We start from the raw sequence: 72,089 nt of genomic DNA on the forward strand, positions 1-72,089 counted from the left end.
AGTGGACAGAACACTCAAATTAATCATTTTTTAAAACTTAAAATCCCGAAAATACCCCTGAAACTACTGAAATTACCATTCTACCCCATCCCTTTCAATCTGTACCAAAAACCATATCAGTTATAACCAATTCACCTAATCAACGATCCAATTACAGCAGCTATAACCAATTTCTAATCAAATTTCATCAACAAATTTAAGCTAGAAACTCAGATTATGTCAAATATCATCAAAACAAAGACTAAGGATTCAGGGAACAAAACCATATGATGAACAATAAAGAAACAACTGAAATCATTTTAACTGAACAACATTTTTAACAACAAACATACTTTCAGATTCAATAACAGTAACAAATTGAACATAACAAACAAGTAGATTCAAATCACTAAACTCAATAATCAACAAATTAAATCTAACAACATTACAACCAAGATAAAGGATTCAAGTGATTAAACTAACACACTTCTATATTAAAACTAAACAAGAACAAATGAATAAAAACAAACTAAAGAAATAATCAAGAAATGATAAACAACAAACAAGAAAAGAATCAAACATATACTGATTTCAGATCCAAGAATATCAAACAAAATACGGACAGAAATGAAACTTAAACCAACTAACCGGATCAGAACAACGACGAACTCGAACGGAAACAAATCTGCCCGGAAACAAATCTGCCCGGAAACTTTGAAACCAAAATAACTCGAATCTGCCCAGAATTTTTTTTATATGTTTTACGGTTGATTTCAGGCGATGAAGTTGGACGACAAAGACGACCACGAACACCACTGAAAATGACCGAACGGTCAGTGGTTTCCGGCGTGGCTGGGCGACGGACGAGTGAGCTAGGTTGCTCGACGAGCAGGAACGCAGCAGTGGGGGCGCTGGGCAGTTCGTAAGGGGTCGTGCGGAGATGGAGCTCGCTGGGGTTTCACGTGGACGGGGATGGTGGTAACGACGGGACGAACTGCTGGTCGTCATGGTGGTTCGTCGACAGGTGAAGCAGCAGCAGCCATGGGATGGGTGAAGCAACAGCAGCCATGGGAGCTGACTGGAGCTCGCAACTGGAGGGTCAGCTGGTCGTTCATGGTGGTTCGTCCATGGCTGGAGTTGAAGACGAAGCAGAAGAAGCAGCAACCATGGCGACGCTAGAGCTCGACGGACTGTGGTTGTTTAGGACGAGGGGTCGTTTAGCATATGGTCATTTGGGACCATGGGGACGGGGTGTTGTTCGTTGGTTGAAGACGAAGAGAGCTTGGGCATTTGGTTTGCTGGTTGAAGATGAAGGGAGAGGGGGCAGACAGCCATGGGAGGTGATGGTGGAGGGGAAGGGGGTTGGTTTGGGGAAGATGAAGAGGAGAGGGGGCGGGTGGTTTTATGTTTTTAGGTTTAGGGTTTTTTCAAAAAATGAAAAATGGAAGAAGGAGGGGTGTTTGTTTGGGTTATGGGGCGGACCGGGTCGGGTCGACTCGATGGGGTTTTTTGGGTTGGATAAGGGGTTATTTGGTTTTGGGCTTGTGGTTTAGAATTGAAGAAAAGGCCCAATCCGATTTTCTTCGTCTTTTATTGCTTCTTTTTTCTTCTTTTATTTTTTCTTAAACTAAAACTAAATTCTAAAAATCCTAAATTATCCTATAGAACTAAATTAATTTATAAAAGTATTAATTAATTATTAATAACAACTAACACACAATTAAATAGCAATTACGATAAAATCACACAATTTGGACATTAAATGCTAAAAATGCAACGTACATTATTTTTATGATTTTTTTGTTCTTGTAAAAACAAACTTAATTGCTCCTAATTGTAGAATTAAATCCTAAATGCAAATGCGACATATTTTTGTATTTTTTATTAATTTAACAAATAAACATGCACGGACAAATACAAATAATTATCCAGAAATGCCACGAAAATTCTCAAAATTGCACACAAAGGAAAATTATTTTATTTTGAATTTTTGGGAGTATTTCTCACATAGGGAAAAAATCACGTGCTTACACACATAATAATCAGGAAATTGCATACCTTGCTCTTCTCGAACTAGTACTCCACTTACCGCTATCTCGGATACTACCAAATAAAGGTAAATCTTTTCATCTACCTTCGGGGTGCGAAGCAAAGGCGGGCTCGATAGATATCGCTTTAGTTCTTCTAAGGCTTGCTGACATTCCGGGGTCCATGCGAAGTTCTTTTTCTTCCCGAGTAAGGAAATGAACCGGTGACTCCGATCTGATGATCTCGAAATGAATCGACCCAAGGCATCTATTCGCCCTGTTAGCCTTTCTACGGCCTTCACATCTGTGATAGCCTTGATCTTATCGGAATTGATTTTGATACCCCGATTTGACACCATGAAGCCGAGGAACTTTACCCGGGCCAACTCTGAAGGCACATTTCTCGGGGTTAAGCTTTATGTTGTATTGCCTCAAAATTTTGAATGTTTCCTGCAAATGAACTAAATGGTCCTCTGCGCGCAGGGACTTAACCAACATATCATCAATATAAACTTCCACCGTTTTGCCTATTTGTTCTTTGAATGTTTTGTTAACTAGGCGTTGGTATGTAGCTCCTGCATTCTTTAGCCCGAAGGGCATTACGTTGTAACAATAAGTTCCAAAGCTAATAATAAACGAAGTCTTTTCCTGGTCCTCCGGGTTCATCTGAATATGATTGTACCCGGAGTAGGCATCGAGAAAAGTTAGGGTCTCTTGGCCAGCCGTGGCATCGATCATACGATCGATGTTTGGCAAAGGGAAAGAATCCTTCGGACAAGCTTTGTTCAAGTCTTTATAACCTATGCACATTCTAAGTTTGTTTCCTTTTTTAGGAACCACGACTACGTTAGCTAATCACTCGAGGTACTTTACCTCCCGAATAGACCCTATTTTAAGGAGTTTGGTTACCTCGTCTTTTATGAAACCATGTTTTACCTCTGACTGAGGCCTCCTTTTTTGCTTTACCGGTTTGAACCTGGGGTCGGTGCCTAGCCGATGCGTGGTGATTTCCGGTGGAATCCCTATCATATCTAAATAGGATCAAGCAAAGCAATTCATATTATCAATAAGAAATTGAATGAGTTTTTCTTGAGTTCGGGGGTCAATCCCGTTCCCAGGTATACTTTTTTCTCGGGCATGTATTCAATTAAAATGGCCTGCTCCGGTTCCTCGATAGTTGATTTGGTTGCATCGGATTCTTCGGGAATGACGAAGGTTCGAGGAGTAAGGAAATCCTCATTTTTGTCTTCGATTACCTGTTGCTCCGATTCCATCGAGGCTGGAGGCGGTGATTGCTATTTGGCCGCCAGTTTACCCCCGATGCTTGATTTCTCCGAGGTCAAAGGCTCTGGTATCGGCACCACTTCCTCGATCACAAATATCTCATTTACAGTGTGTTGCTCTCCATAGACTATTTTTACTCCTTCTTCTGCTGGGAACTTCATCATCTGGTGAAGAGTTGAAGGCACTACCCTCATGCTGTGTATCCACGGTCTCTCGAGGAGTGCGTTATACTTCATGTCACCTTCGATCACATGGAACTTCATATCTTGTATGGTCTCGGCTACGTTTACTAGCAGAATAATTTCTCTTTTTGTTGTTTCACTTGCCATGTTGAAGCCATTCAGGATCCGGGATGCAGATACAATTTGATCTTGTAGGCCGAGTTGTTCCACGACCCTTGATCTAATTATGTTTGCTGAGCTACCTGGATCCACTAAAACACATTTAACTTGAATTTTATTCAAAAGGATAGAGATTACCAGGGCGTCGTTGTGAGGTTGAGATATGCCTTCTACTTCCTCGTCACAGAATGATAAGACGTCATTGGGCACAAACCTCCGAGTTCGTTTTTCTCTGATGATTGATACTTTGGTGCATTTGAACACATGTCGTTGAGGGACATCGACTCTGCCAATGATCATGTGGATCACATGTTGTGGTTCTTATTGCTCATTTTTCCTTGCATCTCTCTCCCTAAAGTGATTCTTAGCCTGATCACTTAGGAATTCTCAAAGGTGGCCTTCATTGAACAGACGAGCCACCTCTTCCCTTAGCTGCCTGCAATCTTCTGTTCTATGACCATGTGTGCCATGATATTTGCACATCAAGTTCGGGTTTTTTTTAGAAGGATCGGTCTGTATAGGTCTAAGCCACTTGGTGTCTTTGATTCTCCCAATAGCAGAGACAATCCCCGACGCATCTATGCTGAAGTTGTACTATGATAATCGAGGGGTGTCAGTGGGGTCGTTATGCTTATCGAATCTGTTCTTACTCATGAGTCCCCGAGAAATTTGGCCTCGATCGTTTCTCCGATCATTTTGAGGAGTGTTACGGCCTGAGACGTTGCTTCTCCGATCGACGTATGGCTAATACCTTTCCTTGTTTGATCTCGATTCCCGGTATGCGTCCCTCGGGGGTTTTGCTGCGAATCTGTTAGGATGAACTGAACTCTATGGGGCACCCAATTGGTCGTCCTCGGCCCTAATTTTTGATTGGTAACGATTGTGTACATCCGACCATATCACAGTTGGATACTCAATCAAATTATGCTTCAATCATCGAGACGCAATTGAGCTTCTCTCATTCAAACCCTACATGAAAGCTTGTACTGCCGGTCATCGGAGACAGGTGGTAATTCCATTCTTTCCATCTGAAACCTAGACACGAACTCCCTTAACATCTCGTCGTTCCTTTGTTTTATTTTTAAGACGTTTGATTTTCTCGTGGCAACCTTTATGGCCCCGGCATGCGCTTTCATGAAGGCGTCTGCTAACATAGCAAACGAATCAATAGAGTTAGGATCTAAATTGTGATACCAAATTATAGCTCCTTTCAATAGTGTTTCCCTAAACTTTTTCAACAAGACTGACTCAATTTCATCGTCATTCAAGTCATTTCCTTTGATCCCACAATTATATGAAGTAATATGCTCGTTAGTGTCGGTTGTTCCGTTATATTTGGTTATATCGGACATGCAAAACTTCTTGGTAATGAGCATCGGAGCCGCGCTCGAGGGGAATGGTTTTTGTATGAACCTTTTGGCATCTAAACCTTTCAAGACCGGAGGTGCCCCCGGTATCGGATCAACACAGGAGTTGTAAGTCTTCACCTTTTTGTCATTGTTTTCAATTTTCTTTTTTCCGGACTCAATCCTCTTGGTAAGCTCCTCGAGCATTCTCATAATTGTGGGGTCAGTCCCCGAGCCACTTTCAATGGGCCTTTCTAGCACTGGTTCATCATGCCGAGTGTTTACTGGTTCGACTACACTGGGAGTCTTATTTTGACTTTGAAGTTGAGCGATGGCGATTTGCTGAGCTTGCAGCATTTCGAATATTACTTGGAGGCTGATTCCCCCATCTCCCATTCCTTGTTCTCCTTGGCTACCAGATCGAGCCTCCCTGCGTACATTCCCTCTAGGGTCTATGCCTGAATCCGTATTTAGAGCATTGTGTGAACTAACATCAATAGACTCCATATTTGACATTTCCTCAGGGTTTATTGGTGGTACACCTACTCCTATACTGTTGTTTTCTCCAAGACCTTCGTTATCATGAACGGGTGCGTTTTGTGAGCTAGACATGTTTCAGTCTGAGAATAAAAAAATCTTGACAAGAAGAAGTGTAAAAACAACGTGTGTAATGAGAATCAGTAAAGAAATAATCACTATTATCTTTAGCCCCACGGTGGACGCCAACTGTTTACCTTGAAAATACGAGTAACAATTAAATTTGATTTGTGGTTTAAAGATATGTGATTTAGTTCAATACCAATTAATAATAAAGAAATATGAAGTAGAAATGAAAGAGACAAGTGAATCAAACCAATGTTACTCAACAACAGTGACCTCGAGGTGGGCTCAGAATAGTAAGAACGATTAAGTAAGAAAATAAAGTAAGAACAGTAGAGCTAAGGACAATTCTGATGAACAACAGGCGAAAAAATAGAGAGTATATTCTTTGCTTAATGACTAGATCATTTTACAAATGATTGGGGTCCCCTTTATATAATAGCGGAACCCCAAAATAAGGTATATTTCTATTTACAGTAAGAAATATTCTTGGTACAGCTGTATAACCACCTAGTACGGAATCGTACAATCCTATTTCGGGATTTGCGCCACGATCTTGGGATGTGGCAGGTACCTAGCTAAGCCTGTTACAAATCCATAATATTCCAAGGTCGAGCATACTAGACCTCGGTATGTATTGTGCTCTGTTTGGTCCCTCGGGCTCGAACTTGATCTTGCCCGGACTTGGACTTCAGATGACCTCTCGAGTATATAGATCGAAGGCATTCGATCTCGACCGTATACACACATGTTAGATTAAATTTCACAACTCTAATTGTGAAATTTAATGAATTTCACAATTGTTATGTCCAAACGCCCACTTAGAATTAACTCAACCCTAAAGTTAATTCATGAGTGAAAATTATTCAAGACCATATGAAAAGAACAGAAAATCCATAACACGTGCCTTCCACATTTGGCACAAGATGTGTTTTGGGTATCTCGCTCTGATACGAACTTAAACGGAAAACTTCTTGGTAGGGATCAGCTACTCCTAATGAATATATTCAAACTCGACGAGAATTTGAATTAGTTGGAACAATAAATTATTAATACAAAACCATTAAAAAAACTCGAAGTGACTTCCAATGACACTTTTTGAAACACTTGCTGAAATCATCATAATCATTTTGACTTTTGAGTTACTTATACTTGTCACAAGATCCAACTCAATTTTGCCAATAATGCATCTACCAAATAAACAAATACTACTTTACTTTAGCCTGTTTTTTTAATAAGCTGCAATTTCCTGCAATGTTTATGCTGTCCAACTATGTCCAAAAACGTAGTTTTTTATACTTAAGCACATGGTAAAGTAGGTATCAACAAGATGCAATCTCCAACTTTATTATACTAATATAAAAGCTTACCCTCCTTTCTCTTTTGAAAAATAAAAGAATATGACAGGTTTGATTCATGATTAATTAACTATAAAAATCTGATCAACTTCTGCTTTAATATGAAAAAAATATAATGATTGTTATCACAGTAATAAGATTATTTTATGATTGTTATATATATATAACGATTTTTATAGAGTGGAACGTATGAATCCATCGTTAACTAGAAGCTTCGAGTTCGAGCCCTGTATATAAAATCGCATTTGATAGAAAGTGTTTTACCCTAAAAGTAAAAAAATTCGCCATAAATTCAGATTAGTCGGGCCAATGGAACACGAGGGACCAGCGTACTGTTTGACCAAAAAGTTTTAAGCCCTTTTCGTTAAACCAATTTAATAAATAGACAAAAGGTGAATCCAAGTTAAAAGTAATAAATCTAAGATCTAAAGTTCAACAATTTGGAGGGTACAGAACCGTGTTCAAGTCAACGAATGTCAAGTTAAGGCTCAATGACTGTTAAAAAATATGAGAATGAAAACATGCAATAAATGTGACAAATGACATTAAATTTAATAAGAAGGGATTTGTCACCCAAATGTTGAATGGGATGGATGATTCCTTCTTCTGACTATAGCGTGTGACAGCAGACTATGGAAGTAAACAACGTGTTCTTGGATCTTGTGAATAAAAGAGGATGTTTTGTAATGGAATCAAACAGAGGAGACAAGACAAGTTTTTTGTATATTCTTGATAGTCAACTCTTTACAAAATGTTATTTTATAAAAGTTCTGAATCCCCCTTTTTGTTTCCTCTCTCATCCTATTTATAAGGGATATCCCTAGAAAACCCTAAAAAAGTACGATATGGGGGAATATTCAATGGAATATTCCTATTCATACTCCTAGGAATATTCTAATTAAAAGTTGTAGCCGTTTGTTCTTTATTCGACCTCCACATTGGTCTCTCTCTTTGAACGACCCCTCGCTATTGGATCGTGCTTGGTTTCGACCTTGGCCTTAGCTCGTCCGTCTGCATTCACTAAACTAGACCTAATTTTGGCCCATACAGTTAGTCCCTCCACTTATTGAGGTTGTCCTCTTGAGAGTCCTTGATAAGCGGATTTTATCTCAACGGAACAAGTCACACTTAATTCATAATTTTAATATTACAGGTTCGAGTTTAGATTTTTATCACAACTCATTTATTTTATGCGAAATATATTATTTCTAATTATTTTGTGAATTTTTAGCTAACATATACATAAAGTTCGAGCCAAAATTATTAGACAACATTTTCACTTTCTGTGTTCGCAACAAAAAGTCCCATTAATTAATCTTGTAATGTGGAAAATTTTGCATATCTAACTTTGAATATTAAGGGTCTATTTTTTGATGACTCAGAACCATTTTTGGCCACTAATTGACGCAAACAGCGATGTTTTGAAAACGTTTCTACAAGTTGTTTTCACAATTAATATTATCTAGGTAGTGGCAAGACAATAATTGCACTATTCTAGAAACAAAGTAAAAAAAATAAATAGAAAATTTCAAAGACAAGAAAATTAAAAGGAAGAAGAGAAGAAACTCTTCTAGAAGCTAATGTCCTAAATCTGCATTATTTTAATACACAGTACTTTGTCCATTTTATCGGTCGTAATTATTAAAAATAATTTATTCAAACATATTCGTCACTTTAGAAAATTAAAATAGAATTAATTATTTTTCTTTATATTTAGTCTTACTTTATAAATGTGGAGAGAGATTATATTGTGAAAATAAGAGTAGTATTAAATTGACATCAAAGAATAAATAAAAATAATTTGCTCAAATTATTCTTGTATTTAGTATTATTTTTTGACCAAAAAAATAAGTAATCTGGACCGGAAGGACATATAAAGAAAACATCAAAAGTCAATTTTAGCTACTACTTTAATTATAAATAAGAGTAACGCATTAACAATATGCTAAGCTATTTCTTTAATTTTTGTGTTGTGGTCATCTATGGCGTATGTAGCTTTTGACTTACTACTATATTTAATATTCTTACCACAAAACAGTGATTACATAGGTGTGAAAATTATATAATTTCATCAAAATATCTGTGCATCTCTAGTGTTCGGCTCGTGCGAAGAGGAATGCGAAAAAGTGGGATCCCCTCACCTATGCTCACTTCCGTTTTAGAAGTCGATAAGTGGTCTTTCTTTCTGGTTCCCTTCTTGTTCTATTGATCATAAACATCCAGTAACACCATATCGGTGAAAAAATTCAAGTTGGCATAGATATAATTCGCTCGTCTGTCCTTGAATTGCCTAACATCTTAAACAACTTAATGTCACTGGTCCGAAACGGCCCTACGTTCAAGTACCCCTTCTTCTACCCGAGCCTCTGCTGAGCATTTTTTATTTCATTTGTATTCTAAGGAAATTTGAAATTCATAATTTTGGAAAACACAATATTTAGTGCTATATATGTTAAAGCTCAAACCAATTAACCAAGAAATTCTTCATTTTTTTTCTTCTCTTTTTCGTATTGATTGCTTCCTCCAATAAATAAATAACAATAATTAAAAAATGAATTTAAAATTGGAAATCTCATGTGGTTCTGATCAGTCTCACTCGTTGTCATCCTAAGGAACACCAATTTAAACCTATGACCAAGTTTGTGGTCATGTGATAACCACATCTATCATGTAGACTAGCTAAATTATTTATATATATTTCTTTTTTCAAAATTTCAAATATATTCGCAATACTTTTTAAGGATGAATAAAGATCGCACTTTATTTCTACTTGAATATCCAATCTTATGAAGAGGAATCAAACCCAAGATAAATAGTCCTCTAATTAAAATTTCCTAATTGGCTAAAATCCTATTCTCTTTATCTCATTTTATGTGATGCAGTTACTATTTAAAGAATTAAAGGAATTTTTATTTGACTATATTTTTTCATATGCCTTTTAAATATTTTGAAGTGTAAACTATAATAACTTATGACACTTTTTATGTAATTTTTAAGTATGTAAATTTATATATTTCAAAAAAAATAAAAATTTATATTCGAATTCATATAAAATATGAAATAGTCTGACCTGTGTACTCCGAATCAGATCACATAAAGCGAGACTCCCACTCACAAAGACTTTAGTCGATGATAATTATAACCATTAATGTATAAATGACACCGGGTAGCTATTCTAAAGGGTTGTTATTTAAAAATTAATCAGTGCGTTTTGAATTTTAATTTTTCAGGATAAAAATGTCCTAAAATTGTCCTGAACTTAAGATTTTTAGTTTAAAATTTCATGACGACATAAGTATTGACTAATATCTAAATATCATCCTTAAAAAATGACTATTTGTGCACTTACCCCAACATTAATAACGTTTTAGGCTACTGTGAGACATACAAATCTTAAGGTTCATTTCTGTTTTACTTTAAATGGAAGGATAAATCAAGTCAAATAAATAGACGTACGTGCATCTTTAATAGACTTGATTGATTGAACTAGGTTGAAAAATACAAAATGAATTTGAATAAAGAATTTATGTTGGAACTTCTTTTTAACGTTGAGAATAGTAAAGACAACTAAGAGAAGCAACTTTAATTAGTTTAGAGAAAAAGATAATTATATCTTTGTAGAAAATGTAGAATAAAATCATAAGCTTTAGAGGTGGACCAACTTTGATTTATTGAAGTTGCTAAATTTTACCCTCTATAATACTCTAGATTTATTTATATTTTTATCATTAATAAATATTGCCTCGTAATAAATAGATAAACTCCACAAGTCAAAATACTTCAAGAAAAAAAGTTCAAATACTTCTATGAAAAATTATGATTTTAAATTACTAGTTGGAGCTCCATTATTGGATTACAAAACATTACTCTCTTCGGTCCATTTTAAGTAATTTTTTTTTACTTTTTTCACACATATTGATAAATTTACTTTTAGCATTGATTAACAATGAAATTGACCATATTAACGTTAATCTGCTCATTGGAAATATAATAAACTATTCACAAGCTCTTTATTGCAAGGACAATTTTGAAAAAAAAGAAGTCAATTCCTTCTTTTTGATATTTGAAAAAATCAAATATTATGTACCACAAGAAAAAGACCAAAAAATTACTTAAAATGGACCGGAGGGAGTACTTTTTTCCAACAGCATTTTCTTCAAATTAAATCCAAAGTGTAGCAAATTGCACTGTTACATACCCAATTTAATAATACATTGATAAATTTGACCAGTTCTCTTGTTTTATTTTTTCTTCAAAACTAATTTTTTATGTTATGTTATGATATATATTTTTTATAACAATATTTTATTATAGCAGTAAAAAAATTAAAACAAATAAGTATATTATAGAGATATTAGACCGTATAAAAACATACAGCATAAAAATATTTAATGCTCTCCCAAATATGGAATTGTTATTTGGTACCAAGAAAGTCTCAACAATGCATTGGACCATAAAAACTCTTGGTCTAGCTACTTCCAACAAATTTGAATATTCAAATGGTGTTCAATTTGAGAATTTTTGTGTATACGAAGCAATCCCAATTTACATTTCATTTAAATACGTAGGGGTAGTTTGGAACGATGGACAGTCCGGTGCACTAAACTTTCGCTATGTGCGTGATCCGAGAAAGAGCCGGACCACAACAGTCTATCGTATGCAGCCTTACCTTGCATTTCTACAAGAGGTTGTTTCCACAGCTCGAACTCGTGACCTCCTGATCACATGACAGTAACTTTACCAGTTACGCCAATACTCCCCTTCTCGTTTGGCATGACGGATAAATAAAAAATTATAATCTTAAGATAAAAATTTAGTATCGTCTTATCTTTTATTTGGTTATTAATTATGAGATAATTATCCTAAGATTAAAATTAGTCACTGGATAGCACATATTTGCTAGAGGGTGAAATAGTAATCTTACGATAAATTATCCCAGAATAACGCAGTAAAACTGATAATCTCAAAATTGATATAATATACCGAACAATCAATAAAAAATAATATCAGAATAGTTAATTCTAGCATAACGAACTCCAATATAATTAATCTAAGCATAACCAAACCATTATAATTTGTGTTCGAACCAAACGACCCTAAGAGACTAAATCTTAAAAGAATTAGTGCATCTTTCTCAAATTTCTAGACCCCATTTTTGTCCTATTTGCCCTTTTCTTCACCAAATAAAACTCCAAATAAGGTACCAATTTTCGTCAAACGTTTTTGCCACGTCTTAAATTAAATTGAAAATGAAAGAATCACAAAGTGCATGAATAGTCTTTTTTGGACTCTTATTATGAAAAATTACCGAAATTTACTAAAATAAAAATAAAATAAAAAATAAATTTTAATCATTTCAAAATCAATTTAAGAGTCGTGAATATATAAAGTTTTTAAATTTAAACCGTCGAGTCTGAAGTTGAACTATGTCGAAGCCGTTTTGAAAATCAAGGTTCTAACAAGCTTAACTTCAAATTCGGAGGTCTAAATTTGAAGAAGAAGAAGAAGAACAAGAACAAGAAGAAGAAGAATAATTATATTTCAAAGTTTACCAAAGCTGACTAAACTTTTAGTTTTTGACTCTTGTTTGGATGGTTGCTATACATTGTTTCATAATTTATTATCATATTGTATTGTACTATATTATTTGATGAATACAATGTTTGAATAGATTGTATCGTTTGTTGTTGTTTCATAATATCACACACTAGCAATATGAAGAATAAACTTGCAATATTATAAAGAAAAATTATGACACGGGGTAAATTTATTATATATAAAGGTAGGGTAGATGATAAAATAAAATTATTTAATAATAATGGCGAGTAGATGAGAGAAAAAGACAAGATAATGACACAACCACACCAAATCGGTCGTTACATAAAATGACACATTTCGTCGTTACGTAAGGACGGATTTAACGATACGATACAATAAAATTTAAATAACAACCAAAACAAACATAATATTTAAAGTACAATACGATACAATACAATAAGTAACAACCATCCAAACAAGCTCTAAGCTCAATACTGAAATGAAAGGCCGAAAAAGAATTAGTTAAACGTATGTACTTTTTGATAGAAAATTAATTCTCATTGTCTGGCATATTATAGTATAATTAACATGCATGATTCAGTAAAAATCAAAAAAGAATTAGTAAAACAAAACAAAACAAAACACTTGGTTATGTAAAGGAAACTCTTTACTATGAAAGCCAAAAAAAATAAAAAAATCATTAGCTTAACTCATAATTTTGGTGTATCTAGAAATTTTACTAAGAGAATCCAAAACTAATATAAATTTGTACTATGCTTCGCTACTAATGAGATTCAACAATTTATACTTTATATACACAATTTAACTTATTGACGAATTAAATTCAATTAAACCATCTCCAATACATTTAGCTACTTTACTAGCTAATAAGTATTACGTGTTGAAAAATATTTTTAAATAGTATAAACTATTTTTTTGGCGCAATTTTAATCTTCCTTAACCTCCAATAAATATGTTTCCCTTATGTTCCTTATTCTAATCGAACACGGGGTCATCAGTGGAGTCATTATCACAATTTATGATACTTTTGGAGATTTTTTTCTCGCTTAACCTATATTTTGGAGGGGCGTGATTAATAATCATTGTAGTTTAATTAATATAAATTTAAATTAATCGGATCAAAAAATTTTAAATACGTGAAAAATAATTAAATGAAAAAAGAAGACTCGTGTACGTAATCATCAACCAACGTTTCCAATTAACAACTTTGCATATTTGTTCGAAAATGCTTTACCTCACGTGAATTTGAATCAATCGAATTAATAAATTTTGAATACATTATAGTTCCATGTTATTATGTTGCCTCTCATCACTAGAAATTCAGCAAAAACCAATCGCGGTCGACCGATTTATTTTGATCGGTCAAAAAAAGGGCCCAAAAAATGACCAAAGTTGATCGTTTTTCAAAATATTTTTTTTTTATTTTTTTTTACGAAATCGACCAACTTTGACCGATTTTCTTTGGCGCAAAAATGCGGAAAACTATTTTGGAGTCCGACGAAATTTATTTTTCAAGAAACCTACCATCTTTGGTCGGTTTTACATTTAAAATAAATTAAAATTAATTTAAAAAAAATGATTGGAATCGGTTGATTAATTCGGCCGGTCATTTTAAAAACCCGACCGAATCCGGTCGGTAATTTTATTTTTTAATAAAATCGACCGACATCGGTCGGTTATTTTCATACGAAAATACAATTAAAGAGTATAAATGAAATAAAAGACAGTCTTAAAACAAAATGCGTCAATGGTCTAGTGGTAGAATAACATCCTGCCACTCCCCGGTTCGATTACCGAATGGTGCATTTTTTAATTACATAATTAAAATACCGACCGACTTTGGTCGGAAAAAACCGACCAACTTCGGTCAGTATTTTCGGTAATTCTTTTTTATTTTAACTGACCGACCGAAATCGGTAGAAAAATACCGACCAAAGTCGGTCGGTTAGCTTTACCGACTTTACGATTACCGACCGCCACGAATCGGTTGGTTTTTGATCGATTTTTGTCAATTATCGACCAACATCGATCGATTTTTCCCTCTTTTTAGTAGTGTCTTTTTGTTCCGGTATCTTTTTATCTCGTATTTTCTTATTCTTAGATTACTATTATTTTATGTTGTCTCTCTCCCTCCGATTATCTTACTATTTTATTGTTTCATTGTTTGGTGTTATTGCTTATTTTTCATCTTTTCTTAAGTTGAGAATTTAGCGGATAGAACTTCTTTATTTTCTAAATGTAAAAGTAAAATTTGCGTACACGTTACCCTTATCAGACATCACTTGTGAGATTATTGTAAAAAAAAAAAGAACTGTCTTTAGACGCCATCAATCAATGTTTCAAAAAAGGGCTGCCATGAAATTAATATTATACCCTAAAAAAGGAATAAATTATGGCCAATTTAACAACTTGCAATTTCTAGAAAAAAATCATTATTTGCTAAAAAACAACAACAACATGAAACCCTATAATTTAGGCTATAAATAATCATTCCCAACACCTCTCTTCTTTGTACTTGAGCATTTCACCTCTTTCTTTCTTCTCTCTTTAGCTCTTTCTTCCCTTTTTTTCCCCACATTTTACACCTCAAGAAAATCTCAATACCATAAATAAATTATATTTATTTACACCCTTTTCTCTCCTTAACCAAACTTTTATCTTTATCTTTTTTTTCAAAAAAAAAAAAAAATGGGAAGTGAAAAAATCATGAAGATTAACATCAAGGAATCAACATTAGTAAAACCATCAAAACCAACACCAACAAAAAGACTTTGGAGTTCTAACTTAGATTTAATAGTGGGAAGAATTCATCTTTTAACAGTATATTTCTATAAACCAAATGGATCTTCAAATTTCTTTGATTCAAAAATAATGAAAGAAGCATTAAGTAATGTTCTTGTTTCATTTTACCCAATGGCTGGAAGATTAGCTAGAGATGAACAAGGAAGAATTGAGATAAATTGTAATGGAGAAGGAGTTTTATTTGTTGAAGCTGAAAGTGATGCTTTTGTTGATGATTTTGGTGATTTTACTCCAAGTTTGGAACTTAGGAAACTTATTCCTACTGTTGACACTTCTGGTGATATTTCTACTTTCCCCCTCATCATCTTTCAGGTATTTATATACACCAATATTTTTACACTATCAGTATATTTTTATATGTCGTAATAGGTTTTCTGCTTTATTTTATTGGCTACTGATTTCACTTATTACGATCATCTAGCCGGGGGCGGAGATGATGGGTATATCAGTGTATTTTAATATGTCCTAATAGGTTTCTTGCTTAGTGATTTCACTTATTATGATCATCTAGCTGGGGGCGGAGTTGCAGCTATGTGATCTGGACGTCATATGTTCTAGCCGTCAAAACAGTCTCTTGTAGAAACGCAGGGTAAGACTGCATACAATAGAGCTTTGTAGTTCGGCCCTTCCTCGAAACCTGCACATAGCGTTAGCTTAGTACACCGGACTACTTTTTTAGCTGGGGCAGAAATGATGGGTATATCGGTACGCTATCAGTATATTTTAATATGCCGTAGTAGGTTTCTTACATTATTTTCTTGGTTATTGATTTCACTTATTATGATCGTCTAGCTACCTATAGACGGGGTGGAACTAGAGGGTAAGATATTAGTTCGAATGAATTCAGTAGATTTAACTCGCACTATGTTAAAAAGTTTACTAAATAAGTACAAGTAATTGATTTTGAGCCGAATAGCTCAAATGAGGTTGTGTTAGAATCTTGATTCGAGCTTATAAAGTTCAAATTTCAGATCCGCCCCTATTTAATTTAAAAAATATTTACATTGTCACTGTATAGAATCTAAACTTTTGAGTAGTGAAAGAATAATATTTCTACTAGAATAAGATTTTGATGGTCCAAAAACTTTTGATTGGAAAGATTGGAAAGATTGGAAGGGAGAGTAGTAGCTGTGAAATGGTGAAACATTGAAAGAAATTTTACTGAAAATGGAGAGGAAATATAGACACCTACTTTTCTTGTTATTCAATTAAGGCGCCGTTTGTCCATAAAAAAATTTGATTTTCTTTTATAAAAAAAAAATTAAAAATGTGTTTGTCCATGAATTTTTGCAGATTTTTATAATTTTTTTCCCCATTCACGCAACTGTAATATTTTTTCAAGGGAAATGCATGTTCAAACATAATTTCAAATTCCAAATACCATTTTTCAACATAACTCTAATTACTATTTTTTTCCAAAAATTATAATTTTTATGTCCAAACGCCTACTAAAAAATTCACTATTTTTTTCCCTTTCTTTTTCTAGTATGAAAATATAGACTTGTTCTACTATGCTTTAAAAATAGTACATACACTAATTAAAGTAAATAGCTAGCAATAGCTAAGGGGCACTTTCGTCGCAATTACTTTTGAACTACCCACTTTGAAAATTTGGTCAAAGATTATGTGTTTGGTGTAGAAGGTATTTTGGGAAAGATTTATCTTTGAATTTAAATTTTATGGGTTCTAATATGAAAATTTTAATACTAAATTTATTTTATTTTTAAGTTTACGAATTCAAAATTAAATATTTACTAATTTTTTTTATAATTTTATACATTTAATGTAAAAATATTATATTCAGTTGAACTCGTACGAAGAATCTATCCAATTATTGGTGGCAATTAATTTTAGAGGAGAAAGAGGACTTTTAATTTCATAGGTACACAAATCTAGGGAAAATATACATTTATTATAGTTTACGAGGTGGAGGAATACAGATAAAACCATAAATGTAAAGTGCTAATTAGATCTATAAGTTAATTAGTGCTATCTTATTTAGTGTTAAACTTATTAAAAAAAGTCAAAAGTACACACAATTTGACTTTGATATAGTGTTTAAAAAAGAAAGATAAAAAGGACAGAACCACTCCAAAATAGAAAATTACGATTTTAAAGGAATACATAAAGCTGTCCAAATACCAAATCCAAAACTTCTTAGTACATTAAAACCTATTTATACATACTTGTTTGTTTCAATATTTTTTTTGTGTTACTCTAAATGCTGTTAGAGATTAGATATATTATAACATAATATAAAAATCGGTTTCGAAAAATTTGAATTTTATAATGAATCCCTATTATACAGGGATGTTTGTTATACAAAGGTTTGAATATATTGTCTATTTATTATTTTATTTCATCTGGAGTTCGGTATTCGCTGGCGTTCGGTATTCGCTTTGAGCTCGGCTACTCCAGATTCTCGTTGGATAGTCCAATTTTAAGAGTATAATGTTCCCTATTAAATACGACTTCATTTTCAAAATTTGAATTTAAAACCTTAATTAAAGATAAACAAATATTTATTACTCTGCTGCAAACTTTGGTGATACCGTTAATAATTCATAAAGACTATATGAGAAACAACAAGTGGCGCAGTGCGTAGGCCATACATAGATTTAATATTCCATCAGTATGAAAGGTTTGTGTTTGGATTTTTGCTCTTTACTGTATTTGGATCTGTGCATGTGAAAGCATTAATAAAATGATAAAATTTACTATAGTTCACAACTCACATTTCCCTAGCAAGTTGGTCCATAAATTAGTTCACACGTCACATCTCCCTAGTAAATTTGTCTAAAAATGAATGGCTCATAAAATTAGATTAAATCATATATTTTTAAATATATATATATATATATATATATATATATATATATATATATATATATATATATATATATATATATATATATATATATATATATATATTGACAGTGTAATGGATTTTTGCAATATTTGCAATTAGAATTGCAGTATATTTCTGTTCTTAGATTGTTATTACTGTCTACTATTTGATTGCTATCTTTCGCTTCGGTGGTCTTAAAAACTTGTTATTACTACTTGTAGCCATTGCTTCTTTGCATCTTTTCTTTAGTCGAGTTTCTATCGGAAACAACCTTACTGTCCTCCCAGGGTAGGTGCACGATCTGCGTACACATCTACTCTCCCACAGACCCCATTATGAAATTTACTGGATTATTATTGTTGTCGTTGTAGAAACTGCTAATTTTTAGATTATCAAATCATACTTAATATGAGAAATTACATGTTATTGTATATCTACTAAATTTGATAGTACAAGAACTTTTATATTGCAGTGACATTTCTTGTTATTTGTAGTAGTATGAATAAAGATTGACACTTAAATTTAATATTATTTTGTGTGATCTTTAATTAGGTTACTCGTTTCAAATGTGGTGGAGTTTCACTTGGTGGAGGAGTATTCCACACTTTATCAGATGGTCTCTCATCAATTCACTTCATCAACACATGGTCCGATATAGCCCGAGGCCTCTCCGTCGCCATCCCGCCGTTCATCGACCGGACCCTCCTCCGTGCACGGGACCCACCAACATCGTCTTTCGAGCACGTCGAGTATCATCCTCCTCCATCTCTAATTTCATCATCAAAAACCCTAGAATCCACAAGCCCAAAGCCTAGTATGACAACCATGTTAAAATTCTCTAGTGACCAACTTGGGCTTTTAAAGTCCAAGTCCAAACATGAAGGTAGCACATACGAAATCCTCGCGGCCCATATTTGGCGTTGCACGTGCAAAGCACGTGCACTAGCCGACGATCAATTGACCAAATTACATGTTGCCACTGATGGTAGGTCTAGGCTTTGTCCTCCTTTACCACCAGGTTACTTGGGAAATGTTGTGTTCACAGCTACACCGATGGCAAAATCAAGTGAACTTTTACAAGAACCATTGACAAATTCAGCTAAGAGAATTCATACTTCATTGTCAAAAATGGATGATAATTACCTAAGATCAGCGCTCGATTACCTCGAATTACAGCCCGATTTATCGGCTTTAATCCGTGGCCCGACATACTTTGCTAGCCCTAATCTTAATATTAATAGTTGGACTAGATTGCCTGTTCATGATTCAGATTTTGGATGGGGAAGACCAATTCATATGGGACCAGCTTGCATTTTATATGAAGGGACAGTTTATATATTACCAAGTCCAAATAGTAAAGATAGAAACTTACGTTTGGCTGTTTGTTTAGATGCTGATCATATGCCACTATTTGAGAAGTATTTGTATGAATTTTGAGAGGTTGGAAAAAATCAAGAATTATCCTAGGTGTGGTGTGGTTTTGGATTAAGGCATTTTGTAACTTGTTTTCTAATGTTTTTTGGGGTCAGTTTTGTTTTACATTTCTTTGTAATGAATTGATCTTTTTATGTATTTGCCTATGTCTAAGCTTACAACTCCATATTTCCTTTTGTAATCACATTTGTTTTCCAGTTGGAGGAACGATAAAGTTGGATTCTACATTTGTTCTTATCATGTTCTTTGTGACAACCAAAATCTTGAAATTTAATTTTCGAGAGCAAAATGGTGATTTGACTGAATCTGTAGGTTCGAGCCGTCATTGTCTCTATGTGACATGTAGGTCATGGATTCGAGTTGTAGTAGCAAACACTAATACTTATATTAGGGTGGGCTTATATCATATCCCTTGATGTGCGGCTCTTTCTTCGACCCTAAATAAACGCGGAATATCTTGTGCATCTTCAAGAAAATATTACCATGCATGCAACAAAGGTTTAATTAGTAGAGTTTAACTTTTATATGCTGCAATGAATTTTTTTAGCACTATCAGGTCATGTAAAATGTAACTAAAGGTAACTGCTGATAACAAGTTGAATTAGTAACTTGGAAGAAATGAGAAAAGTGACCAGTGCCGGAGCCAGAATTTTCACTAAGAAAAGTCAAAATATAAATAACTATGAAGAAAACAGGGGGAGTCAATATATATATACATAAAAGTTAAAAATTTAACTTATCTACGCAATGTAATTTTTCGACAAAGGCGTGTCAATTGACTCCCCTGGTTAAGGAGTGGCTCCGCTACTCATGGGCGAAGCTACACTATGATAAGGGTGGTTAATCGACCATCCTTCGTTAGAAAATTATACTGCATATATAGATAAAATATTAGGTTTTAAAGGTGTATAACATGTATTGAACACCCTTTCTCGAGAATTTTTTTTCTTTCAAGTTTGAACACCCTTAAAAATATTTCTGGCTTCGCCACTGCCGCTACTGGAAGTGACTTGTTAAAATAAGTTAAATTGCATTGTCGTGTAAAATTCGTGTTAGCATATATAAGTTAAATCTTGATTAACGAAGAACAATTGTTTTTGACTCACATTAATTTTCACATAATATACCACATACAGACTATAGTCACACATCTCTGTAACATCTCTATATAACAACCATTCACTATGAAAGTAAAGTTTTTTCAGAATCGATTTTAACATCTCCAATCAAAACGACTTCATCTCCAATCAAACCTGATCAATCTTCTCTGTCTCCCTCGTCCAACACTGCTATTTCTTTGTCTAACATCGAAAACTTAATTCCTACTGTAATTAAGGGATCGTGGTGTTTATGGTTTCATTGATGGAAGTTTCCCTTGTCCACCTTCTACCATTATTACAGAAGATGGTAACTCCATTCTCAATCCTGCTTTCCAACAATGGGTTCAACTTGATTTCATTGTCTTGTCCTGGATTCAAGCAACCATTTCTCAAGAAATCCTTCAAGCTATTCTTCGTCCCAATCATTCTCTAACTTCTAGAGAAGCTTGGCTTGAAATTGAGTGTCTATTCCGTGACCAAGTTAGTTCTCGAACTCTTCAACTCAAGGTTCAATTTCATAACCTTAAGAAAGGTGATCTTTCAATCAATGACTATGTGCATCGGCTTAAAACAATTGCAGATTCTCTGAACTCCGTTGGTAATCCGATTTCAGAAACGGATCTTGTTCTTCAAAATTTGTCTGGCCTTCCTTCTTATTACATGCCAGTTAGTACTTCCATTTCTACTAGAATCCCACTCTCATCTTTTACAGAGATGCGTTCTCTGCTCTTTTTGCATGAGGCTCAATTGTCTAATTTCTCTGCCACTAATTCTGACTTATCTGCTACTGCTTTTGTTGCGAAGCAACATTCTATTCCTCATGGTCGTGGTCGTGGTAGGAACAACAATGGGGGTCGGAACTCAAATGGTGGTCGTGGTAGGGGTCGTAACAATCCTGGGTTTTATAAGAATTTTTCTACCCCTTCTCCAAATCTCTCTCCTCGCCCTCGATCTCCATCCATTCTCGGGCCTGCTCCTTATTCTTCTTTTCCCTCTTCCCACATGCATGCTACTGTCCAATGTCAACTTTGTTTTCAATATAATCATTCAGCTCGTGAATGTCTATCTCTTGGTCCTAAAGCATTTATCTATGATCTTCAATCATCTCCAACTCATTCTTATGCCATGCCTAGCGATGCACACTGGTATGTTGATACTGGGGCCTCCTCTCACATGACCCCAAATCCTGGTAATGTATCCTCGGTTCTCCCTTATAATGGTACTGATCGAGTTGTTGTAGGCAATGGTACTCAACTTCCCATTTCATACACTGGTCATGGTACTATATTTACTCCTTCTACCCTTTTTCTCTTAAAAATATTCTTATTGTTCCTAATCTCTCAAGTAATTTGCTGAGTGTTCGTAAATTACTACTGATAGTAATTGCACCATTGAATTTGATCCTTTTGGTTTCTTTATTAAGGATCTCAAGACCAAGAAAATTCTTCTACGGTGCAATAGCCAAGGCCCTCTTTATTCATTGTCTTCCTTATCTTATGATGCAGTTCATCGAGCTTTTGCAGCAGTGCGACGTTCTTCAAATCTTTGGCATCAACAATTAGGCCATCCAAGCTTTGCCATTCTTTCTAAATTAGCTAGAGAAAATAAAGTTTCTTGTAGTTCTTTCAAACAATTAGATTTCTTATGTAATGCTTGCCAGCTTGGCAAGCACAATAAATTACCTTTTGTGGAATCTCAATCATTCACGACTTCCCCATTTGAATTGATACATAGTGATATATGGACATCTCCCATAGCATCTTTTACAGGCTTCCGTTATTATATTCTCTTTCTTGATGATTATTCAAAAAATTTATAGGTGTTTCCTTTAAAACGTAAATTAGAAGCTTTTTTAAAATTTAAATCATTTTATTCTTATGTCTCAACTCAATTTTCCACAAAAATAAAAGCTTTGCAATGTGATGGCGGTGCTAAATATGTTAAACTTTCTTTGCTTCGTGTTTTTCTTGACGAAAATGGAATATCGTTGCGTATCTCATGTCTATATACGCATCAGCAAAATGGCAAGGTTGAACGGATGCATCGCACTATTGCAAATATGATCTGTACCCTTCTATTTTAGGCCTCTCTTCCTCTTAAATTTTGGGTTGAAGCTCTTCAAACTGCTGTTCATCTCTTGAATATACTTCCCTCTTCTAAACTTCAATTTAAAACTCCATTTGAAGTTCTATGTGGCAAGCGTGCTACCTATGACCATTTACGTGTATTTGGATGCTCATGTTATCCGAATCTTAGTGATTACTCTTGTAACAAGTTAAGTCCTCGTTCTAAATATTGTGTTTTTCTTGGTTATTCGTTAAATTATAAAGAATTTCGGTGTCTGGATCCATTAACAAATAAAGTTTACATTTCTCGACATGTTCGATTTGATGAGGAATCCTTTCCGTATCTTACTCTTTTCAACCAACTTCTTATTCTTGTATTTCAAATATTTTATTCAAATCTCCAACAGAGTTTACCTTCCAACCTCTGCTACCTACTGTATCTCATTCGATCTCTTCACTCCCTAGGACTCTCCCTTTATCTCATACGCAAAATACTCCAACTTCTAATCAAATTCCTAGTTTAAATCCAACTAATCTTCTTGACAATATTTCTCCTACTTCTAATCAGATTCCTAATGTATCTCCTACTAATTTTCTTAAGAATATTTCTCCACCTTCTAATCAGATTCCTAATTTATCTCCAACTAATTTGCATAAGAATATTTCTCAAGTTTCACCACCACTGGATTCTAGGACTTCTCCTACTTGTTCACAATTTTATCCACCTTTCAATGTTGATTCCTCATCAGCTTTGACTTCTTCATATTTGTCTCCAATTAGATATAATTCATTCTTACGTACTATTCCTTATGAATTTCAAAATATACAGTCTACTACTTCTCCTATACACAGTAAACTTGTAAGTCCTTATCCCTCTAATGTTCGAACTACATCTTCTCCTCTCTTACCTTCTTCTACTCGTGCAACCACTAATACACATGCTGGTCCTTATCCCTTTTCAAACATTGATGTTCTATATCATTTTATTTCCCCCACCATATGTTCCCCTCCATTATCTCCTCCAATATTACGTCACTCTCCTCACACGGTTCCTACTCTTCCAAAAATTCATCATATGGTTACTCGTTCTCAAACAGGAAACCTTAAGCCTCGGGTTCTTCCTTTTCTCTTATCCCAGGAAACATCTAAGAAAGACATCTCATCCATTCCTCCCGAGCCTACTTCATTCAAGGAAGCTAATGAGGATCCTAACTAGATAAAAGCCATGGATGAAGAATATAATTCCCTCATGACCAACAATACGTGGCAGTTAGTATTGCCTCCTCCAAATGTTAATGTTATTGATTGTCGTTGGGTATACAGAGTAAAACAACGTTCAGATGGTTCAATTGAACGGTTTAAAGCTCGCTTGGTAGCGCAAGGGTACAATCAACAACATGGGTTAGATTATGATCAAACATTTAGTCCTGTGGTGAAACCAGTCACTATTCGTACTGTTCTTGCTTTAGCTGCCTCTAAAGGGTTGCTACTTCATCAATTGGATGTTAAGAATGCCTTCTTGCATGACACTCTTAATGAACGGGTATACATGAAATAGCCTATTGTTTTTGTTTACCCAAACTTTCCTAATCATGTTTGTCGGTTAAACAAAGCCCTTTATGGCTTAAAACAAGCTCCTAGGGCATGGTTCCATCGTTTTACCACATTCTTGCTCCAAATTGGTTTTAGAAATAGTATGTCTGGCAGTTCTCTTTATGTTTATAAGTCTAAAAAGGACATTTCTATTTTGCTTATATGTCGATGACATTCTTCTTACTGCTTCATCTACTTCTTTACTTCTCTAATCCACACTCTTAAGTCTGAATTTGCTATGAATGACTTAGGGCTTATTAATTATTTTATTGGTGTTACGATCACGGCTCGTGATGGTGGTTATTTTCTGTGTCAGTCCAAATATATTCAAGATCTTCTTAGTCGTGCAAATCTTTTGTTCTCAAAACCTGTCTCTACACCTCTTTCTTCAAAAGCATCACTATATACATCTGACTCTCTTCCTTTTTCTAATCCCACTCTTTATAGGAGTCTTGTTGGAGGACTTCAATATCTTACTTTCACTCGTCCAGATATTGCATTTGCAGTCAATCAAGTGTCTCAGTTTATGCACTCTCCTTTAGAAGTTCACTACACAGCTGTGAAATACATATTGTGTTATTTGAATGGCTCGCTATCTCATAGATTGTTCATTCGTGGTGGTTCTATTGATCATCTTACATGTTACAGTGATGCAGACTGGGCTGATTGTCCTTCCAACCATCGTTCTACCTCGGCATACTATCTATTTCTTGGAGCAAATCTTATTTCATGGTCTTTTAAGAAGCAAAGTGTTGTATCTCGCTCAAGTGCTGAGGCTGAATATCACTGTGTTGCACATGCCGCTGCTGAAATTACTTGGATGCATTCTCTCCTTAAAGATCTTCACACTTCACTTGCATCACCTGCTACTATCTATTGTGATAATGTTAGTCGCATTTACTTATCTCATAATCTAGTTCAACATGCTCGCACGAAGCACATTGAAATTGATATTCATTTTGTTCATGAGAAGGTTGCTTGGGGTAACTTGCAAGTTCAATACGTCAATACTGTTGATCAACTTGCTGATTTGTTAACCAAGCCTCTCCCATCTCCAAGGTTGATGCTTCTACGTGACAAGCTCTGCGTCCTTTCTACCCACGCATCACTTGAGGGGGTGATAATATATTTATTTAGTGTATATCTTTTGTATTTATCTTAAGATAGATCAGTCCTATTCTTGTGCTTGTTTGTATTATAAATATCCTACTGTAATTGTACTTTGTGCTTATCAAGCATAACATTTATATATGTTCTCTATAACAACACTTCTATTTGAATAAACTAGACTGTTATAGAAATTATAACTACATCAACATAAATAATGGAACTTTGAGTAGTAGATGCTTTGATATAATAATGTAGTAGATCATATTAAGCAAGTCTATGGAGAAAGATCTAGTTTTCTCCCCAAAGGTGGCTATGGATAAAGGAAATGTACAAACGCTTTAACCAAAAGAAGAAGCAACCAAATGCTCCCACGTCACGTGCCACAGAAAATGACATGATTAGAGACTAGAAAATTAAGGAGATAGAGATGTAGATATGACAAATTAGTGAATTGAGTGTATATGAACAGCCCAGAGCGGAGTTAGCTGGATGGACGGAAGTAGGTCAACCGAACTCCTTTCATCAAAAATTACGCTTTGTATAGAGACTAGAGAATTAAGGAGACAGAGACTTAGATATGACAAATTAGTGAATTAAGGGGTCGTTTGGTAGGGTGCATAAGAATAATGTTACATAGGGTGTATTAGTAATGCTAGTATTGGTTATGCTTGCATTAGTTATGTTGGTATTAGTTATGCTAACATATTTCTTATCCATTGTTTGGTTTGATGTATTAAAGCATTGCACAATTTCTTAAAAAATTGTTTCTTTACAAAAATGCCCTCAAATCAGTCCATCACTCTAACTTTTTAAAAGAAACATATGTTGAGAAATATTTTTATATGAAATAGTTTTAAAAAAGTTATTTGATTTGTCTACCTATATTGTAATATAGAACTAAATGTTTATTTATAAAAAAAGAAAATATGCTAAGTATTTATTTATTTACTAGAGATATAATTTTATTTTTCACTAGTTGGATTATTTTAAACCTGGATTTATATAATAACTAGCATATTTTAATCAAGCATTAATTTTGAAGGACAATTTTGTCTTTAACTAAGCTAATCCATGCATTAAAATCCACTGCATTACTAATACCATAGTTTTTTATGCATTAGTTATGCATAGGATAATACCAAATAGGATGTATAACTAATGCATAGGTTCGAAATGTCTACCAAACAAGGTATTATTAATACACAAAGCTAATGCATACATTATTTTATCTAATGCATCCTACCAAACGACCCGTAAGTGTATATGAACAGCTAGGGGCGGTGTTAGTTGGGCGGAAGGGTCTCTCTCTCTCTCTCTCTCTCTCTCTCTCTCTCTCTCTCTCTCTCTCTCTCTCTCTCTCTCTATATATATATATATATATATATATATATATATATATATATATATATATATATATATATAGAGAGAGAGAGAGAGAGAGAGAGAGAGAGAGAGAGCCGGTCTCCGACATGATAGGTCAAGCTCGAGGTATGCTAACCGGGGTCCTAGACCGAGGTAGGGATCTCATCAATTCTGAGTCCAGACTGTGACGCCCGCCCTAGAGGATTTCTGGGACATGATTCGGGATCGGTATTGCCCTTGATTAATTTCGAAGAACGTTGTCAGGTAGTCAAGCTCGGCCAACAGAAAGCTGTGATATCCGTAACCGATCGGATATCATGGTGGAGATATCAGCTTAAGTCGACGTGAGATCAACAATCAATTAATTAGAGGATTTTTACCTTTAACTTGGGACTGGAGAAACAAATATATAGAATATCTGAAAACCGAAAAACTGCCCCTGGATCCAAAAGAATCGAGGGCCCTGCGTACGAAGGCATTCAGGTTTAGCTTTTCCGAAGAGGGAACCCTTTTCAGAAAAACATTCAACGGTCCACTAACAATATGTCTAGGACTAGGAGATACCGAGTAGATTCTGAGGGAAATACACGAAGGCACATGTGGAAACCAATCAGGTGCCGAATCATTGGTTCGAAAAATAATTAGAGTCGGCTACTAATGGATTGATATGGAAAAAGACACGAAGGAGTTCGTACGGAAATGAGACGAATGTCAAAGACATGCTCCGATGATCCAACAACTCGGGGAGCTGCTGCATTCGTTTTTATTGCCATGGCCGTTCATGAAGTGGGGAATGGATATCATTGGCCTCCTTCCTGGGCACCCGGTAAGGCTCAATTTATATTGTTTATAACCGATTATTTTTCTAAGTGGGTGGAAGCTCAGGCATACGAGAAGGTCACGGAGAATGAAGTCATCGATTTCATTTGGGACCATATTATATGCCGGTTCGGAATGTCGTCCGAGATCATGTGCGACAACGGGGAACAATTTATCGGCAGCAAAGTAAGCAAGTTTCTCGAAGATCATAAGATCAAAAGGATCCTATGAATACCCTTTTACCCTAGTGGGAACAGACAAGCAGAATCGACCAACAAAACCATACTCCAAAACCTCAAAAAGAGGTTAACTGACACCAAAAGAAAATGGAAGAAAATCCTATCTGAAGTCCTATGGGCATACCGTACGACCTCGAAGTCCAGTATTGGGGCCACGCCATTCTCACTAGTTTACGGCACCGAAGCTCTAATATCGGTCGAAGTCGGCGAACCAAGTATCGAGTTCTGATATGCAACCAAGGAATCGAGTTACGAGGCCATGAGTACCAGCCTAGAGCTATTAGATGAAAGGCGTGAAGCCGCCCTTATCCGATTGGCGACCCAAAAGCAGCGAATAGGGAGGTATTATAATTGAAGATCCAACCTTCGACATTTCAATATCGGGGACTTAGTGTTAAGAAAGGCCACACTAAGCACCCGGAACCCGGACGAAGGGAAGTTGGGACCGAACTGGGAAGGTCCTTATCAAATTATCGAAATCACTGGTATGGGATCGTACAAACTCGGAACAATGAATGGTGAACAACTACCGAACAAATGGAATATAACTCACTTGAAGCGATACTACTGCTAAGGTACGATCCTACCTATTCTTTTTACTTATTTACATTTTGAACTAACACTTACACGTAACCATCAAGGAATGATACAAATATTTAGGTCTGAAAACATGCGTTGCACTCTTTTTCCCTTGGATTGGTTTTGTCCCAAATGGATTTTCCGAAAAGGTTTTTAACGAGGTAGCAGTGGATCGTGCTAACTTAGAATCAAAGGTCGGTCATGAATCGGTGTCAAAGATCACATCAACAGTATCCGAGAATTATCTATGATCAACCTCGGACATTGGAGGAGCATTACCCTCAGATAACGACTCCAGCAAGGAAAGAGACTTTGTGATCGAACTGTCCCGGCTCGATCGATAGGATTTATTTTAAGGGCCAAACGTTCAAATGAACCTTGCCCGTATAGACTACTCGAGCCATGGAACAAAGCTTGTACATATGTGTAACTATTACGCACAAGAATAAAAAAGTCTCTACCTTGCGGATAAATATCTTCTCCTTAAAATGTTTTCTTTTTGCATTTCTTAAGGAATTTCCTACATCCGATAACCTAAAGGTATCGAGCCCAAAGGCTGCCTTAATCCGAGTTGAAATGATCACTCCCACTTGGGGACTACCGTACGAAAATAAACTCGGACGGTCCGGGCTATCAGAGCTCGAGGGCGCAAGACCTATTAGGCAATGCCCAAATTTTAAAGATTGCGACAATCCCCATTCAGGGACTATTATCTTAGGCAAGAACGGATAACTCGGGGTGACAAGCCCACTGGGAAGCACCCAAACTAAATAGGCTACAGTCATATTAAAACAGCTTAGAGACGTTCGAGATCTGCAACAAAAAATAAGGCCTTCGAAATTTCTCAACTGGTTCTAAAGGCTACCCTCGGCAAACTATAATTTAAAAAATTATAATTACTTTGGGGAAAAAAACTTCCGGTCATACCGAACCCCCACAATGCCTTAAACAAAATAATATTATAGTCAAGGCCCGTTTGAACCGCAAAACATAAACTAACTATTTCATGCTGAGACATTTCAATCTTTCCAAATATAAATAATAACGCAAAGGAAAAATTCAAAATTTGCTGAAGGGAACAAGCCTTATATACATATCAGAAAAATTTTACTAGGGTCAAACGACCTCGATACACATTTTTACAAAAAGCATAAAACTACACGACTATAATAATTACAAAAGATAAAATAAAATGTACAAGACACTTAAACGGCCTGGTCTTCACCGGGGGTCGCCTCGTCACCAGGACCATCGGGGTCCTCTCCACCTCCGGGCCCGCTGGAATCCTCATCATCGACTCTATACTGGGCCACCATCTCGACAGCATCGGCCTTGGTTATTTTGGCCACCGACTTGACTGCTTTAAGCTCTTTGGCGACGGTCTCCCAGTCGGTAACAACCGAGCTTAGTTGAGGTTGGAGCTCCACGGCCTTCCAGAACTGTGCCTCAGCCTTCTCCCTTATCATTCGAAGTTAAGCCTCTATAGAGGCCAGTTGTGCCTGGGTAGTTTCCTTTTCCAAGGCCAAAAGGTCTATTTCTCCTTTCCACTCCTCGGCCTCAACCTTGAAGGCACCCATCTCAGCCCGGAGTTGGCCGATCCGATCGATCTTCTGTTGGACCTGTGAATTTTGACTGTTAGTCACCGAGTCTTGTTCGTCGTCACTAACCTTAAAGACTTTTACTTGTTCCACCACGACATCATGTTCTTTCTGAGCCGCATCTAACTTGGCCCGAAAATTTTTAGCCTCTTCCCCGCGTTGCTTACTAAGAAGTTTGTACATGTATCTCTTCTCAGTAAGCTCTTTGGCTTCTTCCTCAGAGAGGCTCAGCTCTTCTCATTATCAGAGGAAGGTCTCGTGGTGAAGCATCAAGGCCTGCGAATATGAGGGGAAATATTAAAAATCATAAAGTAACCAAAGCTGGAAAATGAAAATGTTAGTAACACCTTACCCGATTCAGCGACTGTTGTGCTTCGTTTAACAAGCACGAGGAATCTACCTCGTTCATCTTAGCCTGGTGCTCTTTAGTCACCAAGCACCAGAGGTAACTGGCTACCCCGACAGGTGCAGAAATAACATGGGCATCCTACAAAACAAAGATAATAATCGACTGCGTTCGATTGGGATCGGTACTTGGGCCAAGGAACTGGTTGACCAATCTCGAGATCGAACTAGACCCACCTGCCCCCGAGGGAAGGCTTTTCCTTGGTACTTCTAAGTCACCCAATCCGGTGACATCCTCCATGGAGGTAGAATCCATGCCGTCAAAAAAGTCGCGGAAGGGGTTGTCTGCTCCGTGGGCCCCCTTGTTGGGGTGTTCTGTCACTTTATGAGCCTCATTATACATAGACTCAGTGAACAAAGGCGATTCGGTGATGTCTATTACACCAAGTACATCCTTCGGGGCATTACCCACGTCCCGGGAGGCCTCAACCACGACCTCCTTGTCGGCCTCCCTGGCTTGAGACAAACCGGCCTCGCCCCTCTTTGGTTCGGAGGCCTCGTGTCCCTCGAATTGCGATCGCACGCGGGCCACTAGTTCAGAGGCTTCTTCTTCTTCTTCGGATTCATCCCTCAGCTGGTAGCTTGAATCCGAGGGTGGGGCTCGAGCGCTGGTATTTTTTTTAGGCTTGTGCACCAGCCTTCTTTTTGTTTTCTTCTTCTCTGAGCTCGGAGCCCTTTTTATTTTCTTCTCTTCATCCTGTCTTAGTGCAGGGGAGTTGGTAGGTAAGTTCTCTCCATCGGATGGAGGCCTCGGCATGACATCCTTGTATAAACTTGAAAAAGAAATTAAACAAGTGAGAATTTAATGACGCGAAGAACCTAAATATTGCTTACTCGGGAAAGGAATCTTACCAAGGGAATGGGCCTCACAACGGACCTTCGAGAGTACGCACCATGAACGCTTGGAGTAGTCCATCAGAGAAATTATGCCCTCAACCCACTTCTCGAGTCGAGGAATAACATTTGGAACCCGAGCAACGACTACACCATCACTAACACCAATGAGAAAAGAGGAAGTAAACATAAAAATCAACATTCGGAGGGAATTTCCACTTACGTTTTGTATTCTACTTATCGAGAAATGATATGCATTCCGTCGGAATCAGGTCTAAGGTCCTCACCCGAACAAAATAGCTTTGGCAACATCGATCCTGGTCCTCATCGATACTAGAGAACGTGGCTTAGCTAGCCCGCGCACAAGCTTTATCAATCCCCTTCGGAATAGTCGGGGACTGTACAAGCAAAGCAGGTGGTCCACGGTAAAGTAGTAGTCGTTGATTCTACTCATGAAGAACCGGAGAAGGATCACTATCCTCCACATTGAAGGATGGATCTGACCGAGGCACGCCTCGTACCTCTTGCAGAAGTCTATAATGACCGGTCCACTGGTACCAATGTGAAGGATAAGTGTAAACTCTCAGATATCCCTCGACATAGGTGGTGATGGCCTCTCTGGGGTCGGGGACCACTATGTCTTTATCGACCCAGTTGCAGTCTTTTCGGACCGTAGGGAGGCCTCATCGATAATCGAATAGATGTACCTCGAGAAGCCTTCGACCGGCCCAGTGCGGAAGAGAGTTTTTCTACCTTGAAATCATTATTTACTAATCACCCTCCAGGATGAACATTTTCAAAAGGGGTTCCTGTGCTGGTTCGTTGACGGCAGTACGTGTAACAGTTTCTTCGATCTAAGTAGTCGGTCGCAAAGCAGAAGGCATTTCTTTTTGGGGAACAATTTTCGAAGTTTTTGCCATTTCTTTGAAAAATGGAGGAGAAATAGAGGAAGAAAGGAAGTTGAATGCTTGATATGAAGATGTAAGAATGTTCTTGCAAAATATCCCTAATAAACCAAAGTGTAATTGCTTGAGAATATCTAAATTTTGAAGATACGAGGTAGAGGGTTTGGATGCAAAGATGAAATGAGCAAATGAGGAGGTATATATAGTTTTTTAATGGTGGTTCGCATCCAGGAGTGGCTAACCGGAAACTGACAAGCATTTAATATCGTCAAGACTTGACTGACGAGACGTTCCGTTCATTTTGTCGTTTCTGACGCAGGGTACCAAAGTCAGAATCGGAAGCTCATGATGTTTCTCATCGTCTACTCTCCCAAAAATAAGAGGACTATCTGTATACGGGTAAAACCAGTCTCTTAGTACATGCTGATCTCCGATGTGATAGGCCAAGCTCGTGGTATGGAACTGGAGACCTAGACCGAGGAAGGGATCTCATCAATTCTGAGTCCGGACCGTGACGCCCGCCCTCGAGGATATTAGGGACATGATTCGAGATCGGTCCTCACCTTGATTAATTTCGAAGAACATTGTCAGGTAGTCAAGCTTGGCCAACAGAAAGTCGTGATATCAATAACCGACCGAATATCGCGGCAGAGATCCCGGGTTAAGTCGACGTGAGATCAGCAATCAGTTAATTAGAGGATTTTTACCTTTTATAGAGTCGTACTTAATATAGCACTCCCCTACTATATAAAGAAGGGCCTAATTACTTGTAAAGAACAATGTAACACGCATTCTAATGCAGTATATTATTATATTTAAGCCATTGTTCTTTTGTATCTTGATACCGATCGAATTGCATCCAGTTCAAGTGTGGCTGACTTTCCAAGACTGCAATTGTTCAACTCGTATGATTTGAATTTGTTTTATCGTCGTTTATTTCAATTGCAATTTAATTTATCGCTTTGTGTCAAATATCATGTATCCTTAAAACCACTTACTAATTCAATTGTTATTCGATTTTTATCCATATATATATATATATATATATATATATATATATATATATATATATATATATATATATTGAATCTCTTTAACTTGAAGGGGAGCCTTGGCGTAACTGGTAAAGTTGTTGCCATGTGACCAGGAGGTCAAGGATTCGAGTCGGGGAAACGGCCTCTTGCAAAAATGCAGGGTAAGGCTGCCTACAATAGGCCCTTGTGGTTCGGCCCTTCCAAAGACCCCGCGCATAGCGAGAGATTAGTGCATCGGGTTTTCCTTTTATTGAATCTCCTAAACTTCTTTGCGTGCTTACTTTATTTATTTTTTGAATTCTTTTGATGAAAATCCTACGTTCACCATTGTGATCAACAAGAATTTATATATTATAATATAAATGAGCTCGGGTGTCATTTTGTTAACACCTAAACGGAAAAATTAAGTACGTGATTTAGATGAAAACTAAACTCGAAGGTGGCTATGTGATACTAATAATTAAACAATGTGCAATATTAAATAACAAAAAAGACAGCTCGGTGCATAAAACTTCCCACAATTTAGGTGTGATGTAATTTTACTTAGAACTAACAAACTAAAACCACCTTTGGCTTGAGCACAACCCTACTAAGAATATGATGCAAGACAAGTCAATGATATTGGTGAAAGGTAAGATCAAAGAGTTATTAGCTTTAAGACTTGCCTCGTCAAAATTAATTATTAAGTTCACAGGCTCGAGTCGTGGAAACAGTCACTAATGTTTGTATTATGGTAAGTTATCTATATTAATAATACTTGGAGTACGCCCTTTCCCCGAACCCTATGTTAAAGCGGAATGCATTGTATACCAGGTTGCCCTTTCATCCTTCTTCATTTAAAGCTGATTTGGCCTCTCTTTCCTCTTTACCTCTCAAGATTAATTAGGTGCAATCAGGGGCATAGGCACCTTGTTTGTAGCGGTGTCACGTGACACTGCTTCGTCAAAATATTTTCGTAATCTATATGTATAAGTAATAAACAAAATTAAAATATTAGGTATAAATATAAAAATCGACACCGCTTGTTGTTATAATAATTTTTTATTTGTTTATTTTTTTAAATATTGACATCACTTACAAATATTCTTACGTGTGCCTCTAGGTGCAATGGATGCAATTATCTCGTGTTGGCTTTTGTCAGGTCACAATAAAGATGGAAGATGAAACAAATAGGATTGTTCATTCGGATCAGATATCCGAAATCCAAACCGATCTATTCAATTTTGAATTTCGGATTTCGGATTGGATCGGATTTCGGATTATGTTTATTAAAATTTTGGATTTCGGATCGGATTTCGGATTGGTATATTTTAATCCAATCCAATCCGAAATCCGAAATTATGAGGACATGTATAAATACTACACTTTAATTTATATCAACCTCCAAGTTATTACCTTTACAATTGCTAGATTTAGCTATATTGGCACCATAGTACTCTCATAATTGCATAAACATGAATTTTTCTTAATGTATTGTCTCTTTTACAAAGAAAATATACATATTAGTTTAACTTTGAGGCATAATAATACGATCCGATATCCGATCCGATCCAAACTTTAAAATCCGATTCGATCCGATATAATTCGGATCGGATTCGGATTGCATTTTCTAGAATCCGAAATCCGAAATTCGAATTCGAAATATGCTAAATCCGATCCGTGCACAGCCCTAGAAATAAATGTTTCCCGCTTTGTTCTCTTGAGCAATAATTGACTCTTAATGTTTAACAAATCTTTTTTTAGTGACAGTCTCTTTCAAATGAAAATTCCAAATGAAGTTTCATTATTTGGTCCATTGACATTACTAGAAATATTTGGAATGTCTTGGAGGTGGGATGTCCTACACCTGATTTGATGTATAGCTCATGGCTTCTCCTTCTCCTCCTTGTATACCTCGTAGCTTTTGCACATACTTGTATATATATTAAAAAATTTACTAAATATCTATAAATACATGATTGTGAATTCAATTATTATTGTATTAATTTGAAGTCGTTGTAGGAACCCAGTATATTAATTTGAAGTTATTGTAAGTACCCATAAAATTTAGATCTTGAATCCGCTTCTGCGGACTGTATATCCCAACGTTTGAACACATTAAATACTGTCAACCGCCCATAGGTTGGGTTTCAACGAGAGGGGTGTACAAAGAAAATCGATAAACTGCACCAAATTAATAATCCGAGTCAAACCGGAAAAAAAAACCCTGATTGTGATTTGGTTTGGTATTGTATAAAAAACTCGACCATAATTATTTTGGTTTGGTTTTAACTTAAAAAGTTAAACCGAAACGAGACCAACCCGATAGTACATTTATATAATTTTTAAAAATATTTTATACATATAAATTTTTGTTGCAATGTAACTTTTTAAACTTTTTCACAGTTTAATCTTTTAACGAACTTAACATTCTTGAATGGTAAATAAATTTTATATCTCCATAAATGTAGTAACTCAAACAAAGTTCAAATCAATATTAATGCTAACAAAAGAAATTCAATTCAACATTAGAAATAACGATAGTGTAGAAAGTTAGTAGGTAGGTCAGAGTTTCCTCCTTTCTTACCTGTAGTACTAGTAACTAGAATGTACTTTCCTATTTCTCAGACCTGTATTATGTCACTTGTTTATTCTCATATTGTTAATATTTTGGTACTAATTATTCTCCCCCCCCCCCTCCCCCTCCCATCTCCTTCTTCCTTTTTCTTCTTCTTATTCTTATTCTTCTTCTTCTCCTCCTTCTCTTTACTGAGCTGAGGATCTATTGGAAACAACATCTCTACTTTTACTGGGTAGGGGTATCACATATATGAATATACTGTGTATGTTGTTGTTGTTGTTGTTATTAGTTTATAATGAAAATGCATAAGTTAGTTTATCTTTTTCTTTAGTATTTAATTATGTAAATAATAGTACTTATTAGCTGTACTTATTTTAGCATGACCTACATAGTATTTTTAGATTATGTTAATTTTCATTATGGCATATTAGTTAGCAACATTTGCTTTATGTAACTTTATTATCTTTGTTATTGAATATTTTGGTATAATGCAAATGTCTTGTCTCATATTATTGTGTTATTTCTTGGAAAGTACATTATATAGTTGTATCTTACTAGGACTAACGAAATATTTGGAGCACAAGGTATATATTAAGTGCTTTGAAGAATTTATTGGAAAAAACCCGAAAACCCGAAAAAAATTTAAAAAAAAAACGGAAAAAATCGAGATTGAAAAACCCGACTTCGTTGGTTTAATTTGGTTTATAAATTTAAAAACCAAACATCATTGGTTTAGTTTGGTAATTAAAAAAATTCAAACGAACCCGATCTATGTACACCCCTAGTTGCAACAATGCCCTGGAGACTGTCTTCTAAGTGACAATTTCAGTTGCAAAAATAATAGTTGCTTCTCAGCAAGACTTGGGGAAAAGTTTGGCTGTACCATAGTGCATGTTAACAATCACTAAGACATAATTCCAACTTTGATCTCTAAACTTGTCCAAAGGAGAAAGTAAAAGGAACCTTGCCTGAAAAAAATTACTTATTTTTCGAACCTTAGCTTATTATCTTTTGGGCTACAGATTTGCAAAGTTGCGACTGGACAAACTGGTTGCAATGTAGCACACAGCTAAAGCCTGTCGAATACCTTTCTACTAAGTAATCGAGAGCGTTAAACAAAAGCTTCCTCTACTTTTACATAGCCCTGTTTGATACACAACTAGAAAACACAATATACAAGCAGTTGAACAACGATGTATCATCGCTCATTCGTTGCCTGATTAAATTCGGATGTTACCTGTCCGGAAACGCTCATCATACAGCTGCAAGTGCCCATATATACCTCTCAGTGTGAGATCCTAACATTGAGAAGTAAAACTGAGGCTTCTTCAAGGTTTTCAACTGCTTCAGATTCGATGAGGCGTTTGAAATATCCGAGCTAGTAACATCTGTACACCCAGATAGATCCAAATGCTCAAGGTTTACACACCCTTCACATATCAAAGCTAGTCCTTTATTAGTCAAGTCGGAGAAACGAAGCTCAAGCTGCACAAGTTTGAGCATAAATTTTCCAATTGCAGAAGCTTCAGAATCGCCATCTTGAGGATAGGCATCTAGATACACCCCGGGGACAAAAAGTTGTTGTTGGGAAAGATCTAACCTACTCGTGAAATTTCGCCTTAGAATTCTCAAATTAGCACAATGCTGTCCTATAAGAGCAAGAGAATTGTGAGATATTTGATAGCAGAGGCTGATATCGAGTTCCCTAAGCAATCGACACCCAGAGGCGATCTTAAACATCGTTTCATCAGTTACATGTGGACAGCATTTGATAGAGAGAACTTGAAGGTTTGGAGACCTGTAAAGAATCAGAGCCATTGTTACCAGTCATAAATACCGACGACGAAAACTTTTCCAAAACTAGGCAAAAGATTGTATTCGGGAAGCACCAGCATTATCAGAAAGCAAACCAACAACGACATACCAAGTGTGATCCCACAACTGGAGTCTGGTGAAGGTGGGGTATACGCAGACCTTACCCCTAACTTGTGTGAGATAAAGAGATTGTTTCCAATAGACCATCGGCTCAAGAAAAGCGATTATCAAAAAGCAAACTAACAGAATAAAATCTATGGGTTTAACTTAACTGGTAGGCAATGCCAAAAAAACAAAAGTAAGATTATTATATCTAATAAGTAAATATAGAGAATTGATGATTACCACTTACCAGTAACTAAAAACTTAAGAGCAAAACCACATTAGCTTCATCAAGTTGGGAGGTGGATCAAGTGAAAGTGAATTGAACTTATTTTGTGTTTGAATCAATTATCTTGGATTAATCAGCTCCTTTACGGTGATAACAGTTTTAACGATATTTCGGTCATTTTAACAGAATAAGTAAACTAAACACCTCAACTGCTTTTTTTTTTCAACTTCAACACTTCTATACAAATATGTTACTACTTATTTATAAAACCCGTTTTAAGAACTTTTCATCAATTAGTACTAAAAGCTAGTCCCTCCGTCCCAATTTATGGGGCACTCTTTTTATTTTAATCGGGGTAGGGGAAACAGCCTCTCTACCCTTCCGGGTAGGGGAAAGGTCTGCGTACATATTACCCTCCCCAAACCCCACTTGTGGGATTATACTGGCTGGGTCGTCGTCGTTGTTGTCTTTTTATTTTAATCGGCCCCAAAATGAATGTCAGTCTTTCCTATTCAGAAATAATTTATTCTTACAACTTCTACATCCACACAAATATTTATCGTTTATTTTAGACCACAAATTTTAAAAGTTTCTTACTTTTTCTTAATTTCTGCGTCTGAGTCAAATACCACCACCTAAATTTCAGCTGAAGAGAATACGGGAAATATACAAACTTCTCAAACAAAAACAAAAAACTAACTACTGAAATTAAAAGCAATTGAGTACTTTTGTTTACCTTTCAGCAATTAAAGCTAGGGACTGATCAGAGCAGTGTCTAACCCGGACTGTAGTAAGAGACCCATCACTCCAAAGTACAACAGATCGAAGCATAGAGTCCATTTTGCGCTCGAATTCGGGCGTCCAGAAACGAGACGACTCAGTGGCCGATTCGAACTGAGTTTCGAGGTCGATTACCGAGTTGAGGTTAGGGTCTTTACAAGCTTCAAGCCATGGCTTGCAGACAAACATGGCTCCGCGCCATCGGTCTTCGATGGGAAGGCGAGAGAGGATGTTGATGAGGCATAACTGAGTTAACTCGGCCCAGCCATGGTTAGGCCATGACTCGGTTTTCTTTTCTTTGTCATCTTCCATTTCTGATGGAACTTCTCCTCTTTACCAAATTTTGATTCTGAGCTTATTATAAGTGGTAGTAAGGGGTAGTTTTGTCAATTTAGTTCTTCTTCCTTCTCAATTTATGTGTTGATTAGCATTGAGTTTAGGAAGAGAAGCACGGTTCACAAAGTATTCCGTATTTTCGTAGTGTTCGGGAGTATTGTGCCTCAAAAATATGATGTAGACAGCTTATTCCGGTACAAATGTTAGCATAGGCGTTTCTAGAATTTCAAGAGAAATTTTATTTTGTGTCTCATACAACTGACACTAATTGTATGAGGCTCATTTTTGTCTCACAAATTTGTGGACCCCAATCTTACACTTCTAGATCCACAGAAATCTGGGTCCACAAAATTGTAAGACAAAAAAGTTACCACATACAACTAATGGAGACACAAAATAAAATTTTCCGTATTTCAATAGCATGGATGCACCATGAGAACCAAAAACCTCGAGTTTTTGAGAGGGTGGCTAAGAGATATTTTTTATTTATAAGTTAAACAAAGATTAAAGAAAGAAAAAGGAAAATATATATATATATATATATATATATATATATATATATATATATATATATATATATATATATATATATATATATATATATAACCATTAAAAAAGGAAACAAATAAAAGAAGTGTGTTTAATTAGAAAAAGCGGCAAAGGCATGGGGATCAATCCTATTTATTAATTGAAATAGGGATTTTTTCATTCCTACACACTATTTAAAACTTTATTACAAAAATTGTACATGTTTTGTTATTTATCTGACCTACACAAGTTTTATTTACAAAATATATACATTCCACCTTAAAGGCTCTCAATCCGTTATTAATCCATTTTTTTATACAATAGTTAAATAAATAAAAGAAAAATATATAAATAATTTTTCTACAATTTTACTACAATTTCGTAAATATAATGTATATCATGTCCTCTTCTTCTTCGTCGAGTTTCAATCTGAAATTCAGCCAAAACTAAGTCTAATCTTCACCAATACCCCTCAAAATTGAGATTTAAACTCCAAACTATATTTTCAATTATTTGCAACAACACTCAATCCAAACAAATAATGATTTTTGAAAATTCAAATTCGAATTCAAAGCTTCAAAGCTTTTTAATGGTTGTCAATGGTAAAATTGCTGCTCTCTTTTCCTTTACTTTACATTACTGAAATTAGGGATTGAGAGATAGAGAGAGACGTAGAGAGAATTCCCAATTCTTTGCAATAATATCCAATTCAAACAAATAATATTTTTTGAAAACCCAATTTCGAATTCAAAGCTTCAAAGCTTTTTAATGGTTGTCAATGGTGGAATTGTTGCTCTCTTGTGCAAGATACGTGGGGGAGGGGTGGGATGTGGGATGTGGAGAGAGAAACGTGGGGGAATGGAAGATATGTTAGAGTGATTTTAGGACATTAATTATTATCATTAATTCCCTCAAAATGTACATAAATGATAATTGGGTATATAAAATATAATTATAGTAAAACTTGAGTAGGGAAGGTAATATAGTTTCATATAGTATATAGGAATGTAAAAATCTCATTGATGAAATATGATTTAAAAGAAGAAAGAGTATGAGAATCGAACCCCTCACTAATAGCCTGTTGGCCAAGCTTTTTTCTTTTTTTTTTTGGCCAAAAGTTTTTTTCTGGCCCAAAGCACTTTTGGCCAAACAATGAGGTGTTTGGCCAAGCTTTTAAAGGAAAAAAATATTTTTGAGTAGAAGCAGAAGCAGTTTTTGAGAAATAGAAAAAAAGTAGCTTCTCTCCAAAAGCACTTTTCTAGGAAACACTTTTGAGAAAAATACATTTAGAAGGAGTTTTCAAAAGCTTGGTCAAACACTAATTATGCTCAAAAGTACTTTTCAAATTAATTAGCCAAGCACAAACTGTTTCTCACAAATAACACTTTTTTAAAAAATACTTTTGAGAAAAGCATTTCTCAAAATAAGTTGATTTTAGAAGTTTGGTCAAACATGCTATAAAAGGTAGAAGGTGCACTTTTCTTTATCCGTGCATTAAATTGCTCACTTGAGCTTGGATTTACCCATGTTAATTTAAGTATTTTGAGCTAAATTTTACTGGTGTTATACATGATCTAGGGAGAGGAGAATGGGTTTACATGAACCCACCCCTCCGAATATTAGTGGTTGTTTTCATCGCATGGAGTTTGAGAAATAAATAAATATTTTTGGATTTTATGGTATAAAATAAATTATAAATATTTAATAATTATAAATTATCTTATTAAGGATAAAGTTAAAAGTTAAATTAATTTTAAATAAATATAAAAGAAGATTACGAGATAGAAAGAATATCTCTTTATTGAGCATTTGTGAATGATAATCACTAAAGTTTGAGGCTTCACTCAAAATAGTTCTTCATGTAGAAGTTAGAACAGCATGGATGAGTGAAAATGATAGTATAATTATCCCAAGATAAATTGTGGATTATCTTATAATTATTTGGTTTATTTTTTCTTTTTTGCTTTGGTATAAGAATTTTTGTGATTTTTTACACCACACAGTTGTGATATTATTTTTTGCCATATTAATATAAGATATAATCTTGGAATTATGATGCGTATATCCTTCTACTTAGCTCTTCTCTGGTTCTCTCAAAGTTTTTTAAGAAAGTTAAAGTTAAAATTTTAAAAATAAAAATTTATCAAAATTTGTCTAGTATAAAAGCAAACACGTGATTTATATTGTATAACTAGTTTTTAGTCCAATTAACTAAATATTTATAAAATATATCCACTAAAATAATTTCATCATATTTAATCACTTTGTAGTGTTATTAGTGTTCTGCTGTATGTATCAGAGAGCATTTTTAAGTGAAGCTTCAAATTTGTACTTTTCTCAAACGTAGATGAATTTCATTGGACTAGATTAAGCTCCCATTTGGCAATAAAAAAAATTTCACTGTTTTTCAACAATATTTTAAAAACATTATTTGGTTATAAAAAGTGATCAGTTTTTGAAGATGAATTTTTCAAGTTTCAAAAATTGATTTAATGGGCGTTTGGACATAAAAATTGTGAAATTCCCTAAAATGTTGGGGAGAAAAAAAAAGTGAAAATGGTCTTTAAAAATTAGAGTTGTGTTTGGACGTGAATACAATTTGAAACTTTTTTGAATTTTTATGAGTGATTTGAAGTGAAATTTTTTGAAAACAACTTCTTGAAGTTTTCAAATTCCGAAAATTCTGATATTCAACTTTAAGTGAAATTTGAAATTTTCATGGCCAAATGCTGATTTCGAAAAAAAGTAAAAATTTTCTTGAAAAGAAGTAAAAAAAAAATAATTATGGGCAAATGGACCCTTAAACTAGTTTTCAAGTTTTTGAAGTTTTCTACTCACAAAACTTCAACTTTTCTTCAAGTAAAATGCACATGTCCAAACATAATTAACTTTCAAAAATCATTTTTTACCTCATCATAAAAAACTTTTTTTTTCAAATTGTAAACAAACTTATGTCCAAATGCTAGCTAAATGTGCAGTAGTTTTGAAATCTTGGGAGCACTATTATATACTCCATATACATTAGAGAACATTTTGAGTGAAGCCCCTAGGTTAAGGGATGAATTTGGACTTCATCATCAAAAAAGTCCCACCTTTCTTTCTGCTTACGGCAAAGGACCAAATATGTCCCTCTACTTTCAAATATTGTTTACATGTACCCTACGTTATACTACTGGGTTATCCATATTACTATCGTCATACTTTGAAAGAAAAATACCCCTATTTTGTATGGAGTGCCACGAGACAACACTAGATTAAAATGACTCATTTCCTTTTTTTTACCTAACCCGTTTTACAAAAACCCACAGCCCGAACCATATTTTCATTTTTCAGTTTTTTTAAAGAATTTTCTTTTTGTAAAACTTAAAAAAAATTGCAAAATATTTTCATTTTTTTAAACAGAGTAGATACTGAAAAGATTTTGCAAAACAAATTGTAAAAACTGAAAAAAATCGTTTTTTTAACAAAATATTTTTTTTTGTAAAAACTGAAAAAAATTGTAAAAACTGGAGAAAAAAAATTCAGTTTTAACAAAATATTTTCTTTTTTTAAAAACTGAAAAAACTATTTCCAACAAAATATTTTCGTTTTTGAAAAATGTTTTTTTTTTCAGTTTTTTTAAAGATTTTCTTTTTGTAAAAACTGAAAAAACAAATTTGTATAAACTGAATTTTTTTTTGTAAAAACAGAAGAAAAAAATCGTTTTTTAAAAACTGAAAAAATTATTTTCAACAAAATATTTTCGTTTTTGAAAAATGTTTTTTTTTCAGTTTTTTTAAAGATTTTCTTTTTGTAAAAACAAATTTGTATAAACAGAAAAAAAATTCGTTTTTTAAAAACTGAAAAAATTATTTTCAACAAAATATTTTCGTTTTTGAAAAATATTTTTTTTCATTTTTTTAGTTTTTTAAAAGAATTTTGTTTTGTAAAAACTGGAAAAATAAATTTGTAAAAACAGAAAAAAATATTTTTTGTTTTTTAACATAATATTTTCGTTTTTTAAAAACTGAATTTTTAAAAAAAAAAACTGGAAAAAAATGAAAATAGGGGTCGGGTTGTGGGTTTTTTAGAAACGGGTCGGGTAAAAAAAAAATGAGTCGTTTTAATCTGCTGCTGCCACGTTGCACTCCATCAAAAAATAGGGGTATTTTTGTTTCAAAGTATGACAATAGGAATATAGATAACCCAATAGTATGACGGTAGGGGTATGGATAACCCAATAGTATAACGAAGGGTACAGGTAAACATAAACAATATTTGAAAGTAGAAGGGTATATTTAGCCCTTTTCCGTTCTGCTTAACATGATAAATTAACTGTGCTATTTTCAAAAAGTCAATTATCCAAACTACTAAATCAGCTACATAAATCCTCTGCATTCACTCCACTCTATAATAGTTTTTATTTACGTAAATTTCAATCCATAATAGTTTCTTCTCATATTCTAAAAGATATAGGTATTGTACCATAGCCCTATTTAGAAATAAGTAATTTAAAAGCAAAATGTACAATAAGTTGAACAATGATGTATCTCTCATACTTTGCCTGATTAAATTCGAAAGTCACCCGTCTGGAAACGCTCATCATACAGTTGCCAGTGACCATACCTTTCAGATTCAAACGTCGGAATGTAAAACTGAGGCTTCTTCAAGGTTTTCAACTGCTTCAGATTCGACGAGGCATTTGAAATATCCCGGCTAGTAACATTTGTACATCCAGTGAGATCCAGATGCTCAAGGTTTATACACCCTTCAGATATCAAAGCTAGTCCTTGATTAGTCAAGTCGGAGAAACGAAGCTCAAGTTGCACAAGTTTGAGCATAAATTTTCCAATTGCAGCAGCTTCTGAATCGCCATCTTGAGGACAGGCATCTAGATACTCCCCGGGGATAAAACGTTGTTGTCTGGAACGATCTAACCTATTCGTGAAATTTCGCCTCAGAATTCTCAAATTAGCACAATGATGTCCTATAAGAGCCAAAGACTTGTGAGATATTTGATAGGAGAGGCTGATATCGAGTTCCCTAAGCCAAGGGCACCCATAGGCAATCTTAGACATCGTTTCATCAGTTACGTGTTGACAGCTTTTGATAGAGAGAACTTGAAGGTTTGGGGACCTGTAAGAATATTCATAGCCATTATTCGCTATTCATAAGCACCAAACATGATAACAGATAACATACCCAAACGTAGGAAAAGATCATCTTTTTGAAGCACCAAAGTTATCAGAAAGCAAAACCGTATCTCTGGAAAAACCAACGGGTTTATTTTAAATGGTAGGCGCCAAAAACCAAAAGGAATATCGTATATGTAAATAATAGAGAATGAATCACTACCACCATTAACTACAAACTTAAGGTTGGTGGAAGCAAGTAAAATTTCATTTAATCAGAATAGATCCATGAAGGATGCTTGCATCAGGGTAGCCTGCCTACATCAGATCCTCTTGGGATGCGGCCCTTCCTCGGACCCTGCGCGAACGAGGCATGCTTTGTGCACCAGGTTGCCCTTAGAACATTAGATCCATCAAGTAGAGAGGTTTCAAGTGATACAGCTAACATGAATCTCAGAAATCATCATCCCGTAGTTTCCATGATTCACATTTCACCAGACTAGGAAAGTTAAAATCCAGTCAAGTTCTCCATCTTAAGGAATCAAGAGAGACAGAAAAAATAAAGTCTAAGCTGAAACAAAACTCCATTATTTCTTAAAGAATGGTAGTTTTTTCTTTTTTGATGCATAAAAAGTTAGGCAATTTCTTATCAAACGCATCAGATAACATACCATTTTTTCCAATTTGATCAAATATATTTTAAGATTTAGCCTCCACTGTAAACCACAAGAAAGTAATATCCAGCTCCAACTGCATCAAGTCTTCTTCCTGAGAGGAGTGCTCTAACGTGTGAATTCAGTTTATTCTCCTCTTAAATATGGTTACTTTAATGACACAAACCCCAACCCTGATATCCAACAACAACAATAACATACCCAGTATGATCTCACAGTTGGGGTTTGGGAGGGTAGGATACACATAGACACCCCTACCTTGTGTGAGGTAGAGAGGCTATTTTTGATAGACCCTCGGCTCAAGCCCAACCCTGATACCTACAGAAATTAAACACTTCAGAACCCCAAAAAGAAAAAAAGAAATAAAGTGGTGGTGGCATCCACTGTCATTTTTCACTATTATGGCCACCAATACGACTCTCTTTGCGCTTTAATTACATCAGAAAATAACTTGTAAGCTTTATTATGATTATCCCTCATTGGTTTACGCTCAGTTAACATCCTGAACTTGTCTCCTAGTGTGCTGGACCAAGTTCCAGCCCAGAGAGAGCATAAGAAACAACAATTTTTTAATATAAGTTGATTCCTTTTTTCTTTGCAAAAACATTTCATCACTAATGTTAAAATACCTTTTGTATCCTTTGGTGGTTTCATGAATTCAAAATTTTCTGGCTCTTTTTATACATTGGTCATTGAAACGTCACAGTAAGTGTGGATAAAGCCCAAGTGCGATCTAAACACTAAAGCAGTACTAAGAAAAGCGAAAAACACAAAAGAGCAACAAAATTCATGAGACTTGAAGCGAAAAGTGAGAAGTAAAACGCACGCTTCTTTTGAATTGAATTAATACTCCTATTCAAGTTTCAGCTTTCAAACGGAACAAACATGACTACACAAGCAGCAGACCTTTTTCACATTCAAAATAATGATTTAAACAGCTAAAACAGATCACCCTACTTGAATGGAAGAAAAAAAACCCCACTTTGTACGGAAGTTACCATAAATCATATTACACCAAGAAATCGGGACAACTGGACCCTTGCAGAAACTTCAAAAAATACCATGTCAAACTGCAAAAGCACTGAACCTTGGATAAACTAACGGAAGGAGGAAAGGAACACAAACTGAAATCGGGTTGTAAATAAGATGTACTATTCTTCTATTTTCTTACCTTAATGTTTGCTATCATATATATGCATAACAATGTTCTATTTCCCTGATTATCTTCTTTATCTATGAAATGACAACATCTGGCCCTTAGTTGATTGACCACAACTTAGCATTTGATCAAATGGACTTGTATATTTTAATAGTGTTGGTTAGATATTTTTCGTTCAAGTCGGATTTGTTTCCAATAGATAATGGAGCTTACATTGTGTTCAATCAGATTAGTCCATGAACAACAACAACAACAACAACAACAAACCCAGTGTAATCCCACAAGTGGGATTTGGGGAGGGTAGTGTGTACGCAAACCTTATCCCTATTTTTAAGAAGGCAGAGAAGCCGTTTCCAGTAGACCCTTGGCTTAGGAGATTAGTCCATGAAAAGGCAATAATTAGCCTTTATTTTCATCCAGCCAAGGTTGTAGCCTAATAGTCAATAAAGTGGGCTAAGAATCATGAGGTCTCATGTGAACTGCTCCTCTTGAGCCGAGGGTCTGTGGAGCCGAGGGAAATAATCTCTCTACCTCCACAAGGTAGGGGTAAGTTCTCCGTACACATTATCCTTCCCAGACCCTACTCCGTAGTAATATACTGTTATGTTGTTGTCGTTGTAAGAACCATGAGATATTAGGTTCAAATACTAGTGCAGGCAAAAACAATAGGTGACTTCTTCCTATCTATCCAAGCCTTCGTAGATAGAGTTATCCAATACCCGAGGTAGTGGATATCATGTGGAATTAGTCGAGGTGAGCGCGAAGAAAAAATTAGCCTTTATTTTCATCAAATAATCTCTTTTGAGATGGCTCAAATACCTATGACCTATCTAAGTTACTTTCAGGAAGCTTCAGTCATATTGTATTTGTTCAAGTTAGATTAGCTTCCTATAGAAAGTAGAGCTTGCATTGTTCAATTTAGTTTTTCCTGTTTATCATACATTCTTATCTGAAACTTCTCAAAACAAAAATATATAGAATAATAATAATTTTTATTATAACACAGTATTTTTAATGTGGATACTTTGATTACCTTTCAGCGACCAAAGCTAGGGAACGATCAGAGCAGTGTCTAACCCGAACGGTAGTAAGAGATCCATCACTCCAAAGTACAACAGATCGAAGCATATTGTCCATTTTGCGCTCGAACTCGGGCGTCCAGTAAAGAGACGACTCAGTGGCCGATTCGAACTGAGTTTCGATGTCGTTTACTGAGTTGAGGTTAGGATCCTTGCAAGCTTGAAACCATGGCTTGCAGACAAACATGGCTCCGCGCCATCGGTCTTCGAGGGAGAGGCGAGAGAGGATGTTGATGAGGCATAGCTGAGTTAACTCGGCCCAGTCATGGCTAGGCCCTGACTCGGCTATTTTCTCTTTGTCATCGTCCATTTCTGATGGGAAGTTCCTCTTGAGTTGCTATCAATTTTTAATTCTGGGATTATTAGTAATTTCCCCCAAAAAGAAAAGGAGGAGTGATGCATCTTTACACAATCTAGTATTAGTAGCCGCGCGGAAACTAATTATATCAAATATTTAAGTTATTTCGATTGTATTTAAATCTTAAAATTTACATTTTCTCGGTAAATATAGATAATCATTGGATATTAATTACGTGAAAAAATTAACAATTTCTTTTTTTTTTTAATATCATTCTTGCCGGTGTTATTGGATCCTAAAAATAGTCAGGAATCAAAATAATAACTCATATTTATGGCAAAACAATCAAATATTGAGACAATGAATGACTCTTTGGATAAGACTTAACTCTTTACTACTACTTGAACTCTTATTTGGTGTGTTTATATCTCTTAAAAAATATTTCTTTCTTAAAATTTCAGTTTCTAAAACATTATTTTTCAATAATAATTATTTTTATAATAATGTAATTAAAAATATTATTCTTAATTCAAAACTCATTTTAGTTGGCTATCTAAAAATATAAAGAAATTCTTTAGCTAGTGAATCTTTTTAATCCATTTTGATATTTGACATTAACCATGTTAAATATCCGAGTTATTTGAATTATATGTAAATAACCTTAATATTTAAACCTTCTAAATAACTATAGATAATTGTCAGATATTAATTAAGAAACACTACATGAAAAAAGACTAACATTTTCTCAATTCTCGTAGTGATAATTTTATTTTTGCATTATTCTCATAGGTGTCATTGGAACCTAAAAATAGCCACAAAGTGAAATAATAACTCATATTTATGGCAAAACACAAAGGTTGACACGATATAAACGATTCTTTGATTACGGCGTGACTCTTATACTACGACTTGCACTCTTATTCGGTATGATTTTATCTTTCAAAAAATATTTCTATTTTGAAATTTCAATTTCTAAAACTTTATATATATATTATAATAATGATTATCTTTATAATGATGCAAGTGAAGATATTATCCTTAATTTAAAATTCATTTTAATCGGCTATTTAAAAATTTAAATGATTCTTTGGCCGGATTTATTTCAGTATGACCCCACTTTAAATTTATCGATATCTCTAGACCTAGAATTTGAATTTTTAATACCCTATATATACAAAAAAAATTGTTCTTTAAATTATTAAATGTTAAATTAGTTGATTATTATTATAAAACATTGCATATATTGTCTTAAAATTGTCAAGTAGTTTATTCTTCGACACCATACTTGGCTTAACCTCAATGCAAACTACTTAAATTGCATTCCAATTAAAATTCAAATATCATATCAGTTTGTTAGTAATAGTGACTTTTTAAAAACGACACATAATATAAATTAAAAAAAATATTTTAAGATATCCTTATCTTATAATCTATGTATTTGAGTTGAAAAAAAAAATATTTGAAATCGATGAGATTAACTTTCAAAAATTTTATACTCAACAAAGATGAAACATAAGAAGAAATTTGTAGTCATCTTCAATATTTATTTTCTTTTATCTTTTTTTCATGTCATTATTTCTTTTGTTACAAAAATTAATTTATTTCACTATAAAAGGATGAGTTTTAATAAAAATAATTCTACATAAGAACTTTAATTATATTTTTAGTCTTTGGTTGAAATTATTTCATATTTTTCTTTTGGCTTTATCTAACCAGCATAAATAGGTGCTCGCCCGACCATTTAAATTAGAAAACTGAATGATGTGTAATTTTTATATAATCATGTGTATAATCGTATGTTGTCGGTATATCATTTATTTATATTAGCTATAAAAAGTAAACAATAAATATGGCCAGATATTATGTAAATGTTCCATAAGTTTCGATTTTTTGAGTTTATCCATAATATAAATTCTATTATAATAATTTTAAAACTCTCTACTAATGTTCAAAAATATCTTATATTTTTATTATCTTTGAATTAAAAAAAGTAAAGAGTTTTTTCGAAATAATTTGTTTATATTTTAAAAAAAATATTTCATGTCATACCAATTTGTTTTTTATATATACTCTTTGTTACACTTAAAAGTCACTATAGAAACTATCGGTTAGAAACAAATTTCTCTCTTGTTGAGTTTGAAAAAAATAAATCTTTCACATAATCTAATGATTCCTAACTAATATTCTTTAGCGAAAAAAATATTATACTCTTGCAATATTGGCTTGACTACAGCTAAATGAAGGGGTTTCAGCTTATACCCTTCAATTCCTTGAATGTGCTAAATTCAAATTAATGATAGCAATTGTATAGCTAAAGTTTTGTTATTTGTTTAATGTCCATTTATGCAAATTGACTCTTCAAACAAATTGTCACGACCCAAACTGAAGGGCCATGACTAGCACCCGACCACACTTGCCGAGCACCAACGTACATTTCATCTAACCTTCATTATTATCTTTTAAGGCTGACGAGATCAATATAAATGGTAGACCTAGATCATGGACAACCAGCAATAAAATATGATGGCATGAATATACATAGCAGGGGATGACCAGACAATCAAGAAACTACATGTAAGGTATGAGCTACCACGCTACTATGAAAGACTATACAACAAAAACTAGCCGACAAGGCATACCAAACTATACATGAGCCGACACCTGTCTATGAGCCTCTAAAAGAACATAAGTGTTGCAACATAGCCGGAACAGGGCCCCGACATACCCATAATGTCTATAACAAAAATTGCATACCAAGACCAAGGCAAGTCCGGAGAAGGGATCTCGCCAATCACCGCTGATCTACTGTGGTGGGGGAGCTGTACCTGCCTGTCTATCAGGACCTGCAGCACGACATGCAGCGTCCACAAATAAAAGGACGTCAGTACGAATAAAGTACTGAGTATGTAAGGCAAGGAACCATAAATACGATCCGTAATGTAAGCAAGGATAGAGAATATACAACCTGTAACATCTTAGTACCTCTGAGGGCTACTTACATGAAATGCATGATACATATGTATAAATACATAAACCTTTAAAGCATTCGCCTCTGTGGGCATCATCATCATCATATCGTACCCGGCCATAATAGGCTCGGTAGAATCGTACCCGGCCACGTGGAGCTCGGTAAAACCCAACTGATCAGTGGTTGCACAATAGGTGCCGTACCCGGCCAACTATAGCGTGGCTCGGTAGAGTAAAATAGATACATATATATAATGCATGCTCGACTCATGGAATCACATTCTAAACCTTTCGGAGTGACGTAAGGTCGGTATCCTCTGTACACGTTATTAGGACTAACTCTTCACTATGAACCTTATAAGATTTAGGAAGTACGAACAACATTGATAACATAAGAATAAGAGAAGTAACATTAACATCAATCGTTCCATAAGAGGGAAAACAATGTAAGTACTGCTAGCTTCTAAGAGTAGAGTAACTTTGGAAGCTCGTTCATTACATTATGTACAATCGGAGTCGTGCAAAAGAAGGAAAGGGATAGCCTCACATACCTTGTATATACTGCCCCAATCTCAAGCTATGCAATTGTCAAAACTCCTTAGTCTACAATAAGAGAAACGATACTATCGTTATCATTTAAGCGTCATAACTATTATGTATCGACCACAACCTATTTTACGATGAAACGGACAGCACCTCCCCTATATATATGACCTCACACCATTCAAAACAATCACCAAACAGCCCAAACATTATCAATAATAAACATATTGAGCCTCCCGAAATAGTCCACACACAGCCTAATCACTCCATACATACGACGACCACCGTAGTCGTGTCAAACAACCTGGAAATGTTACGAATAACTATCAGCCCATAAACCTACATATATATGGTGTTTCTCCACACCCTTCCTCCTCCAAAACTCCACAAGATAGTAGTAAAATACGCAGCCCAACAACAACGCAAAACAGTCCACAAAACAATAACACTACTACCAAACCTTTCGATATATATCTCACAAGTTCTAGCTTCAATGGCTTAGCCGCAACTTGGATAATCTTAAATACATATAGAGTAAGAGGTTCCTTACCTTTATACAGAAAGAACAACTCCAATTTGACCTTAAATTTCCAAGAAATATCCCTCCAATGCTGCCACAACAACAAAACAATGAAACTAGCGATCAATTAGTGTTTTTCGGCACTAGAATCACTTTAGAAGGCTTGAAATCACCTAGGATTAATATTAAGAACATTAGGGAGTATTTACAGAACATATACCCTTTAAAACAACCTCCCACACGAGTTGGAACGACACAAAAATGAGCAACAACAAGAAGAACAAGAGACTTACTAGCGCCACGGAATTCCCGACACTTGATTTGTGTTGTTTGCCCTTTTTTGGGTCTTGAATCTTGAGAGAACCTTGAGAGGATGTTCCTAGGGTTCTAAGTTCTGAAAATAGTGAAAAGAAATGACTAAAAACGGGTTGTGGTCATCCTATATAAGTCCAAATATCTTAAACCGACTTAGTGGGCCCCATAGAGAGGTGCTTGGCGCAGTCTCGCGAAAACGCGAATATCTCTCTACTCCGAGATCGTATCGATGAACGGTTTAATGCGTTGGAAACTAGACTCATAGATCTTTAATTTGGTGGGTATATCACCCCGTAATTCCTTGTAAATTATGAGGAAAGATTAGAAACATTTGACCTAATGTTTAAGTAAAATTATGAACCTAAGTTGCGACAACTTTTGTCGACTTTTGTTTCATAACTCGTTTGACTTCAAGACTTATGATACGGATATTATATGATTAAAATACCTTAATAAATGACCTCTTGAGTGTATTAAGCACCGCTAGATTACCTAAAAATACGAGTTACAACATCCTTGATTCGTTTAACTTCTAATATTGGTTAATCACCCTTATACACTCTTGTATCACTTAAGACCAATAGGATTGACTTCTTATCATCTCAAAGATAATTCCTTCTTGGATTTATGTTAACTAATATATGGCATGAACTAACACATGTGGATATGGGTTGTAACACCCTCCCCCCTTAGGAACATTCGTCCTCGAATGTAAGGGTTTATGGGGAGTTTAAATCATCGTGGATTCCAATGGAAATTTCCGATCAATTTTCCCCTATAAAATGGTCACTAGCAAAACTTGCAAGTAATTAAGCCCAACATATGGCTTCACAAGGCTACACAAAGCATTATGCGTATTTACATTATCTACATATCACCATTTTGTATTAAGGAGGAGTATTCTCAATTTATTGCTTACCTCATAGAGCCGTTTCACCTTCCAATGTATTCTGTCTTCCACCAGCATCCTTGTTATCTTCATTCTGGAATAAGTAAGGGTATTTAGACTTCATCTCCTCTTCTGCTTCCCATGTCATTTCTTCCATATTTTTGTTCCTCCACAATACTTTGACGGAAGCTACATCTTTTGTTCTCAGCTTGCGGACTTGCCGATCTAATATCGCCACTGGAACTTCTTCATATGATAGGTCCTCTGTAACTTGTACATCTTTGATAGGGACGACTCGATAAGGGTCTCCAATACATTTTCTCAACATAGATACATGGAATACCGGGTGGACAAATTCCAATTCGGATGGCAATTCTAACTCATAAGCAACCTGTCCAATCCGTCGAAGAATTTTATACGGCCCGATATACCTTGGACTCAGCTTACCTTTTTTCCCAAAACGCATAATACCCTTCATTGGTGAGATCCTCAGGAAAACCCAATCACTAACCTCAAACTCTAGATCACGACGTCGGACATCAGAATAAGATTTTTGCCTGCTTTGTGCCGTCCTCAATCGCTCCTGTATCACTTTCACCTTCTCAATAGCTTGGTGAATCAAATCTGGCCCATATAATTCTGTTTCACCGACTTCGAACCATCCAACTGGTGATCTACATCTCCTCCCGTATAGTGCCTCGTATGGGGCCATTTTAATACTGGAATGGTAGCTATTGTTATAGGCGAATTCTATGAGTGGAAGATGATCATCCCAATTCCCCTTAAAATCTAGAACACATGCTCGTAGCATATCTTCCAGTGTCTGAATGGTACGTTCAGCCTGTCCGTCAGTCTGCGGATGAAATGCAATGCTGAGATTTACTTGTGTGCCTAAACCCTTCTGGAAAGACCTCCAAAAGTTAGCCGTAAATTGAGCTCCTCGGTCTGATATAATAGATATGGGCACACCATGAAGCCTAACAATCTCCTTGATATACAACTTCGCATAATCTTCAGCCGTGTAAGTTGTCTTCACTGGCAGAAAATGGGCACATTTTGTAAGTCGATCAATTATCACCCAGATGGAGTCAAACTTATGATAAGAGCGAGGTAATCCAATTGAAGTCCATATTAATCACCTCCCACTTCCAGGTCGGAATCTCTATATTTTGAAGCAATCCACCGGGTTTCTGATGTTCTATCTTTACTTGTTGACAATTGGGACACTGGGCCACAAATTCTGCAATAGACTTCTTCATATTATCCCACCAATACTGCTCCTTGACATCATGATACATCTTTGTCGAGCCGGGATGGATGGAATATCGGGATTGATGAATCTCATTCATAATCTTCTCTCGCAACCCTGCCACATTAGGCACACACAATCGGCTCTGGTATCTCAGTGCCCCATCTTTTCCGATCCCAAAAGCCATACTTTTACACTGTTGAATGCTTTCTCTTAATCGTACTAAGATAGGATCTTCATATTGTCGTGCTTTTACCTCGGCTACCAAAGATGATTCTGATGTATTCTGTACAGTAACACCTCCGTCATCAGAGTCTAACAATCTGATTCTCATATTGGCTAGCTGATGAAGCTCTTTAATCAACCCCCATCTACCTGCCTCAATATGTACTAAGCTTCCCATTGATTTACGGCTGAGAGCATCTGCCACAACATTGGCTTTACCGGGATGATACAATATCTCGACGTCGTAGTCTTTCAATAATTCAAGCCACCTACGCTGCCTCAAATTCAACTCTTTCTGCTTGAAGATGTATTGTAAACTCTTGTGATCTGTGTAGATGTCAACATGGACGCCGTATAAGTAGTGCCGCCATATCTTCAAAGCATATATTACTGCAGCCAATTCCAAATCATGGGTTGGATAATTCTTTTCATGCTTCTTCAATTGTCTTGATGCATAAGCAATCACATTCCCACGCTGCATCAATACGCACCCCAAACCTATACCTGAGGCATCACAATATACCACATAATCTTCTGTTCCTTCAGGAAGAGTGAGCACTGGTGCAGATGTAAATCGATTCTTCAGCTCCTGAAAATTACGTTCACAAGTGTCAGACCACTGGAATTTGGTAGCTTTTTGTGTTAACTTAGTCAATGGTGATGATATAGAGGAAAATCCTTCTACAAACCGCCTATAATATCCTGCAAGTCCTAGGAAGCTGCGGACTTCTGATGGTGTTGTAGGTCTCGGCCAATTCTTTACTGCATCGATCTTCTGAGTGTCGACACTAATGCCCTCATCAGATATCACATGGCCAAGGAATGCTACTGAGTTCAGCCAGAATTCACATTTGGAGAGCTTAGCATATAACTTACGATCCTGAAGCGTCTGTAATATTATCCGCAAGTGGCCCGCGTGTTCCGCCTCCGAACGAGAATACACTAGAATATCATCAATGAATACAATCACGAACACATCAAGATAGGGCCTGAATATAGTATTCATGAGATCCATAAAAGCTGCTGGGGCATTTGTTAGCCCGAACGACATCACCAAGAACTCAAAGTGCCCATATCTTGTCCGGAAGGCCGTCTTTGGAATATCTTTCTCCCTAACCCTTACCTGATGATACCCTGAACGTAAATCAATCTTGGAGAAATACTTGGCACCCTGGAGTTGGTCAAACAGGTCATCAATTCTTGGAAGTGGATACTTGTTCTTTATAGTAGACTTATTCAACTGTCGATAGTCGATACACATCCGTAACGACCCGTCTTTCTTCCGCACGAATAGGACTGGTGCACCCCAAGGTGAAGTGCTAGCCCTAATAAAGCCCTTATCCAGCAAGTCCTTCAACTGCACCTTCAACTCTCGCAACTCTGCCGGGGCCATTCTGTATGGAGGAATAGAGATCGGTTGAGTGTCGGGCAACACATCAATGCTAAACTCAATCTCCCTTTCAGGAGGAAGGCCTGGGAGTTCATCTGGGAAAACATCTGGGAATTCGTTAACCACAGGGATTGATTGTAAAGTAGGCGGTTTCGCCTCCGCATCCCTAACGCGAACGAGATGATAAATGTAACCTTTTGAGATCATTTTCCTTGCCTTAAGATAGAAAATAAACCTACCTTTCGGTGTAGCAATGTTCCCTTTCCATTCAATGACGGGTTCACCCGGAAATTGGAACCTAACCATCTTCGTACGACAGTCAACATTTGCATAGCATGAGGCCAACCAGTCCATTCCCATTATCACATCAAAATCAACCATTTCTAACTCAAATAAATTTGCCGAGGTTTGACGACTACAAATCATCACAGTGCAACCTCTATATACCCTTCTAGCAATCACAGAATCTCCTATCGGAGTAGATACCGCGAGGGGTTTACTTATCAATTCAGGTTCAATGCCAAACTTATTAGCCACAAAGGGTGTAACATATGATAATGTAGATCCCGGATCAATCAACGCATATACATCATAAGAAAACACAGATATAATACCTGTAACAACATCTGGAGACGACTCGAGATCCTGTCGACCTACTAGAGCATAGGTTCGATTTTGAGCACCACTCGAACTCGGCACTGCACCTCTACCCCTACCACGACCTGTCGACTGCTGAAAACCCCGTGCTGGAGGTCGAACTGATGAGGAAGAACCAGACACAGATCCAGTCGGCTGAGCCATACCATCACCTCCTCTATTAGGACAATCCCGCATCATATGGCCAGGCTGCCCGCACGAATAGCATGCATCAGAACCTCGACGACACAGTCCAAAGTGGGCCTTACCGCACTGATCACAATGTGGTGTTGGGGGTCTCATCTGACTAGTATCCCTGTGATGTTGTGAGCCAGATGCCCGCGAACTCTGACCTGGACCAGAATAGGATCGATCATATCGAGGCCTCTGAAACTGTGGAGGAGCACTAGCTACAGGTGGCGCCGAACTCCTCGAAAACTGTGGCCTGATGCGGCCTCTGAAGTCATCAGAATACCCTGCAAATCTCGCCCTCTTATGCTGGCCTCTATCCTGCTCCCTAACTGCCCTCTGCTGGCGCTTACGATCCTCTAGGGTCTGGGCATAAGCTTGAATACGGGAAATATCCATGCCCTCCACCAAGGAGGCTGTCGTACACTCATTTATCAGATGTGGTCCCAACCCATTCACGAACATATGCACCCTATCACTCATCTCGGCCACCATATGGGGAGCATACCTTGCCAAAGAATTAAACTGCATACTGTACTCTCGTACACTCATATTACCTTGTCTAAGGTTCAAGAACTTATCAGCTCTAGCTCGTCGTATCTCAACTGGCAAGTAGTGACGAAGAAAGGCCTCAGAAAATTCCTTCCACACAGCTGGAGGAGGGTTCGGACCCCTGGATCTCTCCCAACTATCATACCAGAGAACCGCTAAATCCCGTAGCCGATAAGAAGCCAAATCTACTGCCTCTGTATCACTAACATGCATAACCCGAAGTGTACGATGAACCTGGTCAATAAAAGTCTGTGGGTCCTCCTTGGGGTCTGATCCGGTAAACACTGGAGGGTCTAAATTAATAAAATCACGAACTCTTGTACTAACTGGTTTCTCAGCAGCACCTGTATTCTGCCTCTGAGCCTGAGCAGCTACCAAGCTAGTCAATAACTGCAAAGTACTCCACATATCCTGGTCTGGAGTGTCAGACGAAGGAACTGGAGGCGCTGGGTGCCTTCTAATATCCTCTGGAGGAGATGGAGTAGATGAGGTATGAGAGGGCATCTCACTTTGAGCCTCACTTTGTCCTGCTCTGACTTGGGGCACCTGACTGGTACCCTCTCCCGCTGCTGTATCAAGCCGCCTACTAATCGTTTGCTTCCTAGTCGAAGGCATCACTGAAAAAAACAAGGTGAATATTAGAGACAAACACTTACGACTCAACTCTACGCACGATCTAGATTCAGGAAGAAGGTAACAACCCTAGATGTCATGTAGCCTCCTGATTATAAATGTGGCGCGCTACACATCCATAATCAAAACTCTACTAGACACGGCTCATAGACAACCCCTAGGACAGACTTGCTCTGATACCAAGTTTGTCACGACCCAAACTGAAGGGCCATGACTAGCACCCGACCACACTTGCCGAGCACCAACGTACATTTCATCTAACCTTCATTATTATCTTTTAAGGCTGACGAGATCAATATAAATGGTAGACCTAGATCATGGACAACCAGCAATAAAATATGATGGCATGAATATACATAGCAGGGGATGACCAGACAATCAAGAAACTACATGTAAGGTATGAGCTACCACGCTACTATGAAAGACTATACAACAAAAACTAGCCGACAAGGCATACCAAACTATACATGAGCCGACACCTGTCTATGAGCCTCTAAAAGAACATAAGTATTGCAACATAGCCGGAACAGGGCCCCGACATACCCATAATGTCTATAACAAAAATTGCATACCAAGACCAAGGCAAGTCCGGAGAAGGGATCTCGCCAATCACCGCTGATCTACTGTGGTGGGGGAGCTGTACCTGCCTGTCTATCAGGACCTGCAGCACGACATGCAGCGTCCACAAATAAAAGGACGTCAGTACGAATAAAGTACTGAGTATGTAAGGCAAGGAACCATAAATACGATCCGTAATGTAAGCAAGGATAGAGAATATACAACCTGTAACATCTTAGTACCTCTGAGGGCTACTTACATGAAATGCATGATACATATGTATAAATACATAAACCTTTAAAGCATTCGCCTCTGTGGGCATCATCATCATCATATCGTACCCGGCCATAATAGGCTCGGTAGAATCGTACCCGGCCACGTGGAGCTCGGTAAAACCCAACTGATCAGTGGTTGCACAATAGGTGCCGTACCCGGCCAACTATAGCGTGGCCCGGTAGAGTAAAATAGATACATATATATAATGCATGCTCGACTCATGGAATCACATTCTAAACCTTTCGGAGTGACGTAAGGTCGGTATCCTCTGTACACGTTATTAGGACTAACTCTTCACTATGAACCTTATAAGATTTAGGAAGTACGAACAACATTGATAACATAAGAATAAGAGAAGTAACATTAACATCAATCGTTCCATAAGAGGGAAAACAATGTAAGTACTGCTAGCTTCTAAGAGTAGAGTATCTTTGGAAGCTCGTTCATTACATTATGTACAATCGGAGTCGTGCAAAAGAAGGAAAGGGATAGCCTCACATACCTTGTATATACTGCCCCAATCTCAAGCTATGCAATTGTCAAAACTCCTTAGTCTACAATAAGAGAAACGATACTATCGTTATCATTTAAGCGTCATAACTATTATGTATCGACCACAACCTATTTTACGATGAAACGGACAACACCTCCCCTATATATATGACCTCACACCATTCAAAACAATCACCAAACAGCCCAAACATTATCAATAATAAACATATTGAGCCTCCCGAAATAGTCCACACACAGCCTAATCACTCCATACATACGACGACCACCGTAGTCGTGTCAAACAACCTGGAAATGTTACGAATAACTATCAGCCCATAAACCTACATATATATGGTGTTTCTCCACACCCTTCCTCCTCCAAAACTCCACAAGATAGTAGTAAAATACGCAGCCCAACAACAACGCAAAACAGCCCACAAAACAATAACACTACTACCAAACCTTTCGATATATATCTCACAAGTTCTAGCTTCAATGGCTTAGCCGCAACTTGGATAATCTTAAATACATATAGAGTAAGAGGTTACTTACCTTTATACAGAAAGAACAACTCCAATTTGACCTTAAATTTCCAAGAAATATCCCTCCAATGCTGCCACAACAACAAAACAATGAAACTAGCGATCAATTAGTGTTTTTCGGCACTAGAATCACTTTAGAAGGCTTGAAATCACCTAGGATTAATATTAAGAACATTAGGGAGTATTTACAGAATATATACCCTTTAAAACAACCTCCCACACGAGTTGGAACGACACAAAAATGAGCAACAACAAGAAGAACAAGAGACTTACTAGCGCCACGGAATTCCCGACACTTGATTTGTGTTGTTTGCCCTTTTTTGGGTCTTGAATCTTGAGAGAACCTTGAGAGGATGTTCCTAGGGTTCTAAGTTCTGAAAATAGTGAAAAGAAATGACTAAAAACGGGTTGTGGTCATCCTATATAAGTCCAAATATCTTAAACCGACTTAGTGGGCCCCATAGAGAGGTGCTTGGCGCAGTCTCGCGAAAACGCGAATATCTCTCTACTCCGAGATCGTATCGATGAACGGTTTAATGCGTTGGAAACTAGACTCATAGATCTTTAATTTGGTGGGTAGATCACCCCGTAATTCCTTGTAAATTATGAGGAAAGATTAGAAAAATTTGACCTAATGTTTAAGTAAAATTATGAACCTAAGTTGCGACAACTTTTGTCGACTTTTGTTTCATAACTCGTTTGATTTCAAGACTTATGATACGGATATTATATGATTAAAATACCTTAATAAATGACCTCTTGAGTGTATTAAGCACCGCTAGATTACCTGAAAATACGAGTTACAACATCCTTGATTCGTTTAACTTCTAATATTGGTTAATCACCCTTATACACTCTTGTATCACTTAAGACCAATAGGATTGACTTCTTATCATCTCAAAGATAATTCCTTCTTGGATTTATGTTAACTAATATATGGCATGAACTAACACATGTGGATATGGGTTGTAACACAAATATTCTTCAAGAAAAAGGAAAGAACTTTTTTTTAATATTGACTGATTTTGTGATGTTTCTTTCTCCAGCATGTATGTTTACTTTATTATATATGTAAGTAAACTTTTATTTGGTTCTGTAAACTCTTTTTTGTTATTTAGATAAACATATACGTGTACCCTATATATTACATTTATTTAAAAAAAAATTGTTTATTCAAATCTAGCTACAGTGTTCAAAAAACTATACTTATAGGATTTTAAATGTGAAAGAGTTTTATAGTTATATGGAGTAATTTTTTTTTTATTGCTAGAGGCAAAGTAGTATTTAAATAATTAGAAAAAATTACAAAAGTTCCTAACATGATTGCGTATGATCATTAACCGAATTAAGTATGATAACATGATAAAAAAATAAATTTTATTTTTAATTTAAATTCAAATTTTAGAACTTTATCTATAAATTGAAACTTATCTTTTAATTCAAATTCTCTCTCTCTCTCTCTCTATATATATTATATTATATTATATTATATTATATTATATTATATTATATTATATTATATTATATTATATTATATTATATTATATTTGTATTTAACTAAAATAGTCAAATATAGAATAAAGTTACCATATACTATTGACATTTATTAGCTTGCCACTTGGCTTAACCATAATGTCAATTATATATGGTAACTTTCTTGCTTTAATATATATATATATATATAGATTTAATTTAAATTTAAATTTTAGAACTTTATCTATAAATTCAAAATTATCTGGTATATATAAATTATATATTAATTATAATACGTGAATTTATTTAATATATATTATATATTTGTTGGTTCTTTTAGTATAAACAATTGAGTGTGTGGCTATTTGAGTTAATTTAGAAGTTAGGAGTTTAAGTTTTGTACATTAATAAAATAAATTTTTTACACTAACAGGTTAAGTTAACTACAACGACAGGTAACCTTTCATAACAAGTACCCTATAATAGAAGCGGAGCCAAGATTTTAAGCTTATGGGTTCGAGAGTCAAATTTTTTTAAATTACTAGGTTCTAAATTAATACTTAATTTATACATATTCAATAAACTCTCTAAGATAGATACTTGGTTTTAATCAAAGTTACTAGATTCGGTCGAACTCATAGTCGGCACTCTGGCTCCGCCCCTGCTCCATAACAGATAACTTGAAATATAAAGTAACAACATATTATATCAAGTTAAATTGCAGTAACAGGATAACATTTTTCTTATGGTCAGTACATGTAACTTAAATCCTAAAAGTTCAAATTATTTATCTGGTATAACCACTTGTTCAGCCTGTATTTTAAATATTCGCCACAATTTGAAATTTTTTGCAAATATAGCCACTTTAAATAATCCTCGTAAAAGGCTCTAGTTCTGAGAGTGGTCATCCAATAGAAGTTCGTCGTCTCAAGAAAAACTCCTAACATGCACTCAAAGCATGTTTTACTATTGTAGTACTAACAATTTTGGAGACGCTTTGGTCACAATTGAAGACATGTTTTATCTCCGGTTCTGGCGAGTTGAAGTGATTATTATATCGAGTTGTAACCAGTGGCGGAGCCAGAGTTTTCATTAAGGAGAGTCAAAATATAAAAAAATAAACTCATCAAGAATATATATATATATATATATATATATATATATTAAAAATTACTAAGCTATACAGTGTAATTTTCCGGCGATATTGTCGGTTGACACCCCTTTGGTGCATGTAGCTCCGCCACTGGTTATAACAATCAAAAGATATCTCATTTTGAGCATTTTGAAAATTAATTTTATTATCCTGGTTCTAACACTTTTCTTGCTTTTTAACTGCGGTGTCCGAGTCAGCTCGCATACAACTCAACTAATTTCACGGAATACTTGCTATCTCCCAACAATATAGATATCGGGTAACTCTATCCACCAACGCTTGTACCAGGTAACTCTTGTTTTCTAAACAATATTGAAGTATTGTGAGGTAATGAACTCAAAACAGAAGAGGAAGCAGTATGGAGAACAACTAGTCTGAAAGCTTACTAGTCTAAAATCTTTGAGCAATCAGCAATATGTAACTATCATATGCAAATGATATCACACATTGTCACCTTAACAATTCCAGTAGATCCTTTTGATCCTCAAGTTCTACTGAACTACTACCCAAGTCCTTTGATAGTCCCCTCTCTTTCATCATAGCTCGAATTTTCTCCGCGTCATTCCACCTTCCCATTTCACCATATAAATTAGCCAAGACAACGTAATAGGCCGAATTCTTAGGTGCCAATCCGACAAGTTTCCAAGCTGCAAACTCACTCATTTCTTGATTGCCATGAAGTCTGCAGCCAGCAAGCAGTGCACCCCAAACGCTCTTCGTAGGTTCCATTGGCATCTCTTTGATCATCCTAAATGCGTCTTCTAAATGCCCATAGCGTGCTAATAGATCAACCATACATGCATAGTGTTTCACACCAGGTGGAAATCCATACTTCCCATTCATCAGCCAAGAAAAGATTTCTCTACCCTGTTCAACCATTCCGGAATATGCACAAGCACAAAGCACAGCAACTAATGTCACTTCATCAGGGCTGACATTTTCGCGCTCCATGATAAAGAACAATGGTACCGCCTCCTCCCCACTTTTAGCCAATGCCAACCCTCTGATCACAGCATTCCAAGTATACACATTCTTCTGTTTCATTTCTTGAAATACCCAAAAACCATATTCAATTTTCCCACATTTCCCATACATATCTATCAAAGAAGTACCTAATATCACATCCAATTCCCACCCACTCCTTATATAGTCATGTATCCACATACCCATATCCAAAGCACCAAAATTAGCACAAGTAGACAATGCATTCACCATCGTCACCCGATTCGGTGCCACACCCGCATTTCTCATTTGCTCAAACACAACAAGCGCATCATCATACTTCCCACAATCTTTATAACCCATAATCATAACTGTCCAAGAAACAACATCTCTGTGAGGCATTTCGTCGAACTGTTGTTTACACAAATCAATCTTGCCACATGAAGCATACAAATTCAATAACGAGTTTTGAACATAAATATCACAAGCATGACCCCATTTTACGATGTGAGTATGTACAGATTGGCCTAGTTTCAGCTCCTTAAGATCAGACAAAGACTTAAGAACAAAAGGGAAAGTATAATTATTCGGAAAAATGGCTTCTGTATGCATGTGGGCATACATAGAAATGGAGTTTCGTTTCAGTGTAACTTCTGTTTGTGAAAATGCTTGAATGAGAGTGTTGCAAATGAAGATGTGTGGTTTCTTGATAAGTTTGGTGTAAAGGGTGAAAGCAGAGTTTAAGAGACCTAAAGATTGGCAAGCTGAGATGAAGTTATGGGCAATGGTAGTGTTGAAATGGAGATTGTGGAGAATGAGTTGAGTTTGAATTTGGGAAATATGAGCAGGTGAAATACAGGTTTTGTTCAAGAGATGAAGGATTTTTGTTGCTAAATTGTTAAGCTGTTGATATGATTTTGATGTCATTGGAAAGTTTGAGCCTTTACCATTTCTTTCTTTGAAGCATGAAATATGTATTGATTTTTGATCGGCTGCGACATTGGAAATTCAAACTTTTAAAGCCCTTTATTTTATTTATTTTATTTTGTGTTCGTATATCGAGTTTGAGATTAGTGGTGGAGCCAAAAATTTTACTAAAGAATATTAAAATATAAAAAAGTAAGCACCACAAAAAAAATAAGGGGAGCCAACATATAGTATATATATATATAAGAAAAACAAAGTTACACAATGTAATTTTTTAGAGTGTCAGTTGACACCCCTTACACAATTGTTTGAGATTCAACTAATTCGAATTGACACTTTCGGAAAGTCTCACTTTGAGGATAAAGTATTCCTTATCAAAATTGACTCTGTTCCGAGGCTCGAACTCGATACATTTTAGTATGATGGAGTACCTTTATTCTACAACAATCTTTGATGGTAACTTTTGAGCCATGTCTCTTCATCTTCTGGTATTAGTGTTTGTTTGGATTGGCGTATTTTAAGTGATTTCAAAGCAAAATAGTTTTTAAGTCATTTTGTAATATTTGAATAAAATAAAAAGTGCTTGTAAGTACTTATTTTTAAGTTAAAATGACAAAAAATAAATCAAAAGCTAGAATTCCTAATTTATAGCTTATGCTTAAAAGTCACTTAAAATAAGTCCATCCAAAGGAGAATGAAACTTGGTCAAATGGAGCGAAATGAATTTTGAGCATTTATATAACTAGCAATAGTTGTTTTTTTCTTTTTTGTTGTTGTTATGTTCGGTTTGATATTTCGATTTAATCCAATACAGCACACCCTTACTTAGGGGTGGCAAACGGGTAAGTTGGATCAGATATGAGCAAGTCGAACATGGGTAACACAAAAATAGATAAATTTTTTGACCCGATCCATATTTAATACGGATAAAAAAGGGGTTAACCGGCAGATAATATGGATATCCATATTATCCATGACTTATATGAATATGATTACTTTTGGAAAAATTCTTAGTCCCCTAAACTTGAGGTATCCAATTTGAGACTATACAAATGTAAAAGTTAAACCCATCAGTTATTCATTGGTATCCATTTTCTAAGTGGATAATATGATTCTTATTCATATTTGATCTGTTTTTTAAAAGTTCATTATTTCACCCATTTTTAATGAATAATATGAGTGGATAATTATTTTCTTTGAACCATTTTACCGCCACTACCTTTAGGGGTCGTTTGGTATGAGGTATAAGGAGGTATACAAGTGGTATAAAAATTTGTACTATGTTTGGTTAGCAAACCAGGTATAAGTTATCTCGGTATTAATTTTAATACCGGAATAACTTATACTTACAGATGGTGGAGTAATTAACACCAGTATAACTTATACCTTCTTCTTAGAAATTATGCAATTGTCATTCTTAATAAAACATACCAAACATTAAATAAATAACAATTCCAACATAACTAATCCCAACATAACTTGTACCGGCATAAGCCGTATTCCAACCAAACGACCCATTACTCTATTACTTTCACGTGCATGATTCCTAATAGCATGTTTAATTTGAAACTAATATTTTATCTATAAAATGTTTTACCCCAACAAAGTATGACTTACCGTAAAGTAATTATAACTGAAAGAAATTTAGGTAGCTATTCCAAGCCGTAGGAAAATCAGGTAACTAAGATTATTATTAATATAATATTGAATTGTTTAAGATTTGGTACTTATTACTAGTTTATTTAATTTATATTTGTATAGGTTTGGTAATCAAACTCTAAATAGGTTTCCTATTCCTATTAGAAGTGGGTTTAATACTAATACAAATATGGGTAAATAATGAGATTATGAATGAATGAAACCAAAACAAGTTCATAATTCACAATCCAAACCTAAGCATGAACTCATCGAAGAACAGCTCCTCCGCCGGTAGCATCGGCGGCAACGGAATAATAAACCCTATATACTACGATGCATCACCGGCCAACGCCGCCGCTACCACCGCCGTTTCACTGGCCGAGGATTTGAAACAAAATCTCAATCAAAGCATAGATTCAATCGAGAAAACCCTAGGAATTCTCCACAAGCTTTATCTCACCGTTTCCTCTCAACTTCTCCTTATTCAACGCCTGAATAATCTTGTGCTGGAGCTTGATAATATGGCGACATTCGGAGAAAAATGCAATATTCAAGTGCCTATAGAGGTCCTGAACTTGATTGATAATGGGAAAAATCCAGATGAATTTACGAGAGATGTGTTAAACAATTGCATTGTCAAAAACCAAATTACTCAGGGGAAAACAGATGCATTTAAGGGTTTGCGTCGGCATCTACTGGAAGAGCTTGAACAGACTTTTCCTGAGGAAGCGGAAGCTTATGGGGAGATTCGGGCAGCATCTGCAGCAGGAGCGGACGTAGCGCTTGGATCGCGGGTTCAATTGAATCCATAATTTTCGATATACTATGAATTTCTATGTTAAAAATTACCAAAATCAAGTATTAGGCAGGTTTTTGGACAAAAACTGTGAAATTTCGGGAAAAAGTGGGGAAAAAATTTAAAGTTGAAAATGGTATTTTAAAATTAAAGTTGTATATGTTTGGACATGAATACAATTTGGAGCTATTTTTGAAATTTTATGAGTGCTTTAAATTGAAAATTTTGAAAAATATCTTTTTGGAGTTTTTCAAATTTCGAAAAAAGTTTTAAAATTGAATTTCAAGTGAAATTTGAAATTTTCATGGCCTTTACTGATTTTGAAAAAAAGAATTTTTTTATGGCCAAACGAACCCTAGATTTAAACCCGTAATTTTAATAATATAATGAAATTAATACTACAAAATCTGAAAAGGTGAACCTATTAAATTAAAATTCTGAATCCACCTCTATTTTGCAGCGGAAGCAAAACGCTTTGGCCCAAGCACAAAGTATATTACCACCAAAATGTGAAAACAAGATAAAATTGTCACAACAAAAATATGAACAGAGTTAGAGAATGCATTTAATCTATTTACGGTATGTCATCCGATGTTCGATACTCCCTCCGGTCTACAATAAGTAATCTTTTGACATAGAGGTGTCAATGGATATTTAAAAACCAACCAAACGATACCGTATCAAACTGATTTTTAGGTTTTTTTTAATTAAAATCGTAGGTTTTTATATAAATTTATAACTGTACCGATAATTAGGGTAGCTTTTTTATATTATGAAAATAAATCGAAAATGTGCTGAATAAATCTAGATAAGAAAATATACTTATATATTAAGTTTAAAAATAATAAAGCATTAATTTTTTTTTGGACATTGAAATTATGAAAACAGTTACAAGACAACAAGTAATTAAAGTCAAAATCCAAATTCCCAACCTATTAAACTAAACTATTTCCAGCATATTCACTAGTAAGACACAAGGTATTCTAGTGATTATGAGTAGAAAACTACAATGTATTGAATATGTTTTCTTTAGTATGATTTAACTTTATATTTTCGAATATTTAATCTTCTATAAACTTTATTCTTGAGTCTCAACTTGGTTAATATCTTTCCACTCTTTGCTTAATTTCTTTTACGCTTGATGGATCTATACTCTAGTCATCTTTCATGTTTTCTTAATTCATCACCCTTTAAATAGTAAAATGTCTAGAGAGTTTTGCTAAGTCCTATAAAAGTACGTATGTTATTACATTCTGTTTCTACTAGTGACTTTTAAATGAGATTTAAAAAATAACAAAAATTAATCGAACCGAGAGAGTAACCGATATGATTGGTACGGTTTCTCAAAGTCTAAGTTTGATTATACATAATAGCATAACCGAAAAATTTGTATGGTACAAATTTTATAAAATAACTGACCGAACCGAATCATTGACACCCCTATTTTGACCTTTGGCACACCTCTCAAGAAAATACTAACTCTTAGAAATTAAATAAGTATTTTGACTAAATTACCCTTAATTGAACTTTGTATATTGGTAACTTGACACATTGGGATACAAAAATAAGGGCAAATTTAAAAAACAGAGGTTAATTCATTCTTGATTATATAAAAAGGACATTTATTTTGAACCAAAATACAAAGACCAAAAGATCACTTATTATGGACCGAAGGGAGTATCTGTTAGTTTGGCTAATCAATTTAATCAAATCTTCAAAAATAACTTTCCCAAACTTCTCGACCTTTAAAAAAGAAATAAGTGCTGATGTTAGTGTTAAATAGCAATGTTTTAAAAGGTGGGGGCGCGAGGCGAGGCGTTTTACCTCTAACGAGGCGAGGCGTAAGTCCTGAGACATGGGGCGTAAGTCCCACTGATCTTTAATTTTACTAATTTCAAAAATTTTAAGAAAGTATAAAATAAAAAATAATTATAAAAATTACATTAAAATCACAAAATTATAACAAATAATCTATTTAAAATATTTATAAATTATAATTCAACTATGAATAATGCGAAAAGTATGACATATATCATAATATGCAAATTAGCTGCAACGTCGTTACAACTCAAACATCAAAAGTAATGTATTCGATACGAAATCTTATATGTATCTCTTAAGGACGATATTATAATTTTATATTTTTCTTAAAATACTCCTTTTATTTAATATGCTTTCTATTTGAAAGAGAATTTATATAAAAACATAATTCACAATTTAAATATGATTCTCTAGCATCAATTATTTTTAAGTTTCAACAAGTTAATAAAGTGACACATAATTCACCATATGTTACCATGATAACTAATTATTTGTAAATAGTTACTAGCTAATACTGAGCTATTAAATTAATAAGTATTGTATCTCGTAAACATGATAAAAATAATTATAAAAAAATTATGGATCATATTATATAGTAAAGACGTAACAAAAGTTAATAAGTAAATACTTTTTAAAATGAAAGATTTATTTAAAATTAACTATCATAGCAGTCTTAGTGGATAGTGTGTAATAATTTTTATTTTAATTATGACATAAAATACTCTCAACTTAATGATTTATGATTAAGAAAAAAGTAATTTTGAATAGTCAACGATTTATTAAGAAAATTTGAGGATTTATAAGGTTAATTATATACAATTGCATAAAGTTCTATTAGGCGAGCCCAGTACGTTGGGCGTTGGGCGTGTCCGGAGCGTAAGCCCCGATGGCCGAGGCGTAAGTCTCGCGGAACTAAGCCCCACACATAAGCCCAGGGGCGTTTACGAGTGCTCCGCCCGGGGCGAGTCCCGGACGAGTCCCAATTATGCCTTTTAAAATAGAGTTAAATAGTACTGTAATTTCAAGTTTCATGCATATTGATTAATTTGGTTCTTTTTTTTTAAAATAAAAAAAATGTTACGTGCTATTTGTTTTCCTTTTCTTCCTAAAGAATTAATGGTCGCATATAAGATTTTATTAGTCCTGTCATAAATATCAATGAGAAAAAAAATCTCATATTTTGCTGAGAAGAAACTACCTATACTCCAATAGTTGTGTGTTAATGTGCCTTGATTACACATAGGACCTACTAAATACCTAACTAGACTAGAGCAATTTTATTTCCATTTTGATGAATTTCAGAATAAAAAGATCTTCAAGTAAAATAAAGATACAAAATTCCAGTGATCAATTATGTTCTTTTTTGTCCGACTAATTCGAATTCGCGTCAAACAAAAGTGTTCAAATAACACCGTAAATCGAACCATACTGATAAATTGAGTCAGACGGAAAAAGAAAAATCGATTTAGGTTTGATTTAGTTTGATTTGATGATGAATTCAAAAAAATTACAGTAATTAGTTTGGTTTGGTATATGTGATTAAAAAACTTAATTTCCAACTAAATACTCCCTAGGTTATTAAAGGAATTACAAACTAAAATTTGGTCTTATTTGCTATAATAAAGATGCTAAGATCAAGAGACTATACATATGGAAGCACATCCAACTTATATGTTTTATATTTTATCATACTATTTCCAACTTAAGGGTACTAAATTTAACCTAGATTCACATATCAATTTATATCTAGATTATTGGAGGTTTGACGAAACTCAAAAGTCAAACCAAAATCAACCACTTTTTTTTTCTTTTTAACCCCTCCCAAATTAGGAGGATCTATAGTGTTTCTACACTTCCCCTCCATGGTGACTCGAACCCAAGACCTAACGGTCGTAGGTGGAGGTGCTTTTACCAACTGAGCAAGCCTCACTTGTCAAAATCAACCACTTTGGTTTAAGGTTTGGGTTGTTAAGTAAGTTAATATCACGCGGAAATGGTAGAATTTTCTAACTTCACGTTAGGTTTTGATGAAAGAAGCAACGATATCACCATATAGAAACCCTGAACTCAAAACCATGAATGGTGAATTCATTAATTGCTTTCACTCTTGATCACACAAATATATGTTACATCAAACAAAATTATAATTCACCGTTACATCAAAATAATAAATATTGTTGTCTTCTATGTAGCATGGGTCATGTTTCGCAAACCATAAATATAATATGGTCGCTCATCTAATATAAAATTATTAAGTGAAATCTCACCGTATTTTGCTCCTACCATAGTCAAAAGGGATGTGACAGGTTTGATATTGCAAGAAAATGGTGTTAAAGCAACCAACAACGCATTCCTCCTTATTTATAGTAACTTTAAAGGTTGGACAACTTTGTTTTTATGGTATTTATGTTATGTTGTAGATTTAATGATATTTTATGTTGTTTTATTATGAGTCTATTGATAGTACTAATATAGTGTCTCTTGTTGCCTCTTTGAGCCGAGGGTCTCCTAGAAACAGCCTCTCTGCCCCTCGGGTAGAGGTAAGGTCTGCGTACATATTACCCTCCCCAGACCCCACTTGTGGGATTACACTGGGTTGTTGTTGTTGTTGTTGTTGTTGTTGTTGTTGTTGTTGTTGTAAGAGTCCGTTTGGATTGGTTTATTATGAAAAAATGTTTAAGTATATTCCTCATTATACTTTCGGTCTATATATACCCCTACCGTAATACTAGTGGTTCAAATATACCCTTCTTCCATTAAGTTTGTCCAAGGTGGATATCCAATCCTATATGGCACTAAGATTTGATGAGGTGGGTGTTATGTGGCATGTCACCTCAACGCCCCTAACCCATTTTACCACTCCCTTCTATTTTTTTTTTATCACTAAACTTTCCATCCCCTCGAAGAAAATTTTAGTGGCGGAAAAATAAATATAGAGGAGAGATAAAATGGGTTAGGGGTGCTGAGGAGACATGCCACGTAGCATCCACCTCATCAAATGTTAGTGCCACGTAGGATTGGATGTCAACCTTGCACAAACTTAATGGAAGAGGGGTATATTTGAACTAATAGTATTACGGTAGAGGTATATTTGGATCGAAAATATAATAAGGGGTATATTTAAATCTTATTTCATTTTACAAGGATATATTTGGCCCATCTCCGTTATTTATATGACACCACTTACAAAAAGTTATGCGTATGCCACTAATTATTACTATATTACATACGTGGCTTTGATTGAAAAAACTTTTTGGTACATATTATGCAGAGTGTACCTAATTCATCTCCAAAGTTGAAGGGGATAATATCTTCAACAGCAGTATATATATCAAAATAAGGAGGAAAGGGATGTCTTTAACAGTATCCTTTACTTCCTCTTTTTGTTGGGGGATCATTGAACAGTTGGAGAATTTGGACCAAGCAAATTCAAAATATTTGTACAATTTAATACAATTTGGACCAAGCAA

The 72,089-nt window shown here is 35.3% G+C and overlaps 4 protein-coding genes and 1 pseudogene across 4 annotated transcripts; 2 read left to right on the forward strand and 3 right to left on the reverse strand.

The window, feature by feature from the left end:
* Positions 1 to 14,992: 14,992 nt before the first annotated feature.
* Positions 14,993 to 19,803, forward strand: LOC107768362 (shikimate O-hydroxycinnamoyltransferase-like). The gene is made up of 2 exons (XM_016587483.2): positions 14,993 to 15,608; positions 18,697 to 19,803. Exons 1-2 carry the CDS (start codon positions 15,183 to 15,185, stop codon positions 19,579 to 19,581), a joined length of 1,311 nt encoding a protein of 436 aa, XP_016442969.1. The 5' UTR covers positions 14,993 to 15,182; the 3' UTR covers positions 19,582 to 19,803.
* A 17,049-nt stretch (positions 19,804 to 36,852) lies between these two features.
* LOC107768363 (F-box protein SKIP1-like) lies at positions 36,853 to 39,056 on the reverse strand (annotated as a pseudogene).
* A 4,813-nt stretch (positions 39,057 to 43,869) lies between these two features.
* LOC107768364 (F-box protein SKIP1-like) lies at positions 43,870 to 47,977 on the reverse strand. Its single transcript, XM_016587485.2, has 2 exons — positions 47,550 to 47,977; positions 43,870 to 44,687 (listed from the first exon to the last, which is right to left on the reverse strand). Exons 1-2 carry the CDS (start codon positions 47,903 to 47,905, stop codon positions 44,120 to 44,122), a joined length of 924 nt encoding a protein of 307 aa, XP_016442971.2. The 5' UTR covers positions 47,906 to 47,977; the 3' UTR covers positions 43,870 to 44,119.
* Positions 47,978 to 62,619: 14,642 nt separating this feature from the next.
* LOC107826266 (pentatricopeptide repeat-containing protein At1g50270-like) lies at positions 62,620 to 64,428 on the reverse strand. The gene has a single exon (XM_016653230.2). It carries the CDS (start codon positions 64,362 to 64,364, stop codon positions 62,946 to 62,948), a length of 1,419 nt encoding a protein of 472 aa, XP_016508716.1. The 5' UTR covers positions 64,365 to 64,428; the 3' UTR covers positions 62,620 to 62,945.
* Positions 64,429 to 66,224: 1,796 nt separating this feature from the next.
* On the forward strand, positions 66,225 to 66,939 carry LOC107826267 (mediator of RNA polymerase II transcription subunit 10b-like). The gene has a single exon (XM_016653231.2). It carries the CDS (start codon positions 66,263 to 66,265, stop codon positions 66,812 to 66,814), a length of 552 nt encoding a protein of 183 aa, XP_016508717.1. The 5' UTR covers positions 66,225 to 66,262; the 3' UTR covers positions 66,815 to 66,939.
* Positions 66,940 to 72,089: the final 5,150 nt, after the last annotated feature.

Source organism: Nicotiana tabacum, chromosome 9, assembly GCF_000715075.1.
Source record: "Nicotiana tabacum cultivar K326 chromosome 9, ASM71507v2, whole genome shotgun sequence".
Taxonomy (NCBI): Eukaryota; Viridiplantae; Streptophyta; class Magnoliopsida; order Solanales; family Solanaceae; genus Nicotiana; species Nicotiana tabacum.

What these genes read in the sequence shown, in the direction of transcription:
- LOC107768362 (XM_016587483.2), top strand. Translation starts at nt 15,183, where the DNA reads ATGGGAAGTGAAAAAATCATGAAGATTAACATCAAGGAATCAACATTA. An exon ending in TCCCCCTCATCATCTTTCAG is followed by an intron (nt 15,609 to 18,696) that starts GTATTTATATAC and finishes ATCTTTAATTAG; the next exon opens with GTTACTCGTTTCAAATGTGG.
- LOC107826267 (XM_016653231.2), top strand. Translation starts at nt 66,263, where the DNA reads ATGAACTCATCGAAGAACAGCTCCTCCGCCGGTAGCATCGGCGGCAAC.
- LOC107826266 (XM_016653230.2), bottom strand. Translation starts at nt 64,364, where the DNA reads ATGACATCAAAATCATATCAACAGCTTAACAATTTAGCAACAAAAATC.
- LOC107768364 (XM_016587485.2), bottom strand. Translation starts at nt 47,905, where the DNA reads ATGGACGATGACAAAGAGAAAATAGCCGAGTCAGGGCCTAGCCATGAC. An exon ending in CTAGCTTTGGTCGCTGAAAG is followed by an intron (nt 44,688 to 47,549) that starts GTAATCAAAGTA and finishes ATATTCTTACAG; the next exon opens with GTCCCCAAACCTTCAAGTTC.